General features: G+C 39.1%; 3 protein-coding genes and 1 pseudogene across 4 annotated transcripts; 3 read left to right on the top strand and 1 right to left on the bottom strand.

The window, feature by feature from the left end:
- The first annotated feature begins 16,768 nt into the window (after positions 1 to 16,768).
- On the top strand, positions 16,769 to 19,845 carry LOC102716556 (ethylene-responsive transcription factor RAP2-12-like). 2 transcript variants are annotated; one of them, XM_015842805.2, is made up of 2 exons: positions 16,769 to 17,119; positions 18,914 to 19,845. In XM_015842805.2, exons 1-2 carry the CDS (start codon positions 16,858 to 16,860, stop codon positions 19,531 to 19,533), a joined length of 882 nt encoding a protein of 293 aa, XP_015698291.2. In that variant the 5' UTR covers positions 16,769 to 16,857; the 3' UTR covers positions 19,534 to 19,845. The 2 variants fall into 2 exon arrangements, with proteins under 2 accessions (XP_015698291.2, XP_040385638.1); XM_040529704.1 differs by having other exon boundaries at positions 18,899 to 19,845.
- An 8,475-nt stretch (positions 19,846 to 28,320) lies between these two features.
- LOC102716278 lies at positions 28,321 to 29,175 on the top strand. The gene has a single exon (XM_040529793.1). It carries the CDS (start codon positions 28,364 to 28,366, stop codon positions 28,988 to 28,990), a length of 627 nt encoding a protein of 208 aa, XP_040385727.1. The 5' UTR covers positions 28,321 to 28,363; the 3' UTR covers positions 28,991 to 29,175.
- A 25,625-nt stretch (positions 29,176 to 54,800) lies between these two features.
- LOC102706896 (putative bifunctional dihydrofolate reductase-thymidylate synthase) lies at positions 54,801 to 60,099 on the bottom strand. The gene is given in 11 exon segments (XM_040529779.1): positions 54,801 to 54,911; positions 55,032 to 55,138; positions 56,009 to 56,129; positions 57,190 to 57,355; positions 57,471 to 57,545; positions 57,636 to 57,697; positions 58,927 to 58,992; positions 59,049 to 59,120; positions 59,170 to 59,569; positions 59,670 to 59,863; positions 59,866 to 60,099. Coding segments are annotated over 11 exon segments (1,593 nt in total). The 5' UTR covers positions 60,085 to 60,099.
- Positions 60,100 to 65,728: 5,629 nt separating this feature from the next.
- Positions 65,729 to 67,566, top strand: LOC102715997 (annotated as a pseudogene).
- Positions 67,567 to 72,089: the final 4,523 nt, after the last annotated feature.

Below are 72,089 nucleotides of genomic sequence, written 5' to 3'. Positions count from 1 at the left end.
CGTCGCGCCGTCGTCGCCGTCGCCGCCCGCTTGTCGCCGCCCGACGTCGTCGCCGACGCCGTCGTTGCTGCGCCGTCGCCGCCTCCCCGGCTGAATGCCGCATCCCATCCCCCTCTCCCTCGCGACGTCGTCGCTGAGCTCCTCCGCCCGCCGTGCTGCTGGCTGACTCACCGCCGCGCCGCCCCGATCCCTCTCCCTCTCGGTCGTGTCTCCACGCCGCCATTCCCCACTTCGTCGCAATCATCATCTTTGCGTCGCCGTCTTTCCCTCCCGCCGCTCGTCGCCGCTCCGAGCCGCGCCACCCCATCGCTGTCTCCGCCTCCTCCGCGTCGACTCGTCGTCGCCGTTCTCGTCACCACCTTCGCCATCGCCGCCTTCCCCGTCGCCTCGCGCCAGCGCTCGCCGACGCCGTCGTCGCCCTCCCGTCGCGCCGTCGTCGTCGTCCTCCCCGAGCCGCCGCTGTTCTCCCTTCGGCGTCGCCACTCCTAGCGCCGTCGCCAGCTCTCGCGTGGCCACCCACTGGGTCGCCACCGTCCGCCGCATACCCGCCGGTCCGCGCCGCCGTCCGCCGGTCACCGCCCGCCGCGCCGTCGCGCCGCGAGCCGCGAGCCGCGCGCTCTGCTCCCTTCCTCTCTGTTCCTCTCTCGCTGACGAGCGGGACCCACTCGTCAGTCGCCACCCCGCCAGCCCCTTCCTCTCTCTCCTCCCCGGGCCCGCGTGTCAGTCTCTCCCTCTCCCATTCTCTCACCGACAGGTGGTCCCCACCTGTCAGCCGTCAGCTCCTCTCTCCTCGCTGACGTCAGCAGCCCCATTAATTGCGCAATAATTGATTTAGGACTTTTCTGTTTAGCTAAAAAACCCAGAAAACTTCTAAAATTCATAAGTAATTCATCTAGTCTCCGTTTAGGTCCATTCAAGTTTCATTAAATCCAGAAAAATGCCAAGAATCCATTAAAAATAGTTTCTTTCTCTGTTTCAGTAGTTTTATAGCCTGTTTTATTTGTTTTGCCTTGTTTGTCGAAGGTTTTGACCCCGTCGCAGCGCCGTTCGTTCTCGAAGTCGTCGCCGAAGTTCCTCGTGGGTCTAAGCAAGGCAAGTGGCACCCTTCTTTGATCATATTGAACCTATGTTTATAAAATCCCCCGCTTTTACATTCAAACATGCATTGTATTCAAATGTATTTACTTTATTTATCTATTGGGCATTTACCTCTATACCCGTTGATTCCCACTCTTTATTATTGTCATCCCAGGGTTAATTTGACTAGAATTAGGGTTAGTCAATGCTTAGCCATGCTTAGTTCAACTAGCTCACCAATTATTATTTAATTATTGTTGCACTTTGGTACACCTTCAATGGTTGTTATCATTATTCATTTCCCGAGGTGGATTAATACAACTAAAATATTGCTTATGGTGGGCTGTGGGTGCATGGTTTTGAGAGTCGCACCCATGGCAATTAAGGACCGGTTCTCAGGAAACCCTAAAGGTCTTACACGTACTAACCACAAGCCAGAATGGGCAACGGTGAGACTCGTAGTCTAGCTTGTCCCTATTCGACGTACCCAGGCAAGGGTAGGCGTGATGGAGTATGGACGGGCAATCGTGGTGTAACGAAAGCTTCTCCTGCTTCCGGATCTACCAAGGCACAAGAGGGGACTGCCCGACTTGGTGTAAAGGAGGGGGTGAAACCTGAAGTGTGGTGCGATTGTCTAGGGAGGGCTAGGTGAAAGGTCTTATCATGGTTTCCGTACTGAGGTATCGTGGTGATACGTTGGGGCATGGTAACATGCTTGGCAGCCATGTCTTGTGGGTAAAGTTGTACACCTCTGCAGAGTAAAACTATTCGAATAGCCGTGCCCGCGATTATTGGGCGAACTGACAGATTCACTGGGATTAGTTGAACCTCTTTAATAATTTTATTAATCTTGGAACTGGTTTGACCCTGCGCAATGTGGTGTAATGTTGGTAGTGGTTTGGGTCTGTCGCAACGTGGTTTAACGTTGGGCAGAGGGTTGACCCTGTCGCTACGTGGTGTAACGTTCGACAGTGGTTTGGGCCTGTTGCAACATGGTGTAACGTTGGACAGTGGAGTATTATTTTAATTGTTACTTTACTTTTATTTCAGTCTATTTCTATCTACTGTTTTGCTAAATTACTGCAGCTTTGTGCAAGTTAACCTTAGCCTATCCTTGTTACCCTATTGCATTCATTATTCTTCCTCTCTTGGGTGTTACTTGTTGAGTACGGTGGTTTGTACTCAGCCATGCTTACTTTTTCCCCCACCAGAGCAAGTGCCAGAGCCTGTGTCAGAAGAAGGTTGTTCCGAAAGTTGAAGTAAGGTTCAGTCCGCCGTCGAGAATGCTTGTGGTGTGGAGCCGTCTTCGCCAGCTGAAGCTGAAGATTAGATGGTTTAGTTTGTTTTCCTTTTCCACTGCATTTCGATAGATAATTGTTTCTTATTTGTTTTTAAGTCGTGGAACTGTGTATTAATTTGTCATAGTGTGTACTCGGGTTGATGCCTGGACCGAGATTTAATACATGCTATTGTTCAGAAATTTGGTGTAAATTTCTGGGCGTGACAGTCAAGCCGTGTCACCACCTCCGCCTCGGCTTCGTCGACTTTCCGCCATCTTCACCACCGCCGGAGGACGTCCGAGCACCCTCGCCGCTTCCTCGCCCTTTTCGCCGTCATGCCCGACTTTGCCGTCCGCGCGTCGCCGATAGCGCTCGAATCGACGCCGCCCTCGCTTCGTCCGCCATCACCCGTTCCTCCTCAACGCCGACTTGCTGCCGTCCTCCGTCGCCGTCGGTGAGCCCTCCCCTCCTCTCTTCCTCCCTTTTTCCGCCGTCGCTGGGTCTCCTCGCCGCCGCGCCGTTGCCAGGTGTCGTGCGCTGTCGGCGCTCGCCGCCGCATCTCCGCCCGGCGCCCGCCATCGCCTCCACCTCCCGGACCGTGCGATGCCGCCCGTCGCCTTGCGTCGCGCGCTCGGCGCCGTCGTGTTGGCCGGTCACCGCTCCCCCTCTCGGCGCCGATTCGTGCGCGGTCGTCGCCGCGTCACCGTCGTCGTGGCACCGCCGCCGTCCGCTAGCACCGCCGTCGCGCCACCGTCCCTCGGCCGCCGCCGCACCGCCCGAAGGTTCCGCCACCGGCCGCGCTCTCCTTTCCCCTCTCTGTTTCCCTCTCTCTGGCCGGACGGGCCCACCGGCCAGCCGGCTCTCCTCCCTCTCTCCTCCCCGGGCCCGCGAGTCAGCCCCTCATCCTCCCCTCTCTCCCACCGACAGCTGGACCCCACCCGTCAGTGTCCCTTTCTCCTCCTCTCCCACCGACAGCTGGACCCCACCGTCAGCGCCTCCTCTCTCCTCGCTGACGTCAGTAACCCCATTAATTGCGCAATAATTGATTTAGGACTTTTCTGTTTAGTTAAAAAACCCAGAAAACTTCTAAAATTCATATCTAATTCATCTAGTCTCCATTTAGGTCCATTCAAATTTCATTAAATTCATAAAATTGTCAAGAATCCATTAAAAATACTTTCTTTTGCTGTTTCAGTAGAGTTTGTGTCTGTTTTATTTATTTTTGTGCTTTGTCGCTTAGATTCGGACCCCGTCGAAGAGCCGGTTTACCTCAAGATCGTCGCCGAAGTTCTCCAGGGGCCAGAGCAAGGCCAGTGGCACTCATCTTTGATCATGTTGGACCCATTATTGCAAATTCCCTGCTTTGTTTATTCAAACATGCATCGTTTTGATTAAAATATTTACTGTATTTATTTTCTTCGGGTAAACCTTATTATTATGCCGTTGATTATCCAACTTTATTCATTGCTAGACCAAGGGTAACTTGATTAGAGTTAGGCCTAGGTTAATGCTTAGCCGTGCTTAGAACAAGTAGCTCATGGGATCACCTTTAATCATGCTTAGTTCTGAATAGCGGTAATAATGATTCATCACCCGGTTCGGGTTAATGTCAACTAAAATATTGATAATGGTGGGCTGTGGGTGCATGGTTTTGAGAGTAGCACCCATAGAAGTAATTAAGTGCTAACCACATGCCGAAATGGGTAAGGTGGGATTTGAAGCATGGCTTCGAACTATTTGACGTACCAAGGCAAGGGTAGGCATGATGGAGTATGGACGGGCAATCGTGGTGTAACGAAAGCCTCTGCTGCTTCCGGATCTACCAAGGCACAAGAGGGGACTGCCCGACTTGGTGTAAAGGAGGGGGTGAAACCTGAAGTGTGGTGCGATTAAATAGGGAGGGTTATGTGACGGGTCCTATCACGGTCTCCTTTCCGGTATACCATGGTGGTATGTCGGCGCACGTTCAAGTGTAGTGGAGTCGTGTCTTGTGGGTACAGTAGTACACCTCTGATCAGAGTATAAACTATTCGAATAGCCGTGCCCACGGTTACGGGCGAACTCCCAGCTTCACTGTGATTAGTGAACCTTTAATAACTTGAGTAAACTGGTTTTTACTTGGGACTACTGCAACGTGGTGTAACGTTGAGTAGTGGTTGGGCTTGTCGCAACGTGGTGTAACGTTGGACAGTGTTGTGGTATTTTACAACTGTTATTTACTTATCCTTTAATGTATTCAATTACCTTTATTCATTTTAATCTCTGTTATTTGTTTAACTGCTGCTTTATTGCAACTAACCCTAGCCTGCCCTTGATAATCCCTATGCATTATTTATTACCCTCTTTTTCGTGTTACTTGTTGAGTACGGTGGTTTGTACTCAGCCTTTCTTAACTTCCCCCTTCAGAGTTAGATGTTGAGTCTGGTGGAGAAGACTCTCAGGAGTGAGCTGTTCTACCGTCGAAGATTTGCCCGTGGACTGGAGCCGTACCCACTGGAGCTAGTTTACCTTTCTTTCCGCTGCATTCTCGTTAGAATAAGTGTTATTTTCTGTTGTTTCTAAGAACGATGGTTATGTAATCAACATTGTCTTTTTTTACCCTGGCTGGTCCTGGACAGGGAGTTTAATACACAATTAAGTTCAGAAATTCGTGTGAGGAATTTCTGGGCATGACATTCTATAACTGTGCAATTAGTTTTTTTTTCATCTATATTTAATGCTTTATTTAGGTGTCCAAAAATTCGATGTGATGTTTTTGGAAAAAAATTTGGGAAGTAAACAAGGCCTAATTCGACTTCTAATTAATTAACCAAAACCTCCTTCGGTGCAGTGAGATGTTCTATGACGCTCTTTATTACTCCCCCAGTTTAATATTATAAAATTTTCTAGATTTATCTATATTCATCAATATATATTTTATATATGTGTCTAGATTTATTAACACACAAATAAATTTATTAAAAACAGAAAGTCTTATAGTGGAACGGAGCGAATAGCGAATAGATTATTTTTTCTAATCTAATGAATAATATCGATTCAAAATATCACATCAACTATTAATAATATAATATTTTATCTTTAGTTGTACAAGTCATAAATCAATGGTTAGCATCACTGTTAAGATGATAGCACGGAGAATTTAAATAGAAGAAGGTAATCGTAAATCGTCCTCTATACTACGTTTCAACAAGTAGCCAGACATTATTTTATGTTAGCTAGTAACTAAACGTTGTAGTTCTACTTACTCCGTTCCATAGTGTAAGTCTTTCAAGTATTACCTAGATTTATATGGATGCTAATGAATCTAGACACATATATAAATTATATACATCATCAATGAATGAATTTAGACAAGACTAGAAAGACTTACAATATAAAACGAAGGTAGTAATTAACAAGGCAATATATATATATGTATGTTTTTTTTTCTCTCCATGCCATTCACTTTTCCCGTATAAATTTGGAATTAAACGACAAGAGGAATATTATCAGTTCCGTTCCCATTTGCTCTTGCATTCAAATCCTTGTACGTCCATCTGATCAAGATTGAAGAGAGATTACTTAGATTGGGTGCATGTCATTATCTAACAAAAGTTTGGGGTGCAGATGCATGCATCTGGCTACGTATCATTGGGGTTAATGATGATCCTGCATCCATTATATGCCAATGTCTGGGGTCTCTGTTGCATCTTTTACCTATGCGTTGCACCTCCCCGGGTACCGTCCAATCCTAATCTAGTGAGTACTGTTTCTCACTAGCTGTCTCATTCCTTGCAAAGTATGTTTAGCCACCGCGCAAGCTACTTGATTATTGCAATCGAAATTAATTAATTACTTATCTTAGCTTCAATTTTCGAGCAATTACTGAATTAAAGGTGCAGCTATCCTCATCTACTATAGTGAACTAAGTTGATGAATTAATTAATTATAGTAGTACACATATACGTCCTTGTGAATGTGAAATCAGACCATGCGCAACACATGCAACTCTCTTGTATAATTACTCTCTTATATAAAAAAATATATGTTATTTAGGACAAGATTTGATCAAACTTCTAAAATTCAAACAAACAATTTTATGTTGAAATATATTTATAAAATCAAATAAATTTTTATATTACGATACTACTTGTACTTTTTGAGTAGAGTGTCTAGAGTCTATGTGTATCATTTATTATGTATTTAAACTAAGCATTTAAAAATTATCGATTGTCAAAATTTTACAAATTTAATCAAATATTGTTCTAAACGATAAATAAGGGTAACCTAGGGTTCTAGTACACACTCTCATTTGATTTACTACATCCTATTTCTTAGCTTATTTTTCTTTCTTCTCTCATTTTTCCTTTCGTTCCCCTTTCAACCGTTTTCTCCTCTTCTATATCAAAGTAAAAAAGAAAAAAATATGAAGTGCCATACCCCGTAAGCGTCACGTGGGATTTTTAAAACCTCATGCAGTTTATGATTAGGATGACACTTTAACAAGCTCTGGAATCAATATTCGCTCTCTGGAAGAGAAGAGAGTATTTGTTTCAATTGAGAAAGTAGTTACTGTCACAACTCACATGAGATTCTAAAAACCTTGCACAATTTATGATTAGGATAACACACTTTAACAAGCTCTGAAATAAATATAAGCTCTCCACAAGAGAAGACAGTTGCGCGAATATATTATGATATATGTACTAAGTGCCTTAATCCATATTCTGCTGGTTTCACCACCCTACTGCCAATCCCTTTAAGGATGTTTCAGCTAGAACAACTAGTAGAAGAAAATGTACATATATCCATGCATTTAACAGATCTATGCAATTGACGAAAGACTTAATTCACATGCTCATATGCTCATAGCACGAAATAATTAGATCCATGGACGTTACCATTATGGTCAAGGTAAGCTTTGTGGCTAGGGGTCTTCTTAGCAGAAGAGACATTAGGAATATGAAGGGAAACTATCTATATAACTAGTGTACCATTTTGTTCGATCCAACGAACCATATCCGTCACAGGCTGTTTTTATCATATGTGCAATATATGTGCACTTTTACGTAATCCCAAGTTTTTTTTTATTTCTTTAGACATGATGTAAATGTGGATGCTCGTAACTCGCATGGTACTTATCACCGTTGCATTACAAAACACCTATAAAATAAGAAAAAAGACATGATTAAGGGACAAGTCTGAATCTCTATGGTAATCATAACCAACTGAAGTATCAAAAAAAATCTCAGATCTGAGACTATTAAATCTTTAGATCTAAATGATTAGGGAAATAGTCACTATTTGCTTGCACCAACATATGTCTCCCTTGCTTTTCAAGGGGTAGCAAGAGCGCTTGTCTAGAAAGCTAAAAATACGAAGAAATATATAAAATCACACCATACCAAACCACTAAATCCATGCAGTATGAAAGAAGCATATTGTAATATCAAAGTGGAGTACGACATTGCATCTGGCAATAAAGAGATGGAGAAACGAGAGCGGGAGACGATAATTTAGAATCGGCTTTAGTTCAACTAAATCTGATTTATTTTCAACATAAACATAGTTACAGTTGAGTTGAACCAGAGTGAATGTATCATAAATAACAATTTTTATCATTGATACGGTGGATAAGTTAAATTAGAATAGATGTACCCTAAATAACCCATGAGCTCAAGTCTTACGCCCATTTCTAACCAGATCATTGGTTGGGAAATGGTAGCATAACTTAGCCATGCAGCATCGTGCCGCTGCGTCACATGTACACAATAATTAAGGCTCTTTGTTTTCAAGTACGATATGATGGATGCTCAAGCTACAGCATTGCGCAGCAACAGTAACAAGTACAAAAAAGCACAAGAGGTCAGAGAGGGTGCCAGTGCCTGGTTGGGTCACATCCTGGACTGTCGGCACGTGTCGCCGATCCTGTAGCTGTACGTGCACTCGTACCTCACCTTCTTCGTCTTTAACTTATCTCTCTCTTTCTTTGTTTAGTCAAAATAGTCACTGCTTGATATGAGCTTAGTGTCCGTTTAGTTCTTAATTTTTTTTCTAAAAAACATCATAAAGAATCTTTCGACATAAGAATTAAATATAGATGAAATCATAAGTCGAATCTTTTAAACCTAATTAGTACATTATTAACCATAAATACTATGGTGACTTATATATACTAATAACAAATTAATTATGGTCTAGTGGTATTAGACGAGCCGTGAAATTGGTTTAATATCCGATCAAACTTAAAAAATTTTCCTTGACTAAACACACAGTCACGCTAGGTACACCTAACCTTCGGGAATCGTCGTACGCACAGTACCTATGATCAGGAATCATATACCGTACGCTGGAGTAAGCTCGCCCATTATTCCCTCTGTTCAAAGAACCAATTCTTCGATTTCCGTGTTTAATGTTTAACCATTCTGTCTTATTTAAATAATTTTTAAAAAATTAGAAAAAAATCAGTCACATATAGAGTACTATTCATGATTTATCGCCTAATAAACATAAAAATATCAATCACAAAAAAAATTTAAATAAGACGAAGAGAAAAAAATATAGGTAAAATGTAAAAAGTTGGTTTATTTTAGGATGGAGGGAGTATAATTTTTGGGCCATGCAGCATCAGCTGGGCGGCAGCTTTAATTCCTGCTTGCGTGGGAACACGACACGCGTGTGTACGATCGTTCCCCCTTTTTAGGAACAGATGCTGCCTGCCTGGTTTTGAACAGTAAAAAATTTCAGTAGTGAGGTTTTTCTGTTTGTAGATACAACGTAAGTATATGGCATTTCAAAAGAAAAACCTAAATAAAATATTTTTAAATAAAAATATTTATAAATAAAATTATATATATTTGTTTTTAGTTATCTATAAACAAAAACTAAAAATAAACTATAATAGAAACATGAAAATTAACTTTTTAAGAATTAAAATATAAATTTTGGCTAATATCCGTAACCAAAAGCTAAAAGATGATATCCTAGCTATCGCATGAAGCTTATCACTGACTAGTAGAGAGTTAAGTGATTAGGGATAGCTGAGATATATCTGTTATATGTAAACACCTACACATAAAACTATTCACCCATCGCCGGGAAATATATAGCTAAGGGGTAGTCTAGGTGAACCTACGACTACCCTCGATTTTGACACCCTCTTTATTATTTTTATATTTATGTTACTTTTAGTTAAAATTGTAGTTGTCCCATGATTTGTCAATGATGTGCTAGCACCTTATCTACTCACCATCGACGTGTTGCCCGAGTCAAATTGGATACTCGGCAATAATGCACCTATAGTATAGCTCACTAACATATGGGTCTCACACCACTCTACCCGACTAATAGTCAGAAATCTAGTTTGCTCATTGTTCCCCAACTCATCAAGCCATAAAGGCAAGCGGTGACATTCTAAGACCGCATTCTATATTCACCTCCCTTCCTTCTCCCCTCCCCTTCGTTAGTGCCACCTCCGGTGGCTCCTAAGGTAGGGGCAGCTAGATCCACCCACCATGAGGCCGAGGCATCAAGACGGGGAGGTGGAGGCAGCTTTGGTCCGTTGAGCTCAGAGTGGTGATGACATCTATGACAAGGATGCAAGCATGGTCTAACAACAAGGATAGCCACCTTAGCCCAGTGATGAGGCAAGTGACCTCTAGTAAGGCAGTGAGGACCTTGGGGCATAGACGGAGAGCTCCAACTTGGTCTCCTCCCTAGGGGCCAACACTAGTGGTGAAGGTGGGGTAGTGTCTTGGTTCTGTTGGATTATGTGAGAGGGACAGAGAGTTGAAGGGAGAAAGATGGAAGAAAAGATCATGGTTCTCAACAAGGTGTCGACATGTAAGGTGGGGCTTGGTGGTCTAATTGAGTAGTTGAAGTGGGGTGTCGATGATCAGCAACAGATAATAAAATATACCTGATAGATATGATTTCTTATCTTTGACATATTATTATTTTCACCAAGCACATATGAGTGCCCTCGTCTATGAATTTTCGGATTTATCTATCCATCACAGATTAATGCTATATGTGATGGGTCGTAGTCTATGACCCATCGCTGTCGCCACCATCGCCTTCTTCTCCTCCCGTTGTGAATGACTCGGCACCACCGACCCTATTCCATAGCCTTACCTCACCAGATCCTAGCAACTGGTGTCATCATCCATTGTGGTTTCCAGTTCCATCTACAAAGAATGAGAGGGTTGACCTCTAGATGAGTGGCTATGGCGAATCTCTGGAATTTTCATATCTCTAAAATTGTGGATGATTTCTATTATTTCGCATCTCTGGAATTTTGGTCATGGTTGATACCATGACTGAATTTTATGGTCTTTTTATTGAGGATTGATTGGTCTTGATTTTGTTATGACCAAATTTTTAGCGAAAACCAAAGACTTGGACCAAATTGCTCGGTCTAACCAAATGTCTGCCACTACTCCTAGTTTAACACTAGCTCACCATCTGTCGCTTCCCATTCCATCACCCTCTTGGCCACCCCTCTAATTAAAGAAAGGATCCCCCCTTCCCCTTTTGACTCTCTCCTCACATCTCTGCCAACCCTAAAACTTCCCTAGTCTATCCGTTTCTAGTTATTGGAGTTACCGTAACTCACTATAAATGGAAAAGAACCCAAGAACGGATCATGACATGGGTCCAACAGTGAAATACATTTGTTTAGGGCATTCAAAATGTGCATCTAAAGTGGGTAGTAAGAAATAAAATACTACTACTATCAGGTTGTATACATTATCGGAGTAAGTAGCTAATACTAGGTAATATGCTTACTATCTACTCATAAGGAATAAACAAATAATTTCTCTCATCTTTCTTTCATGCTAGTGATGGTGGGGTCTAGCTTAGTACCCACTTTTATGCTTTCACCATTATTAGTACAACAACAACTAATACCCACTGGCGCAGGCTCACTCGTATTCACAAAGTAGATAGTAAACATTGGTGATGCTCTTATAATAAAGAATAAGTAAATATCTGAATTAACAAGGTTTGTAAAAAGTAATAAATATTTCTATGATAACTTACATATCGACTTCCACTCAACGTCGCCGGGTCGGCGAAAGCGTGCAAAAGATCATATATACGTCTGGCTTAGATATGCAAGCTAGCTAAAGACATATCATATCATATGTACAGGGCTGCAAAACGACACACACATGTAGCAGTAGTACTATGTGATTCCCACGGGCAGCATTATCATTTTATGCAAATCTCTGTACGTACGTACCTCACTGTGGTTACTGTATCATTCTTGATGTTCACTGTGCGTGGACATGGATCGAATTTACACTTGACTAGTTATTGACTTAATTATTTCATTGGTTTCCTAATTGATAAATTTTGCCTAAAGTTTGATCCCATCATTTGAGAGAGACGAAGCGATTAATGACAAGCTGCTCTTGCACTGCACCACCCCTATCGATCCAGTGTATTGTACGAACAATCTTGCCCAGGCCATGCATCCTACCGGATCACCGCCCATATCGATTGGCTCATTGCTCTCCACTTGCAACCACCTAGACCACTAGATCGATAATGTACGGAACCATTGATACAGATAGACTGTGTTGGGTTTGATTAGATTTTTCCTGAGCTTTTACGCGTATGATTTTTGAACCGCTAAACGGTGTTTTTTTAAGTAGTTTTTCAACTTTGTAGCAGTTAATTTTATTATTTATACTACTAAATAGCTATAAAAAACCAAATAATCTTTCATCATTGATCTTTCACCCTATGAACGGAGCCATGCTCCCACTGTTTGATTTTGTAATTTGTTTTTTTCTATCTTGAGTTCAAGTTAGAGGAGTTTGACAAAGTTTATAAAAAATATTGCAACAAAACAAATAATAAAGCAGTACTGCCATTGCATATTTCATGGTCGATTTAATAAAACAAATTTAATGTGTAGATGTTGACACACTTTGCTATAAAGTCAAGTCGGGAAGTTTGTCTTGGGAAAATTTAACTAAAATAATTTATTACATTCTGAAATGTGGGAAATACGTACAACTATTGGTGCATATATATCCAATCGACCCTTATTCATAACCTATCCTCCTCTGCATTATTAAAAAAACAAAATTAATTGAAATAGCTTATAAGATATATAGTCTATATAAACGTCTTAACTGGTAACCAAAACTTAGGGAAGGGCGGGCCAATTGTTGCACATCATATTTCAGTATAGTTTATTTTTTCCCTGTTTTTTTTTCTCTGCTGGGTCGATTTTTTGGTGCCCTATTCTTTTTTTGGACAGGTTTTTTATGCCCAATGGTGAGAGAGGGGTACGTAGAGGACGGACAAAGCACTCCTTGTTTAGGGGGATGAGATCCTCTGCAGTAGCAACATGCTACTGCAGAGAGCTACAGTGACTTAAATTTGATATATCTCATGACTGTTGGATTAAAATGGATGGATGAGATTTAGCGCTACAGTATTTTGCTACAGTGATAAAACAGTATTTAAAAATGTTGTTGCTACAGTGTTTTGGTATTGTTCATGGCATTAGATCACTGTTGCGCTTGCATGAACAGTGTCCCTCTGCATTACTGCACAGGAACCGAACCCTATTTAGGGTACAGAGAAAAAATATTAATTGTTCTTATCAATCTTTTCTCTTTGTGCATCATCTCGCTCTTCCTTGAACACATATGAATAAAGTTCACTCCTACATACACTTTTTGATTATAGATATGTACGTGTGTTCATTGTTTTCTCCAACTTCAAGCTTTTTAGTTGTTTTCTTTTCTCCTACTCTTAGAGCATCGCCAACAACTCTTCTATCCCATCCTCTATCCTAAAAATAGATGATGAATATTAAAAGTAGAGCTCTAACAAAACATCAATCACATCCTTTATTTTTAGATGTCATCTATATCTGGAGAGAGAAACTCTATATTAGATGTTCTCTCTCCATCCTCTAAAGAGTTATGAACGATTTCATATATGGATAATTTACTGGAGTACAAACAAATATGAAGGATGAAACTGTTTTAGATGATCATCCAAATGAAGATATGGACGACCAAATTTAGATAAGTTGTTGGCAGTGGCGAACCTACATATTGTTTCCTGGGGTCCTCAGACCCCGGGTAAATTATCCAATTCTTACTAAATTATATCATATTAATTAGTGTACAAGTATAAAAATTAGATAATTAGTACGTATTGGAGCCTCGGTAATTTCTGTTCTGGGTTCACCACTGGTGGTTGGGGATGCTCTTAGGCGTGATCTTATAACTAGCTAGCTAAAGGTTACCGATATTTTTTTTTGTTTCAGGGTTAAGGTTAGCTACCAGTCTTATGAACAAACGAGACATCTTTTTCAATGTACATAACGGTGAGGGGCAGCAAACAAATCAAGTACGCCCAGCGAGATTTTTATGTCCGGTTGCTCTCGCCAGTTTCGATCTCGTTCAAGAATCATTGTACCCTATCACACTTTCTCCCTCCCTATCTCCATCACTGTAATTAACACTGGACAAAATCCTATCATTAATACGATATGGCCAATGGAACAACAAGCTAGATGCATGGCATGGCAGCGATCGATGAGTAGATCGGATGACAAAATGTACAACATATGACGTCGAAACAGTAATGCCTTTGTGCAGCACTGGGCATGCAATTATCTGGCCAGTGGTGGCCACCACCAGCAGAATATATAAATCATCTTTTTTTCCTTTCAAGTGCCTCTTGTTAAATTGCCCACCATGTGTAAAGCTCTATCATCATGCTGCTCAACTTTTTGAGTAGCAGTACCTCGGATAGCTTAGCCACAACCGTGCATATATAGCAGGTTCATTCCTTCTACCACGTTCTTCCCAGTTAAACTAGTTAACTCAAGTTGACTAATTTTGACTGACAGACTTGAAAAAAGAATCCTTTGAAATTTTTTGAGTCGTCTCTAAACTCTTTTCTTTGCCTCATCTCGAACGAATTCACTTTTATTCCTTATTATTGTTGAGACAATTGAAAATCGTGTTTACTTGTTCCGGAATCCTTTATCTTTGATTTGTGAAATCCTTGGGTTTAAACATTAGTTCGGGAATTCTTATTTTTTTTTCTTTCAAAAGAGTAGCAACATACCTTTTTTTTCTTATTTCCTTCGATCGATAAAGCATCTCCCTCTTCTATAGAAATCGAATATGAGTGATTGATTCTGATAGACTTTTAATCGAAAGAGTTATTTTCCCGTATCTTCCAAAATTGGACTTTCTTCCAAAAAACATACGTGTGTTGCAACCGAATCGAAAGGGAAAAAATTAAACGGAGAATTTATATTCATGTTGGAATTTGATGTCTTCTCCTTAAAATGATTTCTTGATAGCTCTCTTTATCATGAAGTGAAGCGTGATCAAGAGCTGGCAGATGAGCTCGACAAGATATTGGGTGAGCGAACTGTTACAAGAGGATCACATCCGGTCACTAGAGTGTAGAGCAAATCAATATATTGCACGTACGATTCCCAACGTACTAAACGGTGTATTTTTTCTATCTATATTAAAGATCATCATCTTACATTTCTCGAATAGATTTTTAACTTTGTACTAGCTAATTCCATTAGTTATATCATTAAATAGCTATCAATGAAATACACAAGTTTCTATGGTACTTACTCACTAACTTTTTCATAGAGTTAGTGTATTCTAGGTCAGTGTGTATGGTAAGCGCTATTGAAAGATAATGTAAAACAGAGGAAATAACAACATAGAGTAGAAAGGGAGAGGAACAGAGAGTGTTTGCCGTGGGTCTCAAAAAAAGAGAGTGTTTGCCGGTGTCATTCTCAAAGTAAAGTTTTCTTGAGATTTCTGCAGGCTAGAGGAGGCTACAATGAGAATTTTAGGAACACGTACTGTTTTAAACTATTCAAAATTAATGCTCACGTTAGAAAATTTGTATAGGACTTAGATTATCCTACACATCCACCTGCCTTTTGTTCTAGGCCTATATACAGTCATATATATATAATTATTAAATAAAAAATAGAGACCTAAAGAATATTTTTTATTTGTCCCTTTTACCAAACATGTTTTAGTTGTAATATGTGCAACCATCTATAGCCACATAATCTGTGTTTAAGAGATGCTTTCAAATATATTGCATCACAACTCACATTCTTTTTTTTTTAAAAAAATATCGACACCTAAACTAGTCAAAGTAGGTGTTTCCATCCTATGAAAATAATGTAAAGTGCTATATATCTATCATTCCACATAGTGTTAATTAGTTTAAGATAGAACTTCACAAACAGAAACATGAAATATCATTGGGGAGTAAATCGAGCCAAAAGATACCTTAGGTATTAAATGTTGAATAGTCACACAGTGGCGGTGGAAGAGCAAAGGACCTAGGATATAAGTGGGAGAGCCCCTCAACTCACTGGCTAGCTTTTGAGGTGGGAAGACACTTTATGATCCTACGTTAAAGTGGTGTAGCTAGCAGAATATTTAACTCAAGGGAGCAAAATAACATTTTACTGAAGATTGTTACACAAAGCAGAAAGATCACTTAACTCACTTGGGAGCATGTTGGGGGGAAGTACTAGAAGTTTATATCACTTTGAGAGGAAAACAATATTAATGTTGAAGTATTCTTTAAGGAATTAAATAACATACTTGGTGTGGAAAATTGTGTTTTATTAGTTCAGCTGTGGGTGATAAACAGTAGAGGAGTCAATGAAGCTTATCAAAAATATTTTTTTGGTAAAACTTCTGCAGCTATATTATTCACAATTTAAAAGCTAATTCTACAAAATAAATTATAATGAAAATATGTCTCTAATTCTAATTAATACTCCCTCCATTCTTTTTTATGACATTGTTGACTTTTGAATCTACGTACGTCTGACCGTTTATCTTATTCAGAATTTCAATGCAAAAAATGCAAAATTATAAGCCATACTTAACATTTATATAATAATAACTTATATTATAACAAAATAATTAATAATTATATAATTTTTTGAATAAGACGAATAGTCAAACATGAATCTAAAAGTCACTGTGTCATATAAAAAATGGAGGGAGTATTAAATTTCAAATTTTAAATTTTAGTTGCACCTGATAAGCCAACAAACAGAATCAAGACAAAGGTGATACTGTCCAGTCCAGTAGTCGATCCGCTGCCACTTGCTTTGTACTATTTATTGAAAAAAGAATCGTCCCACCCCGATTAGAAAATAGAAACACAGGAAGTTACTACTAGTAGTTCTACTACTACTTTAAGAAAAGAAAAATGTAAGCCAGGGTGCCCTAATTTGGTCGAAACCATGATACGCTAATTACCACATGAACGATGTCCCCATCGTACTACACATCCAAGCCCGTTGCCATTAAATACTGGCCTCAGCTCGAGCTTAGTTCTATCAATCCTCCCCTCCTTTCCCAAGCAAATCATAAGGAAGCTAGCTTCTTTCATGGATATGTGTGCTATCTCTTCATGCCCTAGCTAGCCATGCCAGCTAATTAATTAACAACAATTAATTTTATTCCATCATCTATATATGTGCGTTCTCTGCCTGCCTAGGCAGAAAATAGAAGCCAAAATGTGCAGAAAACGCGTCGACGGTGACACCCACCCCGCCACCGGCCGCCGGCCAGCGGTGGAGGCCATTGGAGGTCGCCGCCGTCGCCGCGACGAGGAGGAGCTGGAGGAGGAAGAAGATGAGTACATGCAGTTCGAGGAGGAGTTCCTGATGTTCTGCGCGAGGGAGGAGGAGAAGATGGCCGCTGCTTCTTCACTCCGATCTGCAACTGCTGTCACAGGTATCTGATGCCAAGTATTTTATGTATTTTTTAGAAAAAATCTCTATGTTTTTCTGGGTTAATTTGTGCCCATATAAGCGTGGTTGAAATACCATGAATCTATTAAATATTATATATAACGTTTTCATTACCATCTGCTAACTAGGATATGCTGGACTATATATATCTATATACCTACTGGTGTTTGGGAGAATATTTTCCATGAAATTTTGTACACCTTTTGGTTTATGGATGTTCTTGAGCCAGGTGAAATAATAATTAACAAAGCAAGTACTTGATATGCTTTCATATGTATTTTAATTTGTTGATGGTGTATAAAACTGGAAAACCTGAGATAATCTGATACAGCATGAGCACTTACATACCAAGCTTTGTATTGTGTGCATGATTTTGGTGACATATTGAAAAAGGGTCTAAAACGGTTGGTTGAATCAAGGGAATGCAAATATACTATTATATGAAGCGCAGATGATTAATCACATGATATTCAAAGCAATTCCCATAGAAATATTATATGTACTGCATAGAAGCTACACTGACTTGGGAAGAGAGGTGTGTATATTTCAAGTTCCCATTAATATTTGTGGCCGGGTTTGGATAAAAATCTAGCATGTTCCTTCCAGAAAAAATATGCACCACCGGCAGATCTGCATATATATAGTTCTCTCAGTTCCATGTTTAGATCACCCTTTTTGCGCTAACAAATATAATTTCCATGTACTACAAAATATTGCAACACTTCTCTTCTTAATTGCATACGATCAATTAATCTATAAACCAAAACAAAAAAATAAAAATTAATACTTTCAATTATTTTAATTTGCATGATTCCCAAGAGGTAGGAAGATAATACATGAATATAGAATTTTTTCTAAAAATTGGATCCAAGCTAGCATGTTCTTGAAGGAATAAAAAACATAGTATTACAATAAAAATAGATGTCTATCTCACAACAATCACAAAGCATTATCCGAAAAACAAATCGTGCTGTCAAGCACCATACACTCAATTGAAAATATCACAGATAATACATGATTATGGATTCACCAGGATGTATTTATTTTTTGATATTCTCCCTCCTTTTAAATATTAAAATTTGACCACAGATTCTTTTACAAAAGAAAATTAAAAGTACACGTTGTTAACTAAGTGTTCTGCATCTTAAACATAGTCCCAAAACTTTGATGCATTATGTTGATGTTCGAAGTTAGAAGTGTATAGTCAATAATGACAGTTACTTGAAATCAGAGAAAAACCTGAGAGAGCATCTTATTGGATCGGAGCTGGTAGTACTGGCAGACAAGTCCTTTTGTTTTGCCCATGTAACTTTATCGGAGCAAATTTTTTGGCTCACGCCCGTCACAGTCGAGCCTTCTTACTGGCTAATATTCAGCCTCTCTCTCTCTCTCTCTCTGCTTCTGAATGTTCATTTGCTAGGATTATTCCTTTCCAATCTTATTGGAAACACCGTTTCTTTTTTTCTTTTTCTTTATTGCTATCATTGCTGACCCATCAGTTTGCCAAATTTGAACAAAGTTTGTTTTGACAATAGTTTTGTTCGGACCCTTTTTGGTGCATATGATTCTAAAAAACATATTTAGAACGGATGACCAATGAGTTTTTTTTACCCATAAACATGGGTAACAGTTTAGATCGAGAATTTTATCTTAGGTATGTACTGCTGCCTTTTGTAATAAACGGTTCTCCCGGTATGGTTGTACCATCTTTAATGTATTCGTCTGATATCAATAAAAAGCTTCCCTTAATTATCTTAAAAAGAATTGCTTGATACAGCCAAGAAGCCGCGGCTTGAAAAACCAACCAAAGATGAGGAGGCCGCGTCGGAGAAGAAGAGCACTGGAGGCCGCCGCATCGGCGGCAAAGCCAGACGGCGGCCGAGGAAGAGCAAGCACGGCTTCCGCGGCGTCCACCAGCGAACGTACGGGCGGTGGGCGGCGGAGATCAGGGACGTCATCAAGGGCAGCCGCCTCTGGATCGGCACCTACGAGACGGCGGAGGCGGCGGCGCGGGCTTACGACGCCGAGGCCCGCAGGATCCACGGCCCCGACGCCTGGACCAACTTCCCCCCGCCACCGCCACCGCCACCGCCACCGTCAACTCCACCACCGCCGCCGCCGCCTCCACCGCCGTCTCCGGCTGTCACCAGCAACACGGCCGAGCCTGCTGTGGCTCTTCCGGCAGCCGGCGAGCCAGCAGCGGCAGCAAAGGCGCCCGTCCCGGCGGTGCTGGCCCGTGCACTGGAGGCCACCAACGGCTGGGAGTTCGAGCCGTACAGTATGGGGCTGCTCGGCACCGTCTCTGGGATGCTGGCCTACGGCGGCTACGACGACGACGACGAGCCGGAGGAGCTGATGCCGCCGGGCGACGACGGCGGCTGCCTCTGGCTGTTCTAGCAAGCTAGCTCATCGGTGTCTGAGCTTGCTAGCATCAATAACGAGTGAGTGCTCTGTACTTCCTGCTGTCGCCATGCCATCGTATGTTCGTAGTATCGTACATCGTAATTCTACGTATCTACATCTCCACGTACGTACTACCACTCGCTATATACATGTACCCAGCAGTTATATCGTATGTGTGTACGATGGAGCTCAGGCTGCTTAATTAGCTCCATTAAACACAATTAAATAATGCGCAGCCATGGTTATATTTATGAACATGCATGTATCCTTGCTAAAAACATAATGTAAAATTATTAATACGATGCTGGCCCCTTTGTGAAGCTGACCGTCATTGGCTGGGGATAGGTTTGCTAGTGGTTATAAATAGTTCTTTTTATCTAAACCTATGGTTTTTCACCACCAATTTCTACCTATATGATTTGTAGGCTATATTTTTTTAAAAAAACAATTGTTTATATGACTATATATGAATCAAGCGCACTATTGATGAACAGAGCAAAATATGCTTTCGAAGTTAGTAAAGTGTGTAACGTACACATAGAGCAGAAATGATCTAAAGACATGTCTAGAGTAGCGGCTATTTGGAGGCTTGCCTTAGACATGACAGAAAATGACCTGTAGGTAGGGTTAGTCGTGGGGCTGAAAAAAAGCTAAATGGTTAGGAGACAGAGATGTGATGGCTAATATAATAGCGTCAGTCATTGTAAACGAGAGATACAATGCATGTGAAGGTGGAGTTGACTTACTAGAGAAGATAGAGAATATGATGACAGTTTAATTAAACAAAGTGTAATTAGCTTAAAGGGTGTGCAACAAAGACAAAGAATACATAAACAAAAGCTTTATAGATGATGTGCCAAAAATACCAAAGCCAACAGGTAGATATATAGCTGGATAGGCTTAGGGCATGCTATGTACTGGTACGTATGTTTGGGGAGTATGAAACAAGAGGGGGTATTGGGACGATAGTTATTTCATGAATACAAAATATCATGTTAGATAGACCCTGGTTTTGTCAAACCATGTATAATAATTACTAGAGTAAATTTCAGAAATCAAGATGTACTTTGATCAAATTATCACAAAATTACAGATTTAGCAACAATTTTACTAGAAAACTATAGATTTAAGGTCTTGTGTCTTAAACTATAGATTAGTGGTGAAGATATCAAAAAATACCAGTTTTAGAGTTGTACTATAATCTATTTTAAGTTACGAAAGTTGTAGTTTTGGGATAAAAGTGATGTTACATAGTTTTGTAAAATTTACTCTAATTACTACGGTGAACGTATGCGTCTTAATACCAATAAAACATTGTCTAGCTCTAGTAATTGGTTTTAATTAAGGGGTTTTTGAATGGTGGATCTACAAATGGTGGCAGTGGTAACACGGCGCTTTGTTTATATCTCTGATCGTACTCATCATTTTAGAAATTTTAATTTTTAAAAATTTCAATTTATACTTCCTAAATATAAAGATTATCATCTGGAAGAGAAATAACCCTATTTTCTAATATTTTTTTTGATAATATCAGTATTAATATCTACGGTAAATAAAGATAATGTACACCGCCAATTTTTATGGACATGTGTTTTAATTTAATCTAGAGTCATGCATGAACCATATCATTCAAAGTAATTATGTCAATGTAATTTAATTAGGACAATTATTCGTGGAAAGGCTGGTCAAACTGTTCATGTACTGTATCAAACGTACGATCGAGAGTCCTCGGAAAGAGACCCATCGAGCTAATTCAGAGTGGCAGCGTACGCTTCGTCAGGCTTGAGATTTTGAGCTAGGAGAAACTAACAATTTTAACACAATACAAGTATTACCTCGGACCAAAATAAATATACGAGCATATTCTTAATTTAAACTAAATAAATATACTTATTATAAGACGGTGGAAGTCGTATTTCTTCGTCATGTAATTAATTTCTCCAATACCCACAACACAAAGCTGCTTGTTTTTTTTTTTTTTGAGTGAACACAAAGCTGCTTGTTGACCGTTACAAAACTATATATAAAAGAAAAAGTAATTTCCATGGTGAGAACAGTAGTGTTGTTTTTCTACGGATTAAATGTATATTATAAGACTTTTTAGCCTTATCTAAATCCATTCATTGATGAATGTATATAATTTATATATGTGTCTAGATTCATTAGCATCCATGTAAATCTAGAAAATGTTACAAATTCTTACATTACGAAACGGAGGAAGTATTAGCTTTTGATATATGGCTGCGCTAAGTTCAAAGTGTAATAACATTACACTGGAAAATAACTGATAGTTAATGAACCAGGGAGCACGTAAGTCCGCTTAAGTCAGTGACACACATACTGATGCTCCCCCGGTTTCAAACTATTTCAGTGCTAGGCTAAACATTGACTATACATAAAAAATTGAGAAGATTGATTTAGTAAAAATGATGTTATTACATATATTATTATGAAAATATCATATGCAGCCGTTTTATGTAAAATAAATTATGTTCATGAATATTAATATTTGTCAAAGTGGAAACTAAAAAATGTATCAAAATCTAAAGTTAGCAATATATATATTTTGGAATGAAAGCAGTATATAAATTTCTCGCACAAAATATATACACTAAATTTTGTTTTGCTCCTACAAAAATAAATGATTAGGGGTCTTTATGTGAAACCTATCAATCGTCAGAACTGTAATAATACTAACCCCTGACAGCAGGTTCACAGGCTCCTCGATAACTGGCCGGACCATCGATGTATCATATGACCTGCAACTTTTCCTTCCTATTTATTGTCATAAGTCTATATTTTAACTTTTTATCTTAAAAACTTTTCCTTCCTATTTATTGTCATAAGTCTATATTTTAACTTTTTATCTTAAATCTAGAGCTAATTTTAGTTTTTTTCATCTTAACTTATTTTTCAGTATTTACTTTTAGATCGCTAACAATATGTATGTATATGAAAGTTTTATTTATAAAATATTTTTTATTTGTAGATATATGCAGTTTGTCTTTTTTTTTTCCAAAAAAGTTAAACAATATCCCCTATATAAATCCACTGAAAATCATTGTGACATAATATGATTTGTTTTCTTGTAATCATCATTTGTAAGACAGGTACCTAGGATGTTCTTCAGTTGAATTAAAAAAACAAAGATTTATGTTGACAGAACAATGATTTAAGCAGCATATATATGATTGAGATATCAGAATATCCTTTTTACACCCTTATATGCCACTTACAATACACAGTGGCGAAGCTGCTTGAAGGAAGGTGCTCCTAAGAACTCTTTGGAAAAAAATTTTAACTAAGGTTTATGAATTTTCACCATATATTCATTCCTCCGATCCAAATTTAAATACCCGTGGCACCCCTCTATTTCGCTCTAGCTTCGTCCCTGACAATACATGTGTTGAATAAGTGTGAAAACTGTAATTATTTTAGGGCAAGGCAAAGAACTGCATATACTGTACCTTTTACTGGTGACAAAAATAAACCAGTAGTATATTTTCAGCAGATTGATTTTTTTTCTTTCTATATATATATATTGATTCCCTACTCAAAGGAGCATATAAATTTGAACCACAGCTTGCTCACGTAACTCTAAACTCCGACGCACAATTTAAAAGATATTGTATTTTGCTCCCACAATTTCATTTTATACCCAAATTCATATTGATCATAATAAATCTAGACATATATATTTATATAACATATAATTAAATCATAGATAAATCTACATCGAGTGAGAAACCAAATGAGAAAATGCTAAGGCTCGAAAATAAAATCTTACACGTCACTAACTTTTTTAAGTTTCTTTTTAAATTCAAAGATGGATCAACTTTTTTAAGTTTTTTTTTAAATTCAAAGATGGATCATAAAATGTTGGACACGGAAAAAAATATTTTTTTAGACTGATTGTAGCAATCGATTGCTTGCTGCCGGGTGTGACCCCACAAAAGTGCAGGTACCATGCCCTGACGACACATGTTGGCTTCGTTCATTATAACCTTGCTCCTTTTGCATATGCATTCATACCAAAAAAGTGGACAGTTTCACAAGGAGAGCTACCGGGATAGGCTTCAGATGCATCAGTACTTCCCTGTGCGGTACAGTCCCATGCCCTTCAAGTTTTTTTACGTGGTATTTAAATTGAGAAAATTTTTAGGAGAAGTATCACGTTAAATATTTTGACCGGATGTTGGAAGGGGTTTTCGGACACAAATGAAAAAACGAATTTCACGGCTAGCCTCGAAACTGCGAGACGAATCTTTTGAGCCTAATTAATCTATCATTAGCACATGCTAGTTACTGTAGCACTTATGGCTAATCATGTGCTAATTAGACTCAAAAGATTCGTCTCAAGATTTCTTTCATAACTGTGCAATTAGTTTTTTATCTATGGTTAGTATTTTATTTAGGTGTCCAAAAATTTGATATGATGTTTTTGGAAAAATATTTTAGGAACTGAACAACGCCTTAATTGTGGCTGTACATAATGAAAATGCCAGCCTGGGTAGCTTTCGTTATTACTCGTGACCTTGCAGATACATATGTGAGGCATTGTACCGTGTGGTATGTTGTGACAAAAACTACACTGTTGATCTTAACGTCTTCTGCTGATCTGCTCAGCACTAGAAGAACTTCCAAGTTGACTACGAAATAGAATGTGTATACTGGGCATAGGATGGAGTATACGCGTGTATTTAATCTTTGAGCTTTTTTTTCATTCTTGAGAAGATACTACTGTTTTGCGTGTAAAATTTGGTATATTCTAATATCTAAGATACCAAAAAATATCAAATTTTACATATAAAACAGTGATACCTTCTGATACTTGCTTAAAAGATGGTAAAATTGTTCTTATGAGGTACCACTGTTTTCTATGTACTAGAAGATATCAAATTTTATATAGAAAACAGTGGTATCTCATGATATCTCTTTTAAGTATGAAAAAAATGCTCTAATAATCTTTGTTATACATGCACCAGTGCAGCAATCGACTCACAGCTTAATTAGTTGAAGTATATACTTCAGCTTTCCGTGCTTGGGTGTATCTTGTCTTTAGTTCAACCCGTGAATCAACAAATCCCAGTAACTCTTGCCATTTAGTAGATTAGGAAGACAATAATGACAATAAGTAATACCACGCCAAACTTCTGCAGCGCTTTTGCATCCTATACCTAAATATTATCATAAAATATTGCTAGATTATATTTAAGGGTTTTTTTACCATTCTTGAAAAATATCTTGAAGTATCAAAAATTTTAGTATGGTATCTTAATGTACCAAAATTTTACGCTAAAAAATATGTTCCTCGAGATATTTTTTTAAAAATGTTAAAAAAGCTCTAAATCTAAACAACAAATTAAGAAGGTACACAGCATGCCTATATCAGCAGATTGGCATCGTGGTAAAATAAAGGGAAATTTGTAAGGATGTCATTATAATTTTACAAAATTAGATAGATGATATGCTGACCCACATGTCATTGACTCCTATGGGTCCAACGTGTCATTGAGATACCAATAGCATATCTTCAACTTTACAAAATTATAATGGCACATTTGCGAATTTTCAATAAATAAATGTGTGTGATAGATTGATACGTAGTAGCAATGAAATAATTCGTATAGTAAGAAATAGGTCAACTGAAACCGGAGTTCTTCTAATTCAGTGCGGAAAAAGTTAAAAATAATTCTAGAGTAATAGTGAAAGCCTGAATCTTTTCTTGTAATACGGTTGTTTGCTATACGTTTCGATTAGTATGGTCCATGCATAGGTCAAAAGATTTGCGATGAGATTATGATAATTACACCGACATATAGGCAGACACAACTGAAATAATGTGTCAGAACCAACCTCTTGTGATTTACTAAAACTTTAATTCATCGCCGTCCCTTTTTATTTTTATGAATTGAATTCCGAAATTTTTAACTAATAGGTCGCCAGTTGTACTTAGTTGCATGATTTTTCTTTCAAATTAACATAAAGAATCCTTAATATGATACGATATGGTTTTGAGGATGCAATCTACACCTGTAGAATCTATCACGTTAACGTACCAAGCTAACGCTACAGTGATATATTTAAATCCTTTTGCAAACTAAACAAATAAAATATAATATATTTTAACAATCAACAATGAAATTGATTTAGGGTGCATTTTGAAAGAGATAAAAAGGGTGAAAACTTTTTTCGATTCCCGTTTATGCATGTTCCAAACTGGTAATGGTGTACTCAAAGCCCATCGATGTCCAAGGCCATTTAATCTCATCGATCTCAAAGGCCATTTAATCTCGTGGCTTTTCACCATCGATCTCATTAACTAGTACCTCCGTCCCATAATAACTTCATTTTTCTTTTTTCCGTGGTCAACGTTTGATCATTTGTCTTATTTGAAAATTTTTTACGATTAATATTTTTATTATTAGTAGATGATAAAATATGAATAATACTTTATATGTGATTAGTATTTTTAAGTTTTTGTACAAATTCTTTAAATAAGATAAATGGTCAAACGTTGGACACGAAAAATAAAAAATAAGATTATTATGGGACGGAGGCCAGTATCAGCCACAAGGATGGATTCCAAATATACGATTTGAACTTTATATCCGGTACTGCTTTCCCCAGTCAAAATTGGTTTCACGTTTGGGAAGCAGACGCCAATGCACCAATGACTCAATTCGTCCTCATCTGGTCCTATAAATTTTTTAGGAGTGAAAGTAATGCTGATCCTCGTAACAAAAATTTGCTTTCCCATCGGTTTAATCCGTCATTGCATATGCTTCACGTCCATTACACACGGGTAATTTATCGGAATTACCCGTTTAGGGTGCAGTCCATTCCTGATTTTTATCGGAATAACAAATTATTTGCTGCTCTTCTGCCTATTTAATATGTAATGTTTGCTATTCTGACCAAACTGCATGTTCTATGTTATCAATTTCTGATTTACAGAACTGAATCCGATTGTTTAGTGGTAATCACTGGTACAAAAACACTCATCTATGGCACTTCATAATGGTCATCTGTGCCGGATAAGGACCCAAGACTAAATCCCCGGTAGTGAAGGAAGGATTTGAATTCACATTCGGTAGGAATTCAAATTAAATCAATATAAAATTATCTTTCAAAAATAGTCGAATTGTGCTTAAATAAAAGTATGGATTTTTAATGTCATGTGCAAACAAGTTTTACTTAAAGTGGAGTTATGATATAAAGATATGAATTTTTGGAAGTTGAATAGTAGCTGGTAGGTTATTTACATATATGAAGTGGATTTATAGTCTAAAGAACATAAGCCATTTAAAAAATTGAAACATAGGTTAGTATATATTTACTAAATAGGTTATATACATAAAGGTTATAAACCTTTGAAAATTAAATTATAAGTTAATTTATTATATTAGTATACACTGTTTTGAAAATAAAATAAAAGAAGACAAGCAAAGTGTCTGAAGGCCTTTCGGCTTGGCTACCGTGGCGGCCAGCCCAGCCCAGCCGAGAATGGGGTGGGGTGGGGGGGGGGGGAGCCCAGAGGCATGGAGACGGCCCACCAAGGCATGGTGGTCCGCAAAACGCCATCAGGTGGCCACGGCGCTGGCGACGCAGCGGCGTCACAGTGATGGGGACGGCGACGAGCGCGCGGCGGCGCGGGGGCGGGGATGGCGTCGCGACGGGCGCGGTGACGGCCGGATGCGACGGCGCGGGGGCGGGGATGGCGTCGCGACGGGCGCGGTGACGGCCGGATGCGACGGCGCGCGGCGAGGTGAGTGCGCCGACTGCGCCGCACGGTGGCGACGGGTGGAGAGGGCGACGCACGCGGCGCTGAAGGCAGTGGCGAAGGCGCGGCATGGGCGCGACACGAGGAGTGGTAGGGCGGCGCGGGGGGGACGCCGCGCGTTCGCCCGGGACGGCCGAGCGGGAGAGAGAGGACGCTCGGTCTCGGTGCGGCGTCGCCGGCCGAGGGCCCGGCGTCTCGGCGCCCTGGTGGCCGGCGGCCGCTCGGCGACCCGGCCGTTGGCCCAGGAGGCAGAGAAACAAAAGATAGTAATTCTTTTTCCAAACCAATTTCAAATTCGAAAATCCGATTCCATATTCGAGAAATGATTTTTTTGGATGATTTCAACCAGTCACAATCATATATTCATTTTGCTTGACTTTAAGTTACATTATCAGAATTTCGGGATGGTGCAATAGGCTCGGTTTGGCCGTCTGTATTGTTGCGAAGGGGGCCGGAACGATGGAGACACATGGAGCTTTTTCTCGAACGCGCAAAAGAATTGCACGTCAATAAATTAGAAAATAAAAAGTGATGATACACGACGCATACGGCCAGACCGGCCTCCAGCAGGGACCTTCAAGAAAAACAACGCAGCGAAGAAAGCCTAGACGCTACAAGCTAATCTCCCAAAAAAACGTCCAAGAGAAAGAAAGGACAAATGAACGAAGAAAGCTTTAACATTGCAAAGTGGTCTCTAACATGCAGCTAACACCAAAAACAATCTCCTATCTGTAATTCCTACCTTTCCTATCAGCATACTTCTCTCTGAACAATCGCTAGCATATCTCTATCTATATATGTTAGTTCAACCAACAAATGCAACATTTTCATATCAGCTCAGTCGAAAATCGTACTCAAACCTATCTACTCTGATCAATGGTGGATGGCTTCGAGGTCAGTCAACCACCACTGCACAACATACTTCAGCAACACTATAAAACGCTAGCTACCTTCTCAGAGCTTAATAATAACATATATTTGCATGCATCACAGCGGCACATCCTATCGCCGTTGGCTTCGCCGTCGTTCCTCCTGCAGGCGATGTCCAAGAGGCAGGCCATGCTGAGGTCGATGTGGTCGCCGTTCACCGCCATGTTCAGGGACAGGCATTGCGCCGCGACTGCGAGCGGTCTCATCGTCGTCAGAGCCGGCGGCGGCGGCCGTGACGACGCTGCCGTGGCGAGAAAGTCCCGGTCGAGCCTGGAGGACCTCCTGAGGATCGAAGCCTCGTCGAACCCCGACACGACGACGGCCGGCGACAAACCACAGCCGGACATGGCGCCGCCGAGCAACTCCTCCAAGGAGAGCGAGCCGCAAACGGTGGTCGCCTTCGCCGCCGACGACAACAGCAATGCCGCCTGCAGCCGTCCTCCGCCGCGTCTCGGCGTCGGCAGCGGCAGCGGCGGCGGCGGCGGCGCGGTGCTCGTCCGGGCTCCGACGGTGAGGGTGAAGGTTAACAGGCTCGCCGTGCTCGTCCCTGCAGCACGCTCGCGAGCCACGAGGGTGACAGACGCGGGTCTGCCGGCGAAACGCGGCTCGTACTGGAGGATCGCCGCCGCCGGTCGTGGCGGCGCCGGCGAGAGGAGCGAGCATTTCTACCAGCGGCCGATCCCGCTGGGGCGGCGGTGCCGTGTGCAACACCTGGAGGAGGGTCCTTCCCAAGCGTGACGTACATGTTCGGTTGAAACGTTGCCTTGGATGCTTAAAGAAACTATTACTAAAATACTGTATAGTATTACATTATATACAGTGGTTTCTTGTTATTAATACACAGCATGTGTGGACTGTAATATGTGACACTAATGGTTGCAATTAACTATATCTCAAATAAAAAATATAAGAAAAATTACAAGGTTGCCATTATAATTTTGCTAAATTAGAAATGTCCTCACTTGCCATTGATTTATATATGTCCTATATGTCAGTGATATACCAATAGCATATGTCTAACTTTACACAACCATAATGACACGGTTGGAAATTTTTCCAAAAATATAACAGCCAAATCTTATATATAGGTAATTTTCACGGCAAATAATTTAATGGCTCCACTATTTTCAATTACAAAGGTGTTTAGTGCGTGGGATGCTCGTGTGGAGTGTGAGTAGGGCTGAAAACGGAGCGAATACAGACGGATAATATACGTACGGTATTTGTTTTCATATTTTTAGGCGGATACGGAAACGGATACGAATATCTCACATACGGAAACAAATACGAATTATCTCGAATACAAATAAGGATCGGATGTTATCGAACACGAATACGAAAACAAATATTTCTCGGAACATAAAAACCAGTCAAACCGTTCGTAAAGACATATACCACCACATATATATAGCTAACTTAATCGAGATAGTGGTCATTTTAGGCCTCATCATAGATTAAACACGTTACATTTAGTTTCATGGGTAACAGATAAGTGACATAAGTTCAACAAATACTGATAGTCTAATAGCACAAAAGCAATTTGTAGTAAATTGATTGATGCTTTGATAGACCAGACCTAGAATCAAGCGGGCTGAATTGATTTTAGGTGTTCGCGGATATCCGCTCATTACAATCTACGGATATCCGTTGGAATATCCGTATCCGTCGTAAACTGTCATACCGTATTTTATTTGTATCTGAAGAAAATTATCCGTATTCATATCCGTATTCGAATTATCCGGGAAATATCCGCTCCGAGCTACATTCATATCCGTTTTTTTCCGGAGCGGACGGAAACTATCCGCTCCGTTTTCAGCCCTAAGTGTGAGTGCCGGGTTTTGCCGAACCATCGAAGATATCCCAAATGGGATTATCAGACTTGCTTAAAAAATTACGGATGAATAGTATGGTGACGTTCGAGGTATTTTTAGTTATCCGATTCGTAACGAACGTTTGAGATTGATTGCTACAGTGGTGATGAACAGTGAATATGCACAGTAGAAGTTTTCTATTTATTACTATTGGTACAGTGTTTTACTGCACAATACTGCAGATTAAGATTCATTTTACTGATTACTTCGATGACTTATGTGAAGAAAGTTAGATAATCTGGATTGCCGATATCCCAAGGGCTTTTGATTGCTTCATAAAAATTCCCTCGTACTGCATATTTTCTCATTGCTTCATGTATAAATTAAATGTTGTCTTTCTTCTTTAAAGTCTAGTAGATTTAGTAGCTGTGTTCTCATCATCTTTAAGTTAGTCTTATTTTGTTACGTTATAGCCAAAAACTTTATGACAACTGGTTGAGTCATGCGTTAGCTGGTTTCTCGGTATGGCGCTGGTTGATATGTAGCATTATTTGGGATGGCATTTGCTGTTATGTACTCTGTCCTCGCATATCGGGCAAAATTGGCCATGTCCTGCATTGTAATTTGTAGGTTTCAGAATAAAAGGAGAAGATAGTCAAGATCCTTGTTTTCTTCCTGCCATAAGTAACCTCTTTCATTTCCAGCACAGGTATCGTATATCACACGATCACTCTTAAGGTACATAACACAGAAAATAGGCATGAGAGGCTTCAGGAATCAGTGAGCAGGGTTTGAGATCTCAGATTGAATTTTCTGATGTTCTGAAAACTCTAGCATAGCGAGGAATCGACCTCCCGCCAAATTGACAGGATATTTTCAAGATCAGAATAAACATCCACTCTTGATCCTGTCCTATCCTTCTTCCCAAAGGCAGGCACAAAAAGTGATCGGGTGCTGCCAGCTGCTCTATGTTTAGACAGCAATCCTCCTCCATGTTTGTATGATTCTATATGTAGTTGAACAATCGTGCGACTTGTAATACTTTACAGGTGAGAAATGGCTCGATCGCGCTATGTTAAGTTTAATTTGTCTGCGTCGTTTTTTTGTTTGAATCGCAGAAGTATATTTAAAGGAGGCGACTAGCTAGGGCCCAAACCTCTGACATCACACACCCTACACGCTATTTGAATGGTACATTTATACCTACTGCACATTGCAGATTGCATGTGACACAAATCGCACACTACTGCCTCGATCGATTGCTTTTCTCTCCTTATATACACGCTATTGCTACTCTCTCTTGTATACTATCATGCTGATGTTTTCAACACTTGACCCTCTCTCCTCTCTCCGCATGTTGACCCACTCAACGTGTAAGGTGGGTTATGCGGATTTAGGGTTGGGGTGTTACCCTAATGCTCGAAATATTGTTAGGGGTCCACCTAAACCTCTTTCTACGCCATTGCATCTTTTAGTATGAAAATTATCCTTCTATATATCTGCAAATGGACAAGACACAAGGGCCTCCACAAACCAATATCAGCTTGAGCTGCTTCAATTTTACCTTGTGAGTTCCAGCTACTCAAACATGTCCTAATATATCTATGAACACAAATGACATATACTGCAACAAGGACTTCGATGTGTCCCAAGAAACACCAGACACTTAAACATGGGAGGCATCTGGAGTAGGCAAGTGCCAAAGTTCAGAAATTTCAGACAGGATTTCCTGAAATTTCCAAATTTTTGCTTTATCGGTGGATAATCCTAGGGAGCAACCCCTGGCCAAAATTGCTAGACAGTTCTCACATTCAAAACCTGTCAACCTTACTGTTTAAATCACATAAGCTTCACCTAGGAGCTCAGTACATCAGCGGTGAGAAGGATAACTGCATTCCTGTTCGTTTCATAAGTAAGAACGGATGATCGTAGCCTGAAACCTAATGAAGAAGAGATTCTTACTCGTCTCAATGAACAAGGAAGAAGTGCTTCAGTGCTGGGTTGATGACTGTGCTCTTTAGAGATGGCACTGGCGGAGGCCATGAAAACAACTGAATTAGGAGGCAGATGCCAGAGCATGTCTTGCACTAAAATTTCAACCAAGCTTGCTTTGGAGATATCTGTATTTTAAACCATTTTAGAAGTTTCAAAATTTCTTGCATTTCACTGTCAAGGAGACAAGAAAGTTTTTCAATGTATTGATAGTAATAAATAGCAGTTTAATTTAGTGTTAATTAATTTGGGTGGAATTCAAACCAAATTAAATACCATACAAACAATGTCATATGGTTTCAGTCCTTTCCAAGAACTTCTCACTATAATAGTAAAAATTAATTTTATTGCGAGAGACTTCTCAAAATAATAGTACAAATTTTCCCATAGTCATTCTTTTACAATCCAATAGGGGACAAAACTAATTAGGAATTGTGTTTCGGTGAGTTATTTTTGGAGTCTCAACATTGATATACCAAGATAAAATGTATGATCACTTCCTTAGGCCGCGTTTGTTCCCCAACATCTAAACCTCATATTCCTTTGTTTTTCGCGCGTACATATCCTAAACTACTAAACAATATTTTTTTGCGAATATTTTTTATAAGAAAGTTGCTTTAAAAATTCAGATTAATCCATATTTATAATTGTTTATAGTTAATAATTAATTAATCATGTAGTAATATTATCATGTTTTCCGCGCCGGTAACTAAGCAAGCTTATGAACACGGCCTTAGTTGTGTTCTTTCCCTCAACAAAGATGAAACACGAAAGATTATCTGACTTTTGGATAATGATTTAATGGTATAAAAGATACAATTAACCATGAAAGTTGAAACTCTAGTTTAGATATGAGATGATAAAGTTCTATATAGAAATTTTTTTACCAAAATTACACAGTTTAATTTGGGTAGCACCTGCAGAAATGCTGAGGAAAAAACTTGGAAAAATCTGCACAAAAGAACACAAACTAATATTCCGATGACCTACCATCTTGGTTTTTTTCGACCTACCATGGCAATACCACACAAATAAACAGGCAGAGTACCTCTTTGTGAAATAGCTCAGCCAGCAGTGGCATGGAGGGTATAGTCCTTTGGGTGATTGCAGAATGGAATATTTGCAAACAAAAATAATTTATGCTTAAAACTTTTATATTCTATTATTGAAAACTTAAATTTTGGCTTAGAAGCATAAGCACAAGCGAAAAGAGAGGGGGAGGGGTGCTTGCTTTATAAAAACTACTGCTAATTATTACAAAGACCATAAGTTACAAATTAATAGTTTGATTAAATCTAGAATACCTTGTATTGCTCAAACTTGTAATCAGATCTCCAAGAACCACGGTAACTTCCATGTTGATTGAATTACGCTCCCATCACCTCACTGCTATTATCTTTGAATGCAATTCACTGTTATTGGGTTTTCACCTGAAGAGGCCGGGGAGACTTTACGACATTATCTATCTTCAAGAAGATACAAGACAACCACATGTGTCACGTATGTCCTGCTTAACATTATGATGATGTGTTCATGATCTTCTTTCATCGACGATAGCAGTGGCCAAAACAGGCCACTTGATATTGGCAACGATGCTTGCCAAAAGCGTATTTGAGAGCAGCAGCTGGACAACACTGCCATGCCATGACTGCTCCCAAATTAAGCCTTCGCTAGTGCTACCAGCCCTGACCTCGTTCGTCTGGCGCCCTTCCCACCAGGAGAGGAAGTTCACATTAGCAATATTCTTCATCAGCAGTAACCGGCTAGTTGTTATAAAACAGGCCCGAAATTGACATCGGAAACTGAATACGGAACAACGACACTGTGGAGTAGTATTGGTTCAGCTATACTTATTACGAGAATGCTCCTCTCCTATCTAGCATATTTATGACGTATCCGACTTATGACAACCCTAACCTAGCGGTCAGAGCAACAAGGAATTAGGTTTGAGCAATTTTACGATACGGTAAATTGCTCATTAAGTTTTTATCGGATGTTCCCGTTATATAATCTTTTGCATTAAAATTTTGTGAACAATTTTATAAATCACTTTCTCGGATGGAAAAAAAATGATCAAATAAATGTTATAGATCTTCATGAGTTATATGCTACTTTGTTATTGATGACTTTTTCAGATGAAATCATTTACTGCTTCAAAATATTATTTAAAGTTTTGAAATTCAAATTTTTAATTGATAAAACAAAGTCAGAAGAAAAAGTACCCAATATAATATCAACAACAACACAATAACATCATCATAGAGCATGATTTTCGAAACATTTAGGGAAAAATCATCCAATTTGGAGTTCATATGAGTGAGATACGCTAGTTTCAATTATTTTCAAATTTTATTTACCCATACGGCTTCTTTAAGTGGCCCATATAAAAAAATTAAATTTTCCATACGGATGCTTAAGTGAGCTGCATACATGGAAAAATAAGCTTATTTTTGTATGTGGCCCTTCTAAGAGACCCGTACGGAAAAATCGATTTTTCCATACGGGCAACTTAAGCAGCCGTATGAAAAAATGACCAGACACCACTAGTTATAATTCGCATGGCAAAAAAAAAGACACCACTAGTTATAATTCGCATGGCAAAAAAAAAGAAGGCCTCGTATGAAAAATCAAAAATCAACTTCTGGAGTAGTGGCACCTTGGAGCGACCGCCGCCATGAATGAAGTGAATGTGGTGACTGCAGCTTGTACCTACCAGCTTGCCACCGAAGAGCTCAGCCCTCGAGGAATGGTGGCACTACCTATCAGTTGCCTTGGCGTACTATGGCTGTGTAGTGTTCGTTTGAGAGGGGGAGAGGGGTAAGTTTATTTATCGGCCGCGGAAAACATAGTAATAGATTAGTATATGATTAATAAATAATTAATTATTAAAAAATATAAAATATATTGATATGATTTTTAAAACAACTTTTCTATAGAAAATTTTTGCAAAAAAATACATCGTTTAACAGTGCAGGAAGCGTGCGCACGGAAAATGAGTGGGATAAGTTAACTTAGGCTGCGTTCGAAATCGACCAAGCAGCAACACTTTTCCCTTATTTTTCGCGAGCGCGCTTCCATTCCCAAGCTGTTAAACAGTGTATTTTTTAAAAAAAGTTTTATATGAAGTTGTTTAAAAAATTAGATTAATCTATTTTTCAAGTTTACAAAAGCTAATACTCAATTAATCATGTGTTAATGACTTTTCGTTTTACGTGCGCTGATTAGACATAGTGACATAGGGTCTGTTTGGTTGCCTGGGTGTCCCTAGCCTGGCTTGTATCTTACATCCAGTTTGTTCTCAGCCTGGCTAAAGTGATCTAGGTTACTCTGTTTGTATTAGGTTGTTCTGGATGATCCGTGATTATGTGTGATTATGTTTGGTTGATTGTATCTCTAAATTCTGCATCCAAAAGATGATGTTTGGTTGGATGTTTAGACCTTAAGTGCAATCACTTCTTTAAAATTTTGAGGTTTCATGTGTGTTAGCACAATGAAAAGTCCTCTAAGTCCTTAGCGAACAAATTGTCAACTGAATTTTATTCTTTTTTTTTTGGCATATATTGATGTATATTTCCCTGTATTCTCATCGTGGTGGTGACAGTAGTGTTTATAATATTTTTGGGTGCCAAAAAATGGCAGATTGATTGATGCCACTGCTAGTATATGTAAGCAATTTTCAGTGAAATGAGATGATTCCATGGCGGTCTATAATAATAGAGTTATGATTCAGAAGTTATTTCAAAAAAGTGTTTAGTGGTACAAATAAACTGAAGCAACCAGCATACACCTGATATGAGCATCAGTTAACCAAAACAATTTATTCGGTCCAGCAAAATAGCATATGGTGTCCAGATGAACTCATATGCAATCCGAACACAAAATAAAATGGTGTTTACAAGTAAAAAGACTTATTTTTCTAGCTTGATTTATTGCAACCAAAAGCCAGAGAAAAAAAGATCGTTCTTTTACCAAGAACCATCAATTCCCCCTCCAAAGAACTCCCATCCTGGACCTTTTCCTGTAAACTCAACCAGCCCAGGAGAAGCATTCACCCCAAGAATAATCCAAAAAGAAAGGCACACATCAAATGCAAGAACAGCGGGACGGTCACCCCCGAGATCCAGACGAAGAAACCACAAGAAACACAGTCACATTGCAGCAACAATCACAATCAAGAACACATACAAGAGCAAAACATCTGAGAGATCTCCTCCACACCCTCCTCAGGAGCAGGTCACCCACCAAGAACAGCAGCACCCGGGATCGGCCACCCCCGCAGCCACACAAAACATCACCTCACCTCCCTCCAAAGAAAGAAAGAAAGAACACACACCAGCCGCCAGCCCGCCGGCCACCAGCCCCTGGTGAAGCAGAAGCTCAAGAATGGCTTCAGATTTGGGAGGTGAGGATGAGCAAAAGGGAGATGAGGAGAGAGAGAAAGGGCGACTGGTGCGGGAGACGAAAGGGCGACCTGCGCGGGAGAAATGGAGGGTGACCGGCGGGTGGCGGAGGACATGGTCTGCAGTCACGGACGGTGGAGGAGGGCGCAGTGAGCCCGACGAGGAGGCGAGACGAGCGCTTGAGGTGAGAGAGAGGTCGACAGCGGCGGCGGTGGGGGAAGGAATGCGGAGTGAGCGAGTGGGGTGGGAGCGGTGACCCCTTCGCCTGGCCTTGCACGCGCGGCTGCAGCGTATGCACACGTGGTGCAACGCGTTGCATCCGGTTGCCCTGGCCGGTCAGGCGAAGCTCGAATCTAGCGTTTCTGCAAGGCCTGGGAGTCATTTTTTTTTTTTGGCATGCGTGGGACCTGGCTGACAAGGAAATTCAGGCAACCAAACAAGAACGAATTGTATGTGCGGATACAGGTCATGCTACATGCAGACAACCAAACAATCCTATAGTCAACTTTAAACGCTGCTTTAGAGGGGGCGGTGAACGCAGCCTATGTCGCCGCCGATGAAACTCGAGAGTGGAAAAGGGCTTGTGTGTTCTGTATTCAGCGAGCCTTGCGTCAGGATTTACGGCACACTCCAATGACAGTCCGTGGGTTGAATCCATTTGGATCCAGAATTTTCCAACCAAAACTACTCCAATTCAAACCATTTTTGAGCACAGTCCAAACTGCTCCAACTCCATCATCAGCTGTCTAGCTCAACCCATTCCCATCCATTAAATCCATTCCTACGACGACGCCACTAGTTATGCTTAGTTTTGGTTGCACAATTTTTCTTTCCATGGATGGTCGTCCTGCTGGCCCAGCACAACATTTGGTAGGGAGCCGACTGCCAAGCAATTTTCAATTAAGGTACCTGACAAATTAATGATTGATGATAGCGAAAATAAGAAATTCCTAAGATTTCTTCTGAATTTTCACCCGAAGTATTAAAATAGGATTACAAAAATATCGGCGTACTCTCTTTCCATAACACAGCTATATATCGCATTGATCTCGCATTGCTCCATTCCATTTCATAGAGCAGATCGATCACAACCATACACCTTTATTTGATAATTAATATCTCAATGAATGGTAAATTTTACCAGATTTGTTTCAGTTAAACAAAAAGTACCTCGAGATACTGGTACCTCACGGTACCAAATTGTTTCTTGTTGTTAGACTAACCATGTCCATCTTGTTCAGCTAGATCTAATGGTGAAAAATGATTTAGTATCGTGATATACTGGTACCTCGAGGTACTTTTGGTAGGACCAGAGTAAAACTCAAATTCTAGGTAAAAATTTAGTACATCGAGATACTTTATCAAGTACCATATAATTTTCCATATTGATATATATCCTGACATTGCCACAGCTACATGCTTTACGATGCCTAACGAAGAGGATATGCCCTTAGAGGAAAATAAAACAGCACAGGATATCACTGCCTCTACAAACTGGCATCAGCTCCAGAGTCCAGACTGAACGACACCAAGTGAAACCCTGCAATTCAAACTTAGATATGGGAGGCATCTGGGATCCACGGTGCTCTAGTTGCTCCACTATACTTCTCATCCTCCGAATCTGTGTGTCGAGCATCCCAGAGAAGTCAGCTGGCAGCTCACTATTCTGGCAAGTATAGAACTGTTGTTTGTCTGTAAGGATAGAACGGTGCTAGATCTCTCTTTCTTCACAAACATAGATACATTCATCGCTACTAAAATACTCTGTCACAAGAAAACTACGCTTCCTTTGAGTCTCAGATGAATAAGCTACTGAATTATTACTGTTACACTCGCACTCAACTCCACAAATAAATACAATAAATCAATGAAACAAGGCGAGCATGGAAATAGATTTTCAAACTGTTGCTAGGATATTGATGTAAACTGTCACACCCGGAGTTTCGTCCTAAGCCTAAATCGTAAAAAGAAATCCGTAAATAACAATTGGCTTAATTAACTCAGGAAAAATCCCTCTAAAAGGAATTAATTCAACTAAATCGAGGCTCGCAAATCGACTAACAGGATTTAAATTTAAACTGCAAAAGTATAAAATTTGGCCAAACAAATTAATTTAAAACTCGGCAGAAGTGGGGTTTTCCTTTTTCCCTCCTTTTTCCTTTCTTTTTCCCTTCCTTCTCAAATTGGGCCGAAGTCCAATTTTCCTCCCTCTCTCTTTTTCCTTTTCGTTTTCTTTTTCTTTTTCTTCCCGGGCCGGCCCAGCCGAGCCGGCCCACTCCCCGCTCGGCCGGCCCAGCCGCGCCGGCCGCTCCCCTCCGCCCGCGTGCGCCCCGCCTGGGCCGCCGCTCGGCCCAGCTCGCCGCGTCGCCCGCGCCGCGAGTCCGTGCCGCCTCCCTCCTCTCTCGCGCGCCACTGACAGGTGGGGCCCACCTGTCAGTGACCGTTTCGGCCGGCCGCGCCCGCGCCGCGTCGGCCGAGTCCGGACTCCGCGCCGTCGCCGCAACCGCCGCCGCCGAGACCGTGTCGTCGCCGACTCGGTCTCCAACCTCCGCCCGCCCTAGCCGGTGCCGCCACCCTATAAATCCCGAGCCGCCGCGCGCCGTCGCTCACTTTCCGCCGTCGCTCGTGTCACCGCCGCACTGCCGCCTCTCGCCGCCGCCGCGCAATCTCGTCGCTAGCCGCCGGTCGCCGCCGCTTTGTTGCGCCACCACCTCCGTCCCGCTGTCACCGTCCACGTCGTCGCCGGTGAGCGTCCCCGCGCCGCGCATTCCTCCGTCGCGTCGTCGCCGTTGCGCCCGGTCGCCTCGCCGCCGCCGATCGATCTCCGCCGCCACCGCCGATCTCCCGCACCCGCCCGCGTCGCCACCTCCGCCTCGGTCTCGCCGACCCGCCCGCGCCCTCGCCGCCGCCGGTGAGCACCCGCACCCTCCTCCCCTCTTTCTCCCCCTTTCCGGCCGACCGCCGCCGAGTCGCGCGCCGTCGCTTGACGAGACCGAAGCTCGCCGCTCCCGCCGGCCGTCGTGGTCGTCGTCGCCTCCGCGTCGCTGACGTCTGGTCGCCGTTGCTTGCGCCCGCGCGTGCCGTGCCGACGCTGCTCGCCAGCCGCCGTCGCCGCTGTTCTGCCGGGTTGCGCCCGTGCGTCGCCGCCCCGGCCGTCGTCGCCGCCGCGCTGTCGCCGCTCGCCGGTCGTCGCCGTCGCCGTCGCGCCGCCGTCGCCGTGCGCCGCCGCCACCGCGTCGCCCGCCGCTCCCGCCGGTCGCCGCCGTCCGCCCGAGCCGCGCTCTGCTCTGCTCCTCTCTGTTCCTCTCTCGCTGACGAGTGGGCCCCACCCGTCAGTCACCCCGCGCCCGCCTCCTCTCTCTCTCCTCCCGTGGGTCCCGCGTGTCAGTCTCTTCCTCCCCCTCTCTCTCACCGACAGGTGGTCCCCACCTGTCAGCCGTCAGCTTCCTCTCTCCTCGCTGACATCAGCAGCCCCATTAATTGCGCAATAATTGATTTAGGACTTTTCTGTTTAGTTAAAAAACCCAGAAAACTTCTAAAATTCATAAGTAATTCATCTAGTCTCCGTTTAGGTCCATTCAAATTTCATTAAATTCATAAAATTACCAAGAATCCATTAAAAATAGTTTCTTTTGCTGTTTCAGTAGAGTTTGTGCCTGTTTTATTTATTTTTGTGCTTTGTCGATTAGATTCGGACCCCGCCGAAGAGCCGGTTTACTTCGAGATCGTCGCCGAAGTTCCCCAAAGGCCAGAGCAAGGCAAGTGACACTCATCCTTGAACATATTGAACCCATTATTGCAAATTCCCCGCTTATTTATTTCAAATATGCATTGTTTTAATTAAAGTACTTACTTTATGCTATTTTCGGGTAAACCTTATTATTATGCCGTTGTTTATCCAACTTTATTCATTGCTGGACCAGAGGTAACTTGACTAGAGTTAGGCCTAGGTTAATGCTTAGCCATGCTTAGAACAAATAGCTCATGGGATCACATATAATTGTGCTTAGTTCTGAATAGCTGAGATAATGATTCACTACCCGGTTCGGGTTAATGTCAACTAAAATATTGATAATGGTGGGCTGTAGGTGCATGGTTTTGAGAGTCGCACCCATGGTGATTAAGGACCGGTTCACGGGAAACCCTGGAAGTAAATAAGTGCTAACCACATGCCGAAATGGGTAAGGTGGGATTTGGAGCATGACTTTGAACTATTTGACGTACCCAGGCAAGGGTAGGCGTGATGGAGTATGGACGGGCAATCGTGGTGTAACGAAAGCTTCTCCTGCTTCCGGATCTACCAAGGCACAAGAGGGTACTGCCCGACTTGGTGTAAAGGAGGGGGTGAAACCTGAAGTGTGGTGCGATCAAATAGAGACGGTTGTGTAACGGGTCCTATCACGGTCTCCTTTCCGGTATGCCGTGGTGGTATGTCGGCGCACGTTCAAGTGTAGTGGAGTCGTGTCTTGTGGGTACAGTAGTACACCTTTGATCAGAGTATAAACTATTCGAATAGCCGTGCCCACGGTTACGGGCGAGCTCCCAGCTTCACTGTGATTAGTGAACCCTAATAACTTGAGTAAATTGGTTATCTCTCGGGACTACTGCAACGTGGTGTAACGTTGAGTAGTGGTTGGGCCTGTTGCAACGTGGTGTAACGTTGGACAGTGTTGTGGTACTTTATAACTGCTTATTTTATTTATGCTTTACTGTTCTTAATTACCTTTATTCTTTAAACTCTGTTATTTATTTAAACTGCTGCTTTATCGCAACTGACCCTAGCCTGTCCTTGCAAATCCCGTTGCATCATTTATTTTCCCCTTGTCCGTGTTACTTGTTGAGTACGGTGGTTTGTACTCAGCCTTGCTTAACTTTCCCAACCCAGAGCTAGAAGTCGAGTCCGATGGAGGTGCTTCTCAGGAGTGAGCTGTTCCGCCGTCGAAGTGTTGCCTGTGGACTGGAGCCGTACCCGCTGGAGCTAGTCTACCCCTTTGTTTTTCTTTCCGCTGCATTTTCGCTAGAATAAGTGTAATTTTCAGTTGTTTCTAAGAACGATAGTTATGTAATCAACATTGTCTTTTTGTGTACCCTGGCTGGTCCTGGACAGGGATTTAATACACAATTATGTTCAGGAATTCGTGTGAGGAATTTCTGGGCGTGACATAAACCTAGCGGGAACACAGACCTCTGGGTACCACTTTTCATGTGCATGAAGCGATGATCTCAATCCCCCCCCCCCCCCCCAAGCCTTGGATGTGTTTGACACAGAGAAAAAAAATGAAAATAGAAAGTTAAAGGAGGTGACCCCTTTGTACGGTTTATGAAATATATGTTAAAGAAAATAGAAAGAGTCCTACTAGATAAATGCATAGAGTCCACTAGAAAACTAGTGAATATATATATATATATATATATATATATGTATATATATATATGCTATTCATAAATATAGTTCAATACATGTGATATATATGCACAATACAAAGTATTGCAGGGAAAACCACAATAAAACACAATTGTCATTGTAGATGATGTCACTATTACAGAAATGGTTTTTCTAACTGGTATCATGTCAATGAAACTACATTGAAACAGCAGCGATAGCAAAAGAAGTGGGTATAGTAACACCAATTAGCAGGGATGATTGGACAGTCGATCCGGTTATATACTGGACCAACCTATCGTCCAGTCTCAATACTGATGTATATTATCTTACATTTCAATAAACATTTCCATAGGAACTCAGATAATGATGCATTTTATATAAACATTGTATAATTGTATTGCATTTTTTGTAATAAACAAATACAAATGTGCTGCATCGGCTTGGCTAAATCGTTCTGTGTTAATAACAGAAACATAAATAGCCATTTTTAGATAATGCCAACCATTGCATAACGTAAATATTTTATGTTGTTAATCTCACAGGAAACACATTTTGTTTTAAAAAAATACAACGGGACTCAGGTAAGCATACAAACTACGAAGTCATAAATACAATTTATAACATGGTAGAAATCCCAATCCAAACATCCCTTCAAATATATAATGTATTTTATCACATTTTTCATCTTGGAGATTCCATGGGTCGTTTTGTTACATTTCCAGACTAATTCCCCTTTTAATGTTCTTTGCAGCTTGAGCCTGTATAATGAGAAAAATCATTTCAAATGTTGATCAAACGAGCAGCAAGAAAGTTAACACTTCAATTGCTGGATTAAACACATATTGCAAAAACATTTTAAATCAACTATATTTTCAACTTTGTTGAATAGTGTTTACCAATAACGACTTTTATTTTGACAGAATCTGAGGAAACTATAAACTAAACCATAAATCATCTTATTGACGGTCCATAAATGGCCTCTGTTCACCGTGGATGTAGCTGTTATAGACTGATTGAACAAAAGATTAAAAGTCACTAAGTGTGTATTTTCCGACAGATCGGTGCTAATGCGAAATTGAATATATTACGATTTAGATACAAACAATTTGAACCATATGGAAACTCAATATTCAAATGGCATATCTAAGTGGGTGTCTCTGCATTTGTTATAAATTCTTCAAAATAATCTATGATTCAACTAAACATATATACATAACCTGGGGAACCACTCAGCTTTCACCACATACATATAGCTTTTCCTAAAAACATAAAAATACAATAATTTATCTTGTCGACAAGGTAACAAATAGTGTTCATAGCCAGCGCTATAGTGCCCACTATAGCGGTAGTGGCCCTATAACGTTACTGCTACGATGTAGCAGGGTGGACATAGCATGCTAGAACTAAGTGGTTGCAATTTAACTTAGCATGCCACTATTGTAGTATGGAGGAATGAGAATGCATGCCCACATTAATAAATAAAAATATTTCCAAGAGCTTTTAGTGGATCAAAATACTCCTATGTTTTCACTCTACACCTCATAGGAATGGAAATTTTTTACTTTAGTTTTCTTATACTTCATTTCTACAGACCAAATGCCTTTTTAAAGAATCCCATCATTTATTATTTTTTTTCTCCAACACGAATAGGCCCTAGGCCCTGATTGTTTGCCCCCCTCTTATTAGATTCTCTCGTTTATCACGCTCACGTATCCTAACTACAAAACGGTGCATTTTTTTAAAAATTTTCTATAGGAAAGTTGTTTTAATAATACGAATTAATCTATTTTTCTATTTTTTTATATTTATTAATTAACTAATCATGTGCGCTGACTAATAAGCCATCTGCCGAACATAGCCTTAAATGTCTCCAAAACAGCATGGAACATTTTATAGCACTAAAACCATTTTCTCTCCAAATAGATACTACCTCTGTCCTGAAATAAGATTATTTTTTAGTTTTTCAATACAATGTTTTGACTCTTCATCTTATTTAAAAATTTTTTGCGATTAATATTTTTATTCTTACCAGATGATAAAACATGAATAGTACTTTATGCGTGACTAATCTTTTTTAAGTTTTTATATAATTTTTTCAAATAAGACGAATGGTTAAAATGTTGGACACGGAAAAACGAAAAATGATATTATTATGGGACGGAGGTAGTAAAGAGCAGTAGAAATGAAGTGTTTGCATCTATTTTGTGTGGGATGAAAATGCAGGGAGGATGTATTTATAGACTACTTGGTGTACATCACGTATTTATTAAGACCTTGCTTCTTTTTTTTTTCAGAAAGAGACCAGAAAATTTTCCATCTAGACCTTATAAAAACATGCATGGTCGTAGTTGTACACCTATGAGTGGGTACTTGAACAGGAAAATATATCCACAGACCTATTATATTATTCCCCAGGAGTATCCTATGCTTATTTTTCTTGAAATGAGATTTCGGAAATTTTAGCACATCGCCCCCGCCCCCCTAACACACACACAAAATCTTTGCACAAAATGATTTTTTATGTATATAACCTTAATCTTGTCGTGTTTATCGTAGTCATGCTGGCAGTATCATGTGGTAATTGCATCGAGATGAAATTTTATTATTTTTTAAATTTTTTAATAAATAATTTTATTACTAAACCTTCAGGAAAACATTTTTCACCCTATGAACCTTTTGGCCACGCCATCAATATTGGCGTGGCGAAACGACTTGCCACGCCATTGCCATGCCGATTAGACGGCGCGGCAACTTTATCTTGCCACGTCATCCATACTGGTGTGGCCAAAAGGTTCAGTTTTGAAAAAAATTTTACCCGGCAGTTTAGTAATAAAATTATTTGCTAAAATGGTTTATTTAATAAAAAAATTCGCATGGAGACTAGGCGGCCACACAGTCTGATCGTGGCTCAAAAAGTGTCAAAATGTGCTTATGTACTGGTACAAAATATGAGTTCATGTAAAAATCATGAAGATGTATGATTTGAAATATTCATATCCATTGTTCATAAGACAAGCCTTTTTGCTAGGTAAGAAGGCCACTTATAATGAAGTGGTATTCTTTCTTCACTCTGCCCATGAATGCGCAAGAATCCCTTTATCGGACATAGCTCCCGTCACTAAACAAAGGTCAGTGATGTGATAAAATATCTCAATCGAGCATCCGACTATCACAGATGATACTTATCTCAATCAGACCTAGATTATGGCCCGTCAGAGATGAGAGCGTCACAGATGACTCTCATCTCTGACGGGCACAATCTAGGGCCGTCACAGATGAGTATAATCCGAAAAAAAATAAATTTTAGTATTTGTGGACTCTCATCTCTGACGGGCCTAGATTGTAGCCCGTCACAAATGAGTATAATCCGAAAAAATAAATTTTATCATATGTATGCCTTTGGTCATCTCTAACGTGCATTTATTGGTCACTCATTGCCTTCCCGGCAGATCACCCATCTCTAACGGACAGTTTGTTAGCTTTTGTATTGCTTCCAGGAAAGAAATTATAATTTAGTGGTATAAGTACCTTTTAATCCTATTAACCCCTGGGTTACGATGTCACATCCTAACATCCCCAATTCATATACATTATTTTACAAACAAAAACATCAATATATTTAACACAACCACATTCCTACAAATTTTACTCTAGTATTTTTACTATATAATATTTTTTGAACAATTTGAATTCAAATTTAAAAATATGACAAACTTCAAAAAATATTTTTAAATAATAAATGATTTCAGCTCAAAAAATTATCAACAAAAAAGTCGTATAACTCATCAATATCTACAACTTTTATTTTGTGAATTTTTCTATACAATATTTTTTTAAAAAAGTTTGAATTTTAATTTGTAAATATGACAAATTCAAACGATATTTTGAAATAATAAATGATTTCAACTGAAAAAAATCATCAACAAACAAAGATGTATAACTCATCAAGATTTATAACTTTTACTTTGGAATTTTTGCTATAAAACATTTTTTTGAACAATTTGAATTCAAATTTAAAAATATGGCAACTTCAAACAATATTTTTGAATACTAAATGCTTTCAACTGAAAAAGACATCAACAAGAAAGTTGTATAACTCATCAAAATCTATAACTTTTATTTTGTTTATTTTCCTATACAACATGTTTTTGAACAGTTTGAATTTGATTTTGAAAATATGACAACTTCAAACTACATTTTGAAATACTAAACGATTTCAATTAAAAAATTTCATCAACAACAAAGATGTATAACTCATCAAGATCTATAACTTTTATTTTGGTCATTTCTTCATTTGATAAAGTGATAGTAACATTGTTTACAAAATTCACATATTTCTCATTTGGTTTATAAACTATAACACATATATGTCAATTTTGTGAATAATGTTACTAGAACTTCCTCGGCTGAAGAAATAACAAACTTGTTGTTGATGACTTTTTTTGTTGAAATCATTTAGTATTTGAAAATATTGTTTGAAGTTGTCATATTTTCAAATACAAATTCAAACTGTTTTAAATAAAGTTATATAGAAAATGACCAAAATAAAAGTTATAGATCTTGATAAATTATAAAACTTTATTCGTGATGACTTTTTTAGTTGAAATCATTTAGTAGTTGAAAATGTTGTTTTGAAGTTGTCATATTTTTAAATTCGAATTCAAATTGTTCAAAGAAACGTTATATATAAAAATGACCAAAGTAAAAGTTGTAAATCTTTGTAAGTTTTACAACTTTGTTGTTGATAATCTTTCCATATGAAATCATTTAGTATTTAAAAATATAGTTTGAAGTTGTAATATTTAAAAATAGTCATCAGTGATGAGCCATAATTTAGGCCCTTTAGAGATGAGGGTCATCAGTGACGGACCATAACTTAGGCCCGTCAGAGATGAGAGTCATCCGTGATGGGCCATAATTTAGACCCGTCAGAGATGAGGGTCATCAGGCCCGTCAGAGATGAGAGTCATCCATGATGGACCATAGTCTAGGCCTGATTGAGATGAGTGTCATTTTTGACAGGCTTGATAGTTCGGCCCGATTGAGATGATTGAGACAATCTTAATTGGGCATACATTTTGTGCCCGTCACAGATGAGTATAATCTCTCACGGGCTCTAAACATATGCAGCTGGATTCGGCCGTGTGACTACGGCCCCGTTCGGCAAGATAGATAAGCTATCTAGTATTCCTCTTTTTGCACGTGCACGCTTCCCGAACTGCTAAACGGTGTACTTTTTGCAAAAAATTTCTATAGAAAGTTGCTTTAAAAAATAAAATTAATCTATTTTATATTTTTTAACAATTAATAATTAATTAATCATATACTAATCTATTACTACGTTTTTCGCGCCGGATAACTAACTCCCATCTTCTCACTGCCGAACACGGCCTACATCTACAACAGACTCATTTTAAACCCGATTGAGATGACTTCGTTCTGACGGCCTAATAGCCCAGGCATACGATGGACCGTCATAGATGAGGGGATCTGTACTAGTGAAAGGATGGACCACAGTGTTTTAAATACTCTAAATAAACTACAAAAGATGGTAGTATTTGGAGCACTAGCTAGCTGATTCATTGGCTGTGTTCGGCCACCCTAGTTAGATATCTAACCGCCATCTTTTTCTGCTCGCATGCTTTCCAAACTGCTAAATGATGTATTTTTTGCGAAAATTTTCTATAGGAAAGTTGTTTTAAAAAATCACAATAATCTATTACTACGTTTTTCACGCCGGATTACTAACCCACCTCCCTCTCCAAACGAACGCAACCATTGTTGCCTAGTAGGTTTCTATTGCAGTTGAGTGTCCATGCATATATAGTTGTAGTTCCAACAAATGATTATATTGTGCAATTGTCTACTCATATATACATAACAAATATGGACAAAAAGCTCTCCTTATATGACCTAGATGGACTCTTTGAGAAATTCTAATACCAACTATTTCACAACCTATTGCACATACCAAATTCTAGGCTCATGATATTTTCAGAACCATCAAGACAATTCAACTGATATGTAAAATTCATGTGTTCCAAAGACTATCATCCACAATTTACAACCAACGGGAAAATTGAAGCAACCCCAAATTCTTTCCATGAAACTAAACATGTCGTGGAGATCGATTCGTGTTGCAAGCCAAGAAACAACTACTATAAGTCCCCTCACAACATTATCCAGTAAACGTATTTTATCATTACACAATTACAAACTCTATATTCACAAAAAAAACATAACCGTACGAAAGACTTTTTATGAAAAACTAACTAATAATATTTTATATTTTCAATATTTGATACCATTCTATCTCATAATAAATTATGATCATGCTTTGATTGTACATATTCTATGAAGTTGTCCTTTCGATTTTATGTACTCTATAAAGCTAGAGAATATCAGCAGCTTTATTTGCAAATGTTTCTGTGCCAAATAGGTTGTTTTCTGTTTAGATACCCAGACATCCCAATGCATTTTATGAAGCTTTCGAATGAAAGATAGAAATGACGTTAAGTAGTGGGAATGGAAAGAATTTGTCAAAAGATGGAAGGCTGGTTTTGATTATTTTCGGTTTAAACAAATCTTACTATGTTTATGATCTCTTTTTTCAAAGTTCCTAGATGAGTACATGAAAAAATTGGTTATTACATATTATCTATATTTTTTGACAGAGCTAGTGACCGGCATAGCAAAAGGTATTATTTGACTAGATGGGATATCATTTGCCATCCTTGAGGAGGTTCAATTTTATCAACCAGGTTATACCATAACATAAGATTGTCATCTATTAAATCTCTGTTACAAGAAATATTTAATGGGACAGAATTGAACACAGTTGCACTGCTGCATTTTTCATTCCAACAATGTTATATAGAGACAGATACTCCTCCATGAAAGAAGCATTATCAATACGTACACCTATCCTCCCAAAAGTTCTCATACTTAAAAAGAACATTTTTCCCATCCTTGAATAGGTACCATGAGGTAGCACTGTTTTCCATGTAAATTTAGGTACCTTCTAGTATCTAAGGCAAATTTTGATTGCAATGTATGTTTTACATGAGATGCTGAGGAGAGTTACTAGAAACTATTGTTTGAACACCAACTATTTGTAACTGTTTGATGAAGGCATATGGGACAAAGGCCGTGTTCGGTAGAGGCAAGCGTAAGTTAACTTATCCGGCACGGAAAACGTAGTAATAGATTAATACATAATTAACTAATTATCAATTATTAAAAAAATATAAAATAGATTAATATGATTTTTTAAAACAACTTTCTTATAAAATTTTTTATAAATAATACACCGTTTAACAGTTTGGGAAGTGTATATGCAGAAAACGAGAGTGTATAAGTTAACTTACAGGGGAACGAACGCAGCCAAAGACTATCTAGCTAGCATGCACATAGAAATTCTGCTCAATTGAAGTTTGGCCTAATTCAGTAAAAGTTATATGGTCAAACACTGGCACATGATGGAAATGTAACATTCCACAATTATGCTGGCCCATTTTCTAGTTCTTCTTACATGCAACTGTTCTGTCCTTCCAAGGGAACATTTGAAGGTGTGTAGTGTTCAACACTCAACAACGTTAAGTCATGGTGAGTAAATTTTGTTGAACACCAAGTCCTTGCTTACCAAATAAATATCATTCATTTCACTCAAGCAATACAATAGCACATCAATTCTATGAAAAATTCATTGCCTTTTGTATTAATTCAGTTGAGATTATTGTTTTTAATTAGTAAAGGTCATCAAACTTCCGTCATAAATACATTTGTTTATAAAAAATATTATTATTTGACAAAGACCACCCCGGTCTTATGAATACCCAGACAATGAGAGCTAATGCTTAGATGGGCATACACTAAATGGTCCAATTATTTTTTAGTGTCAGAGGCAAACTAATAAGATATTTCGATCACAGGATAAATACCATAGAACTTTGATGTTTTTATTTGAATTCATAATAAGACTTTTATATCAGATGGTTTGCGTAATTGCTTTGCCCAGGCTTCAATTTTTTTTGACTCTACCACTGCATTCTATTATATGTGTTTTTAAAACTGCTGCAAACCAAGCATACGACAGGTTTTTAAATCCTTGTTTTTATGAGTACACAAAAATGCACACACAAACCCTAGTTTCTGTTCGCCAAAGCTCGACACAATGCATATGCTTGTCATAGCAACCCAATTTACACCATAATTTTGCCGGCTACTAATCCTTTTCTTTTCTAGATTAGATTGCCCACTTTATACCATATTTGTCACTGCTGGCTTGAGACCTTTTAATCTGCCATGGAGGGGCACAGCTGCCCATGTGCACATCGACATTGATGTCTAGAACAACTTACATGTTGAAGCATCAAATCAAGCTTCTCCACACATTATTATCAATTAAGGCAGCGGTTGGCCCACAAGTTCAGCTAAGCTCTTCAGCATGTACCACATTCGATGCTGCTAAAAGAATGGCTTGATTTATGTGTCCGGGCATTGCTTCCATTATGTAGAAAAATGATAGGCTGCTTCGACCACATACCAGCATCTCGCAGGAGGTAATTTCCTAATTCCTCTCATTCTCAATGCAATGTACTATGAGACGTATGTTCTATTGCTGCAACTTTTGTTCGGTCAGTAGAAGCATGAAAAAGAATGAATTTGGTTCTCCTCTTAAGAGTAGGCCACATATATATAGAATGAGTAGACCTACATAGGAGCCATTATTACTTAAAAGAAATACATAGTAGCCATTAGTTAGTTTCAACGCATTAAATTTGTTTACCAATTATGCCCCCACCCATGTCACCCACCACATATAGGCCGTGTGCGCAGAAAACGAGAATGATAAGTTAACTTATATGGACGAACCAACGTGGCCATAGTGGGAAGGCCAATCTTTGGACGAAGAAACATTTTTCAGTTTGAGCAGTATACCGTTGATCAATATTATTGATGTAAATCCCTCCATATCATGAGAACACAAACCACCATAAATTCATAATAAACAAATGGGTGCATGCCTTATGCAGGGACCATAATAAATCTCTTCATTATTAGAAAAAACATACTAATATTAGGCTTTCTAAAACTATAGTCATCTTGTCAATCTTACTGCTCCACCGGAATTGAATAATTACCTAGATATCGTTGCACATGGAGTTACTCCCTCAGTTACTTTTTACATGAGGCCACCTATTGTTCTTGCACAAACTTTGACGTCTTTTGCAAAAAATTTGTCAATATTCTATTTGATATTATATTATTAGAGATATACGAGGGATGAAACACATCTCAGAGACATAAAGGAGCATGTGCAAATTTAGGGATACGTTGGGAATTGGCTCAAAGCCTTTAATGGCACATCACTACTAGATATTCCCTCAACCGTGATAGGCTACCTGTGAAGGCCACATCGCATCTTCATAGACAACCTTAACTTTAATGGGTAATGAAAACGTTCATTATAGATGAGGCCAAGCGGCTTGACCCATCATAGAAAAACTTATCTGTGACGGGTCGTCATCTCCCCCCAATAGAGGTAAACGAAGATCATCTATGACAGGTCATATCCATCGCCCTTCACAACTAACACATTATCTATGATGGGTATAATATAATGCTATGATATGTTGTAGGTAATGATATTTCTATGGGATTTTAGTTGTGATCATTTAGAGGTAATATTTACCACTGGTTGATTTTAGTAATGACCTATCACTGCTAATCAAAAATTCAAATTTTGAAATTTTGTAAAAGATCTCGGGTAGACACATGTCCTATATCAAAATTATAGATCTAAGTGATACCTAAAACTTTATAATGAATCTTAGTTTTATTTGATACGTAAAACTGATGAGATATATTTTCTAAATTTTTTTTGAATTTTTTAAGTCACCTCAGATGGAGTCAAGCCATGTAAAGTTGTAGAGATCAAGCAGACCTACATGATTATAATTGTGACTTATTTTATTTAAGATAGTTTACATTACCAAATATACAATATATATTGACATCTATATTTAAAATGAAATTTATAATTTTTCTAACAGTTTCGGATGGAACAATTCCTCATATCAAAGTTATACACATTAATGTGATCTACAACTTTATAAATAATGATCTTTTTTCATTTGTAATCATATACAATGTGAAATATTTGCTACATGTTCGACACATAGGTAGTCAACATGTACTCACTGCTGAGATGGTTAGTCTATTTTGTGTAGGAGTAAGGTCTCTTTAGTTTCGAACCCATGCGTCGCATATTATTAACACCAAAATTTGATATAATTCTTTAGTGGATTTGACTAAGGAAAGAAACCGATTGATATATGGAAAGCCCGAGTTCATGAAGCAATAATAAAGACCACACATGGTCATTGTATACTTTATTAAAATATCTCATGTAACTAGACAGAATTAGTTATTTTACTTTTGTTGTTAGGAAAGTCTTAGGCCTCGTTTAGTTAGCAAAAAATTTCTGGCAGAAGTGTCACGTCAGACGTTTGACTAGATATCGGAAGGGGTTTTCAGACACGAATGAAAAAAACAAATTTCACGGCTCGCCTGGAAACCGCGAGACAAATCTTTTGAGCCTAATTAAGCCATGATTAGACATAAGTGCATGTGCTAGTTAAGGATTAATTATGCTCAAAAGATTTGTCTCACGATTCTCTCATAACTGTGCAATTAATTTTTTGTTCCATATATGTTTAATGCTCCATATATGTCCAAAGATTTGATGTGATGCTTTTGGGAAAAAAATGGGAACTAAGCAGGGCTTTATTTCTTATCCGATATGGACTTGTATCAACCTGTGGTTAGAAATATGTACACCTCAAGGCTTTTCTAACATATCTCCACAAATCAACACAATATTTCTATCATTGCCACCCTAGCAGCAGATTTCCATGTAGCGTGCTCATTGCTAGGCCGTACTGATCTCTAATACTTGAGTTCTTGTCACCTCGATAGTCGTATTAGCTAAATTAAAACTTTCTTGGATTGGTTCAATATATTGATCTAGTTTGTACGGTTGTGGTTATTTATCGTATCAGTTTTAGTTTAAGCTATTTTTGTATCGTTAAGTGTTCTAGTTAGTCACCTTGTAAGTATATAAGCTAGATTGGGACTTTCCAAGTTAGGTTCAATATTCTAATCAAAACCTATACATAGTTGCTAAGGATTGTATTGGGTTGGTTTTAAGTTACTATATACTCCCTCCATATTTCTATGTATGACGCCGTTGACTTGTAGAATCATGTTTGACCATTCATCTTATTCAAAATTTATATCCAAATATGCAAAATTATAATGCATAATTAAAGTTTCTATAATAATAAATCATATTATAACAAAATAATTAATAATTATATAATTTTTTTTGAATAAGACGAATGGTCAAACGTGAACCTAAAAGTCAACGGCGTCATATAAAAAAATATGAAGGGAGTATATCTTAAGTTGATTAAGGTGGTGTTTAGATTGAGAAAATTTTTGGGAGAAGTGTCACATTAAATGTTTGACTGGATATCCGAAGGAGTTTTCGGACACGAATGGAAAAAAGAATTTCACGGCTAGCCTAGAAACCGCGAGAGGAATCTTTTGAGCCTAATTAATCCGTCATTAGCACATGTTGATTACTGTAGCACTTATGGCTAATCATGGTCTAATTAGGCTCAAAAGATTCGTGTCAAGATTTCTACCATAACTGTGCAATTAATTTTTTGGTTCATCTATGTTTAATGATTTATTTAGGTGTCTAAAAGTTCGATGTGATGTTTTTAAAAAATTTTTTGGGAACTAAACAAGGCCTAAGTCAACCACTTTGAGTGATTTACACTGATCGGATGTTTACTATTTAATATCTTCAATCTTGTATTATGTAGGTTAGGTCCGATCTATTTGATTGTATTTATGGGATAGTTTATAATAAGTTGATTTATCTTTCTCTTTATTTTACCAGAGTTCTAGCCAATACGCTATTAGCCATCAGCTTATCAGATCCGTGATTTGTCTAGATGACTATAGCCGATGATCCTTACCGGTCAACGCATATTGTATCAACACAGTCAATTGTGTCACTATGATGCCCATAGGCCAATCAGTTGGTCCGAGCAACTCATATTGGCCCATAGGTCGATCTGTTGTTCGATTTAATCCTTCCTATTCTCCTTGTCAATTGCAAGGTCAATTTAACTGCATGCCCCAAACCACAAAGATCAAGGACTTGCCTTGGAGTTAAGCTTATCTCCCTAGACTTCGTCTGTTACCCTAATTTTCACATAACAGTAATGCAAATTTTGGGTCAACACATGGAGTTAAGCTTACCTCCCTACACTATTGCATTTTGCGTCAATTATATTTGGTACAGAACTTGGATTGATTTAAAGATTGATTGTATTTTTATATAAAATTAAATTTGACAAATAATACATTATCAAACATATTTTGTCACCATAGCATTAACACAAGCACATTACTAGTATCTTTGATGAAAAAAGTCCATATCAGTGACTCAACCATTATAAGAATCGAGAGTATTAGCACCATCATCTTTAGTGCAAAGACGTTGGACCTTAGCACCAGTAACCATGGCACCAAGCAAAAGGGTATATTTTTGTTTAAGTTCTTCTAGGGCCTATTTGTAATCTTTACATTTCTACAACTATTTGTTACTCATATTTTTCCCACAAAATGTAGATAGTTGATGTGGAGATCAACACGTGGGCATTGTCAATTTCTTTCAAGCATGGAGTTGCCTTCATCACCCACACCAGTACCACTAGTATGGATACCAACTGATCCAGTACAAGAGCACTTCAGTCCAATAAATCATATCAGTTAACCATCAAATATACAACATATGTCGGCAACAAAACAAAACATTTGCTCTTGGCACAAGAAAAAGATCATATGCTAGTCAAAATGCCAGAAAAGCGACCTACTCAGTCTCAGACTGCCATCTTCATTTCTATCTTCTGGTGAGGGTCATAGCTAACCAGTTTGAAGTCTGATGTGACAAATGAATCAATATCTTTCTTCAGAGGATTTATCTTCAAAATCTGCACATGGGATCCAAAACTCAAAAAAATAGTCAGTAAAATGCAACAGAAAATTTCAAATAATGAAGTACTTTGCATAAAATGGTATAATTATACAATAATTAATCAATAATTTCTTACAGGGAACGGTTTAGGCTGCTTCGGCATTTGTTCTTCTAATGCTTGAACATGTGTACGGTAAAGATGAGCATCGCCTCTAACATGGACAAAATCTCCAGGAGAAAGATCTGCTCACATTGAAATAGAAGGGACAAAGAGTTGGGATCAGGTAGCTCTGCAACTGTTTATCATACTATATTTTTATATTAGCTATGAAATGGGATGTAATAAACCAAGAATATTAGTATTTTGTTCCATATTAGCATTAATGAATGATTAATGGTTCAAAACAGTTTTTCTGCCGGGAAACGGATAGCCTTAAAATAATTGTTTCCAATTAAACAGTTCCAGCATATAGGTTAATATGACAAATCTCTGTATATATAGCAACCAATATGTAATCCAGAATAACAATAAACTATTTAACCACAGGTGCCACATCTATTGTGATTTCGCTCAAAGAAAAAGATAAAAATAAGAGTGAAGTGCACCAGTGGTCCCTAAACTTATGTACATGTGTCATCTAGGTCCCTGAACTATCAAAATGTATTTTTGGGTCCCCGAACTTGTCCGGGGGTGTCATATAAATCCAAACGGGCTCCGACCCGCTCTATCCGTTGACGTGGCATGCCGCGGTGACACCTACGAAAAGAGAGAGAAAAGAATAAGGAGGAGAGAGATACTGACATGTGGAACTCACATGGCCACACCAACACGTAGGCGCCACCGTGGCATGACACGTCAGCGGATGGAGCGGGCTGGAGCCCGATTAGACCTATATGACACTCCGGACAAGTTCGGGGACTCAAAAATGCATTTTGAGAGTTTAGGGACCTAGATGACACATGCACATAAGTTTAGAGACCGCTGGTGCATTTCACTCTAAAAATAATAAACTAAGTTGTTATGAAAATTAGCATGAGCAAAGGATTTTAATTTGAAGTTTGGACTCTACGAGAAACAAAAAAAGCGGTGTAAAAACATGAGCGAGAACATACCACACACTTGTGCAATCATACAGGTCAAAAGAGAATATGATGCGATGTTGAATGGTACACCAAGCCCCATGTCAGCAGAGCGTTGATACATCTGGCATAACTCCCCATTCTCAACATAAAACTGTGGATTTCAGTACATTACAGAGGTTAGATAAGCTAGTCAAATGAGAAAAGCATAACACTGCTTCTACAAAAGACACATCCAAGAACATCGAAACAATTTCATTAAAAGCTTAAAGTCATGGAAAACTTGTCTGTTGTCTCCATCCAGAAGATTGGCTCTTTTAATTTGGTTCGCTTACTATGCCAATCTATCACCTAACAATCTTTGCTGATTGGGCAATTAAGAGATTACGTATCATAACGCCTTTTCTCTTCATGGTGCAAGTGAGGTCACTGCCTTGTTAAATGGGATAAATTGAACAACGAAAAGATTTAGGAATGTCTGTGAATTAGAATTTTGAAAAGTTTTGATCGTGCTCTGCTTCCAGTGGCTTTGGATGAATAGAGAAGCAGTGAAAAGAAATGGTTGGATAAGCAGAACAATGTGAAGAACTGTACAAACAGCACTGCATTCTCTCCATGAAATGGACCCTTGGCAATGGTTGGTCATCATGGCGCCCAAACAAACTGTGCCTAACCTCTTCAAGGTTAAAAAAAATATAGAACGTTCAAATTACGAAATGTCTTCCATAGCTTGCAGGATGGTGGCATGAAACTAACACAATATGAGAAAACAAATGAGGAAATTCAAAAGCCTCATGATCTACATTTGTTGGAACAGTCAGAAGGGGGGAGATAGAAGTGTTCCAAGCTCCAAAAGACAGCCTTCAAAATCAATGTGGACACTGTAAACTATCTTTGCAAATTATGTTTGCCCCCTGTGCTGATACATTCAGCAGAGGCCTTGCCTGTCTTTTTAAATAAATTGTCTGATCATAATTATGTACCATCAGACTATCGGTGTATCATTAATATGTAACATTGGAAACTATGTGGACTCTGCAAAAGATCTTAGGAGTAGTTTTCAATTTAGAGATAAATTGAACTTTTTTAACATAGCTTCCACTGCTTCAGTTATTTACAATGTTAAGATTACATGGAAGATTGGCAACATTAAATTCTGTAAATAGGAAAGACTGAAGCCTGATAAAGAAAAAAAGATTATAATCCATACTAACCTGTGCAAACATGTGGCATGGTGACAGCGCCATCTTGTTCAGATCTGTTGGATTCCATGCAGATAAAATGATTCTTATAACATCGGGATTGTTCTTGATCTTGTTAATGACGTCCATTAACTGATCAAAACCTTTTCCCGTGTAGTCAGCATGCATGTCAATATATCTATGGAATATAACAAATAAATTATAATCCGGTCAGACAGGCACTGTTAAAGAAATATGTAGAGAGAGAGAGAGAGAGAGAGAGAGAGAGAGGTTCCAAAGTAATGTAAACTTTCTCAGCACCAAAATGTCTCCACTGAAATCCATAAACTGGTCCCAAGTCTCCCTCTTCCCTTTGTGATAAACCAATACTAAAAAAAATTCCCAGAAAAATCAGATTCTGGATGCTCAAGTTATGTTTCTGTCATAAAGATACTCCTACACAACTACAAGAGATGCACCTGTCAAGATACTGCCTTGAAGCATTGCCATCCCATATGTGAATACCTTTCTCCCGTAAAACCTGTGAATGATAACTTGTTTATACTTCAACAAATAAAATAACAAATAATTGAATAAAAATAATTTAAATTTTCACACATAGTGCCCATATGGAATATAGATTGGATGAGTTAAAAGAAACTATCAAATATCAATTGAACACAGCAGGTCAACTCAATTGAACACAGCAGGTCAACATGGGTTACGAAATTCAGTACGTATGACAAAACAGCCAACAATTTGAATGTAGTAATAGTAATAGCATCATTAGCACCCTAATATGAATCATGGATGACTTGCAACTTTAAAGCTGTTATGTGCAGGAACATTGCTCACGTGGGCGAACATTATCATCGCTAGTTTAGCAGCGAGTTAGTTTAGAGATAGAATTAGAGATTGAGTTATAATTTAGTTTCTTAAGGGGCCACTGTCTATATAAGTACGCGCTTGATGAATAAACAAGTGCCTACTGCCTAGCCCGTGAACTTCAGGTGTTGCCTTTCCCATGAAATTGTCAGTGGCCACGGTCGTAAGGAGCATTACAGTAACAACAGAACCAAAAGCTATATTATAAAAGGCAAATTTAGAGCATCTCCAACAGACTAGCCAAACCATCCTCTATACCAAATTTTAGCTAGCATCTTCAAAAATGTAGCTCCAGGACACTAGCCATCCAGCTAGGCTAGCCAAAAGACCCACACGACTAGCTACATTTGGCTAGCCATCCCATGTCGACTGTCTTTCCCATATATTCTCTCACTTGATTTGGCTAGCCATTAGAATATTTAGTGTATATTTTTGCTAGTCTCTTGGAGTGCATATGAAATATGGCTAGCAAATTTTGTATCTAGCTAGGCTAGTGTGATTAGGCTAGTCTTGGAGATGATCTAAGTAACTGGGATATGACCATGCTTGGTAGTTATATAAGAGTAATAAAACTGGCATATGATATCATGAAAACAACATAATATCTGGTTGGAAATGTATATATAAGGTGGCATTTAAAAAACAGATGAATGGACCAAGTGCCATCAAGATAGTTTGAAAATACAGCAAGCTCTGAATAACTTTCAAAGATGCACCGTACTTAATACTATCAGCCTCAACTATTTAAGTGCCCATGGGAGCATATCCCCTTGTTAGTGAAAAGAGCACTAGTCTTTTTACCACTAATGTAGCACAACAAACTAAAAATAGATTTGTCTCATAATATCTCAAGTAATTAGTTGTTGTATATATTAAAGAAGGCACCTTTGCATTTGTTGAGCCACTGATGAACCACAATAGCTCTTCAAGAACACCACGCCAAAATACCCTCTGGTAAAGGCAAAGAAAACACAGAGAATATTTTACTAATCAAAGGTATAAAATACCTTTGTTGTGAGCAATGGAAAGCTCCTCCTTAAGTTGAACCGCATGTGATAAGGAAAAAAAAATACATATAGCTTTCCATAGATCAAATATAATTCCAATAAAAATATGATGAGAAAGTACCTGGCAACCAAATTTTGATGTTGTCCCTGTCCCTGTTCTGTCATTTTTCTTGGCACCATTTCTTATTATATCTTGAACAAGATTGAGATATTGATACTCCTCATGCCTTTGAAATATCACTTTAGGTAAAAATGAAAAATTCTCAATTTCAAACTTATTCTTCTTAGAATCATTTCCAGTCAATTCCTTGCCACTTGAATCATTAGCTTCTGCAATTGATTTTGTAACACGAACAAAGGTAATGAACGAATGTCTAATGCTGTTTTCAACCACTGGATACGATGAATACCATGGGTGGAATACAGAGAGATCAATTGGAGGAATGAAAGTATCACATTGAATGCTGGACTCTATGTCGGTAAGATGAATGGCCTCACAAGCAGGCGCATTTAGAGATTGCCTACAACAGAACTTGGTCTTAAGTTAATATTGAATACGATGACAGAATATTCAAGTAATGTTGTGCACAAATGTATTCATATAAAATGATGACGACTCACCTCAGAACCTCGCCACCCCCTATTACAAAAATCTTCTCGACTGTTGAACAGTACGGAGTTGTTGATAGCAATTCTAAGGCAGAATCCAAACTTCCACAGGTAACAACATTTTCTGCAGTTGCAAAATCAAAACTCCCAGAACGAGTCAATATTATATTCAGACGACCAGGGAGAGGTCTAAACTGAATGGGCCGGGTATGCTTTCCCATGTTTTCCTTCCCATTACAACAGCGTTTTTCTTTGAAGGATTTGAAGTAGTCATTGTAATGTCCTTAAAAAACTTTAGGTCACTCGGCAGTTTCCATGGCAGTACCCCGTCCTTCCCAATGCCCATGTCACTAGTAGCGGCAACCACAACTTGATATCTTGTCTGAAGATTGCCCTTTGAACTGGCACTGGTAACATCGGTAGACATGGCTATCGCTTGAGACTGGTAAAAGCAGGAAATTTTAACCTTTTTCCTCAATTCAAGATATTTATGACTTTGGAATCTCAAAATTGGGACACCACTCTCGCTGAAAATTTTTGTGGCCTGAAAATAAGTAAAGCAACACATGAGAAAGAATCCAGCTTATCAGTGAAAGAAGATTTATAATATTGAGATCCAGTCTTTAAGAACATTAAGGAAAACATGTACAAGAATTTAAGACTTCATACATTCGAACCAAATAAGAGAAAGCAATCACTGACCTTTAGAAATCACTGAGGAAATGTGACTACCTATCACCTACTATAATTCCGGAGTACATTGTGTTAGATTATTCAATTCAACCATAAACAATAGATTACGAATTGAAACCCTAATCAATACAAGATCACCGATTAATTCAAATGCGGAAAACTAAATGAGGGTTACAAATTTAGAGTTAGAGATAGATTACGGATAGGATTACAGTGGTTATATCCTTTCCTAAATATCGGCTAACCGATAAATCAACCAACATTCTCCCCTTGATTTAGAGATTAATTACAAGTCCATCATATAATATAGCTCCCCAAAGCAATGTGTCACAACAACATTTAGCATTATTGAGACGACAAGACTTATAGTTCACAATATCATACAAATAAACCCTTGATTAATTAAGCAGGTATTGATTGTACTTAATTGCCCCGGTTTCCAAGATCATATTCAAGGTCATTACACAATCCCATGTTGGCCACATGTTCTTTGAACAAATTGGGAGGTGAGTCTTTGGTTAACGGATCCGCAAGCATTGGTTTAGTGTTTATGTATTCAATTTTAATTGTTTGATCATGTACTCTATCTTTCACAACATGATATTTAATGTCAATGTGTTTGGCAGCTTCACTTGACTTGTTCTTACTCGTATAGAAAACTACGGCCTCATTGTCACAGTATATTGTCAGTGGTCTTTCAATGCTGTCAACCACTTGTAATCCCAGGATAAAATTTTTGAGCCATACAGCCTGCCCTGTTGCGTGATAACATGCCACAAATTCTGTCTACATTGTCGACGATGCAGTCAGTGTTTGTTTAGTACTTTTCCATAAAATGCCCCCACCCCCCCCCCCCCCCCGCGCGAGAGTGAATATATACTCAGAAGTAGATTTCTTGGTATCTAAACACCCTGCGAAGTCAGCATCCGAATAGCCTATAACTTCAAGCTTATCAGATTTTCTGTATGTGAGCATGTAATGTTTAGTTCCTTGCAAACAGCGCAATACTTTCTTTACTGCCTTCCAGTGGTCCATACCTGGTTTAGACAGATATCTGCCAAGCATCCCGGTTACAAACGCCAAGTCTGGTCGCGTACAAACTTCAGCATATATTAAGCTTCCGACAGCTGAAGCATATCGTACCTTAGTCATTTCTTTTTCTTCCAATTCATTTCTCGGACTTTAGAATGAACCAAATTTGTCCCCTTTCATAATTGGAGCAGGTGATGTCGAGCATTTGCTCATATTATATCTTTCAAATATTCTGGAAATATATGATCTCTGAGATAATCCTAGCACCCCTTTGGACCTGTCTCAGTGAATCTCGATTCCCAAAACGTATGATGTATCATCGAGATCTTTCATATCAAATTTTGATGACAAAAATTCCTTGGTTTCTCGCAGCAGATTCTTGTCACTGCTTGCTAATAAAATGTCATCTACATAGAATACTAGTATAATGAATTTCCCACTTTTAATTTTGGTATAAATGCAGTTGTACACCTTATTTTCCTTAAATCCGAATTTCTTGATAATTTCATCGAACTTAAGATTCCATTGTCTTGACGCCTGTTTAAGTCCATAGATGGATTTCTTAAGTTTGCATCCCATATGGCTCTTTCCTTCCACAACAAAACCTTCCGGTTGAGCCATGTAAACATTTTCATTTAAGTTGCCATTTAGAAATGTTGTTTTCACATCCATTTGATGGAGTTCTAAATCATAATGTGACACTAGCACCATGACAATTCTGAATGAGTCTTTCTTAGAGACAGGAGAAAATGTTTCATTGTAATCAATTCTTTCTCTCTGCGAAAAACCCTTCGCCACAAGTCTTGCTTTGAATCGTTCGATATTTCCTTTGGAGTCCAATTTAGTTTTGTAGACCCATTTGCAACCTACTGTTTTTACTCCTTTAGGAATTTCTACTAGATCCCACACTTTATTTTGGCTCATTGATTTGAGTTCATCTTCCATGGCTTGAATCCACTTGGATGAATTTTGACTGCTTATGGCTTCTTTAAATGAGGTGGGGTCGTCTACCTTCCCAATATCTTCACCCATGTAAATTTCATAATAATCAGGGATGGCAGATCTCCTGTTCCGTTGTGATCGTCTTAATTCTTTATTTTCATTATTGACCACAGACGGTTCAGGATCAGGTTGTGGAATTTCTTCTTCATTATGTATCACAGGACTCTGTTGAGGCTCATTATTTTCATGGGTTTCGGTATTTTCCTCAGCAGTAGCCGTAGCGCCAACAGTGAGAACTACAGTTTGTGGTACATTATGAAAAATAGGGACATTATTCTCTTGGATTTTCGGAGGAGAAGAAACACTCACCCGAATTTCCTCAAGATTAATTTCCCTTTCCTGTGAACTCCCCGTTTCATAATTTTCCAAGAAGACAGCGTGTCTGGTTTCTACAAATTTAGTGACACGGTCTGGACAGTAAAATCGATATCCCTTAGAATGCAACGGGTAACCGATAAAATAGCAGCTCACAGTCTTGGGGTCTAATTTCTTTAATTGGTGGTTGAATAATTTAGCTTCTGCATGACAGCCCCACACTTTCAAATAATTCAATGTCGGTTTTCTTCCGGTCCATAATTCATACGGAGTTTTCGGCACCGATTTGCTTGGAAATCTGTTTAGTATGTGTGCAACAGTTTTTAATGCCTCAATCCATAATTTATTTGATAAGTTGGAGTGACTAAGCATGCTCCACACCATCTCCATGTGTGTGCGGTTGCGTCTTTCTGCCACTCTATTTTGTTGAGGCTCCCCAGGCATAGAATATTGAGCAATAATCCCATGAATCTGAAGATATTGAGCAAATGGACCAAGACTTTGCCCAAATGGAGCATGTTTCCCATAGTATTCACCACCACGGTCTGATCTCATTATTTTAATTTTCGTGTTGTGCTGGTTTTCAACTTCTGCTTTGAATAATTTGAATTTTTCGAGAGATTCGGAACGATTGCTTATGGGGTAAATATATCCATAACGGGAGTAATTATCCGTAAATGTGATGAATGAATCAAAACCATCTACAAATGTCACTAGGAATGATTCACAAATATCAGTGTGAATTATTTCTAGTGGACTCGTGCTCCTAGTGGCTCCTTTCTTAATTGATTTAGCAAATTTTCCTTTAACGCAATCTATGCAATGATCAGCGTCAGAAAAATCTAAGGGGAGTAATAATTCTTCTTTAATGAGACGTTCGATTCTCCCCCTAGAAATGTGGCCTAAGCGACAGTGCCACAATTTCGATGACATTCATCACAGTATGATCCAAAGAGAGTAAGTAGAGTTTGTCTTGCACGAAGGCAAGACCAATTACTTTATTTAGATGTTTAATGTAACAAGTTCTCTTCGAAAAATAACAGTCATATCCTGACTCTGCTAGGACACTAACTGAAATAAGATTCCTTTTAACGGAAGGAGCAACTAAGACATTATTAAGTATTAAATTGTAGCCACTGGGAAGCTTGAGTACCAGGTCTCCAACAGCCTCCACTTCAATCTCTGCTCCATCAGCTACTCTTAGGATGTGCTCCCCCTTTCTTAGCGTCTGGACGTCATTCAATCCCTGTAATGAATTAGTAACGTACACAGTGGCACCTGAGTCAACCCACCAAGAATTTCGGGAAAACTCAACATATAGGGATTCATTAACGTTGGAAATTTCATTAATTTTATTTATACCTTTACGGGCCAACCACTCCTTGAAGCGGGGGCAGTCTCTGTGCCAATGTCCATCACTGTCACAGAAAGTGCAGTGAGGACTCTTGAATTTTGGCCCAGCTGAAGGTTGAGTAGTTGATTGAGCAGCCTTACTCCCTCCTTGTTTCGTAGGGTGAGATGGCTTGCCCTTTTTCTTTGATCTAGAGGCTTCTCCTTGATGGACTTTCTCTTACCCTTAGAGTTGACGAGGTTGAGCTGGTCAATATATTTCTGCCTTTTGGCTTTTTGACGCTCTTCCTCTTCCACTGCGTGGGAGATAAGCTCTGAATAGTCCACTTTTCTCTTTGAGTATTGTAATGAATTTTGAACGGATCATAATCAGAGTTTAGTAAGTTCAGGATGAAATGGACAAGATAGGCTTCCGAAATTTTCATGTCCATCGTCTTTAGTTGATGAGCCATGTGTGATATTTCCATGATGTGTTGTCGGATGCCTTTCTTTCCATCGTAGACAGAAGATCTCATTTTCATGATAAGAGTACTGGCATAAGTTTTGGTACGCGCCTTGTAGTTCGATTCAATGTTGGCTAGGTACGCCTTAACATTGTCAGAGTCAACAATCCCCCCTATAATGGACGGAGAGATGTTGCTCTTGATGTACATTAGGGACACTCTGTTTGATTTCTCCCAAGCGGACCACTTTTCATCGTAAGCCCACTTGAGATTGATGCATTCCTCATCATTCTCATCCATGTAACCAGCTAATTTCGGTTCCACAGGTGGATCCTCTCTAACTGCAAGATCATTTTCCAACAACCCCAAATTCAGGAGCATGTTGTTTTTCCACTCAGCATAATTAGCTCCATCAAGTGGCTCAATCCTCTTAAGCTGTGACAAAGCTGCAGATAACAATTTATAATATAAAACATTTGATCAAAAATAAAAATATTATATATATAATACTTCTCCAAATCTAGTCAACGTTGGGCAGAAAAGACTTAGAAAATAATGAAATAAATCCTTAATTATATTACCGTTGGGCAGAAATAATCAAGGAAGAAATAATCAAATTTAAATTGACGTGAAATCATAAATAACGTTGGTCAATAAATAACTTCACATCATAAATTCTTTCTAGCAAACTTCCCGTTGGTTCCATTTGACTAGAAATAATTTTCTGAGCAATAAAATATATTTTATCAAATTTTCAGCAATTTTAAACAACCCAAATAAGGTATAAATTGATTTCTAAAATTAAAAAATAATTTAAACAAAATTAAATTAAATTTTTTCGGCCCATCCAATTACCGGGCCGGCCTACAAGAGGTCGGCCCGTTAGGCAGCGTGCGCGTAGGGGGCACCGGCCCATGCGGCCGAGTCGGCCCATGAGCGCCGACGGCCCAAATAGCGGCGGCGGCCCAGGAAATAAGGGCGCTCAGCCCGTGGCCGTCCCATCGCCCGCCGGCGGGGGAGGCGAATGCGCCCGAAGGCGGCGGGCCCAAGCCGGCCGTTTCCCGTCGGCGCGAAGGTCCGGCGACGGTGGCGGCGCACGTGCGACGGAGCCAGCGCGGCCGGAGGAGGAGAGTGGAGGCGGCAGCCGTGCACGCACGGGCAGAAGCCCGCACGGCGGCGGCGATGACCGCGCGCGCGCACGCGCGGGGCGAAGCCCGCACGGCGACAACGGCGACCATGCGCACGTACGCACGGGGCGAAGCCCACACGGCGGCGGCGGCGGCGGTCTATTTCCCCGAAGCAGAGACAGCAGTAGAGCAGCGGCGGCTCGGTTGCGCTTGGTGCAGCGATAGTTCGTGTTTCGAAAAGATCAGGTTTTTAGCGACGGTCTAATGATGTTCTTGCGTCTGCGGTAGGAGCTGGAACCGGTGGAGATCAAAGATGTGCTGCGATGTGAGTTTCTGTTCTTGTTTTTTTTTTCATTTTTTTTTGCATCCTGTTTTGATACTGTCTATCGTAGTTAGTGTACACTTCCTGTAGCCTTAAATAAATCATATATGTGAATTCACCACCACACAGAGTGCAAATTTGTAGACTTAAAAAAAATGGATTTTGTGATTTGTGCTGCGCATGTGAAATTTTGCAACCTGTCTTCAGATTTTTACTTTTAGGCAAGAATGGTGGGGGAGGCGGGGAGCTCCCTTGCTGAAATTAGGTTATTCCAAAAAAAAAATGAAAAACAACTATTGACAACACTGGATATAAGCTTCAGAACAAGCCTAATTCCAAACAACCATCTTACACAAAGTATCTATGGTAGAGGCTGAAGGGGTATCCGGCTGCATTACGTGATGCAACTGTATATTTGTGACAAAGATCATATGTTTTAAGAATCTAATTAGTCGCAGGAGATATATTGTCTTGCTCGGTTCTTTACCTTTTTCATGTGGACTTTTCAACTTCCGCAGTTACATCATTATATATGTTGTTTTCTTATGCCTGTCCATGCTGTGTTGGTAATGATGGTATGTATGAATATGCTGCAGGTATTTTGCATACGATATTCTTCCACCGAACTCTTACTCTTGTTCGCCCCAAAGATGTTGACTGTGATCTCTTTGAGATCACCTATGTGAGTATTATTTTATTTCCTCAAGAGCTATAGTGCAGGCAGCCTTTTTCATCCAATCTATTTGATGTTGCAAACTATCTTACAAGACTTTCAAATTTTAAGTCATATCCTGACCTGATGATGTCCGTGACTTGCTTTCAAACAAATAATCCTGTTCTTTTGTGTTCTTCTGCTTGACCAGGTTCAATGTGGACTTCCTGACTTAGAAAAGGAGGTGGATGAAAAGATCAACCAGTTCATTGCTTGGGTGGATAAGCATCCAAATCGAAGAAGCCAGGTTGTTTGATATTCGTACTGAGTGTACTCTGCCCTTTGTGCATCTGCGTTATTTGATATTAATACCGAGTTAGTTGAATATATTAGGTATGTAGAAGAATAAGAACCCAAGCTGGTTCACCAACAAAACTGAGAGGATTTACTTGGAACAGTGGTTCATCAATTTGCATGTCATAAGCCCCAAAGGACATGGAAAATCACGCAGCTCCAAAGCAACAAGTAGTGGAGGTGGTATTTCTTATTAATTGAACTGTTCATCTAAAAACTTATGGACAAATTAACTTTCCTTGTCATTTACCCTCAGGAAAAGCATTGGAAGAGGCCAGCTCAAAGCGTGCTGCTCTGGGGCAGCTGATCCAGAAAGTCCTATTCCAGATTATAAACTTTGCCAATGAGAAAAAAGACCATGTTCCTCCAATCTCCGATAGAATATTCAATCATGAGATCTCGATCCCCAGGTGCATATATATTTTCATTTATATATCGAATCACACCTTAATATATTACTGGTCACCCTATCAAATGAATCTGTAAGTTTGTTGAAGATTCTATATCAATATCTGAATCTATCTCCAGGTGACACCTTTTCCTTGGACGTGTTGACAGCTCTTCTGATTCTGTATTCGGGTGGAACGCCGACGTCCTTAGAAGAGTGTTGAATAGTTGATCTGAAGATGGCAATTGTCAAGTGTGCGACGTTAGCTGCAGGAACAGAGCATTGCCACCACCACACTTGTTCCACACTTGTTTGTAGTGGATCGTGTTGTCGAAGATGTCCAGCCATCGTCATAAACAGGGTCATTTTGTACAGAATAATTTAGGCAACGATGGAACAAACAGAACCATGTGATTATACTCGATGGAGATGTAAATACTTCCTTAATATGTGAACAAAAGTAGGTTTCCTAATACAAGTCCCAAAATATAAATCTTGGCATTAGAGGCTAAAAGTATCCATCCAATAGTTGCCCAAATTAGCTCCTAAATTTTTAGTAGTCCCAAACACCAATTTGTTTTGATGTAAATTTTGGCTTTCTAGTGGGAGCGCCAATTGCACATTCACGCCAATGTTGTAAGCTGACGCTCATTTTTTTCGTCATAGACCATCGTAGGCCACGCCGCCCTAAAGCTTCCTCCCCGCCGCCCAGCCCTCGGGCCTTCTCCCCACCACCACGCCCGTCGTCCGGTTCCCCGGCGCCGCCCCCGCCGGCCTCCTCCCCAGCTCCGCTGCGCGCTGCGGCGTCCTCGTCACCTGTCGCACTCCGGCCTCGTCGCTAGCCCCGCTGTCCTCCGGCCTTCTCCCTGGACCGCCGTGCACGTCCATCCGTTATGAGGAGGATACTTGGTACGCACACTCACATTCATGTGTATTTCCATATACATGATTTGACGATTATATGTACATCTTGTTGACGGTTATACTCTGTGACAATATGACACCTTGCATGAGTAGAGTCCTTCGTAATGCTAGAAGCATTGCTGGATCTTGTTGAAAACAGCTGTAGTGTTCATGTTGGTAGAGTACTTTCTACAGTACAAAATTCCAGCCCTCGCCCTGTTAGGATCAGTTGCTTAATTAGAGGGAAGGCATGAAGATTGCTTGTGGTCGAAGATGTGCCAATAATTTGTAAACAAAAGGTGACCTTTAGGGCATGTATAAAGGTGCTTGGTAGCTGACTCTCTTAATTGTCACAAATAAATTTGGTGACATGGATGAAAGAGAGAGGAGAGAGAAGCTTTTGTCATACATGATAGACTTAAAGTGGACTCTTAGCATTTATTTAAGAAAGTTTTCTTGTACGAGGGTGTATAAAAAGGAAACTAGCATAATAAAAATATTTTATTGCAATGATGTACCACACCTGACTCTACTTTTGTACGTATCATTATAAAATAGACTCTTGACATGGCTTGAGATAGAGCTCTACCATTAAACATGCCTTACAGAGAAATTAATTAGACATGATCCGTTCATCAAATCGCGGGCCGTACAGGTAGATCCCCTTGTGATGAAGTTAATTAATTAATTAATTACACCATCTAATTTGCGGGACAGCCGTACTGGTACAACATGCGCCATGCTCGGTGGTAACAGTGATGAAGTATTGTCCATTGCTTGCATGGGAATGTATAAGTTCTGCTAGTGCTTCAATAGATTTTTCAATTTTTCCACATCCATTATGTAACCATCTTGAAATTCTTGTACTTCGCTGGTACTCTGATTAATTTGTCATGAGCATATTGTTTCAACAATTCTCACATAATAAAGAGTATGGTGCTAGAGATTGTTGATTGCAAGATTACATGTTTTCATCTTATTAGTGATGGTACTGTTCATCATACGAAATAAATACTCCCTCCGTTTTGCAATGTGAGTCTTTCTAGCATTGCCTAGATTCATATAGGTGCTAATGAATCTAGACAAATATATAAAGTATATTTATTCATCAATCAATAAATTTAAACAAAGACATAAAGACTTACAATATGAAATCGTAGTATGTCTTAATCAGGCTCAACCTGCGGAAATTCTGTTATAGTTTGATTTTTTTTTTGAGATGATAGGCACAATATTTGATTTTTTAGATGATAGGCTCAAATTATGGAGTGATATAATGCAAGTGCGTACCAAATTTGATTTCTGATGGGGACTGAGTTATGTGATGATGCAGATTGATACTGTATATTTGTATTACTCTCATGCTTCTGTGTCATATGATATTATCCTATCCTCCCAAAATTTATCCATACTACCATTTCGAACCAGTGCCTGAATATGACATGGTCCTGATTTGAGGGAACTTACGGTATTTCTTTTTCAAATAGACAGAGCTGTGTATGTCTGCTTTTCATCAGACTCTTGTTCACTGTAATGGTACCTAGTTTCTTTTCCTGGAAATCAGGTACATCTGCATTTCATGAATTCCTGTTTTCCAAATCTGAAATCTCTACCATGCCCACATCCTTTACCCCTCCAAATTTTAAATTTGATATACTTCTTCGGTTCGTGGATTTTCAGGTCATATGAGTTCAGATGCTCCAATGTATACGCAGTGCACAGGAAGTTGCAGAAGTTGTCTGCTTTTGTGAACTCTGCACTTGTACATGGTGTTTCTCTTTCTAAATCTTATGCATCTCTTTAAATATATGTGGTGAATACTGATATTTCTCTAGGACAAACGTTACTGTGGAGTATAAACTATTTGTGAATCTTGAGGTTTGGACACTGTCAGTGGAGTATAAACTATTTGTGAATCTTGAGGTTTGGACACTGTCAGTGGAGTATAAACTATTTGTGAATCTTGAGGTTTGGACACTGTCAGTTGAGTATAACTATTTTCATCCAGCTGGCCTGCGCCCTTGCATATCCTTGTATGAAAGCCTTGTTTGTGCCCGAGTGACTTCCTGATGCTGGTGGCTGTTGGGTGGCTGTTGGATAACGTGCAGCATTTAAAAAGTTTTGAGAACAAATTTTTGGGTCACCGTTGGAGATGAGACTGATTTTTGGCTCTAATATTTTTTAGATGTTACCAATTCAGAATAATTGGAAGTCAATTTTTAGCTCATTGTTGGAGATGCTCTAATGCTGCCAGATCGGATGAGAGACCGAGAGATTGAGTTGTCTACAGATAATGGGCTCCATCGTTTCGCAGTTATAACTGGTTATAAGCTAATTTTGAATTTTAGAACTTAATTTTAAACTTGATTTGTGGTTTTTTCATTATGGTTTCTTTTACACGTTTCGCTTTTGAGTCGCTATGGACACGTATATAAAAGTTTTATTTGTAAATTATTTTTCGTTAGTAAAAACGTGTTTTCGCTTATTCCTCCAAAAAGCGAAACGATGGGAGCCAATATCTGTGTCCACAAGCTGCTTTGCCAAATTAATACCTGCCAATGGCTAATCTTATGGGAAGAATGAAAATTTTGCATCTGCAGTTGCCAAATTAACACGTTCCCCAGTTAGTTGTGGCCTCAAAATCAACCTAGTTTTGCCTCCCATCAGTTTAGTGGTCTACTCAGTGCGTGTTCAAGGCTGGTAACCCCAAGCCGCCTATAGATGGGTAGATCTTGTTACCGAACCTTATATCTTTTCGTATTCTTGTGGAACCGCCAATTTACTCTATATTACACAAATATGTTTTATTCATTTTATATCTTTCATACATCATTCATCAAATTCTAAGGCTAAAATCATCTTTCTAAGATCGAACGGCTAAAACCTATAATTAACTATGCAAAGTTACCATAGTCACTATTAACCGGTGGTTTGTTGCCATTTTATCAGAATTTATTTAAATAATCCAATTAATAAATATTCGATAGACAAACAAATTTGAATGTTTGGTCTACATATAATTGCAATTAGAAGAATCTATATATCTTATTTGCATTATTAAATTAAGCCGTAGTGTTATCACAGGTACATTAGTCTCTTTTGGAGATAGTTTTCCTATTCATGTGAACCAATCCTAGCCACCTATAGATGACAGGGGTGCCTAAAGAGAGAGCTCCACCCCTATATCATGTGTCTTTTTCATCTATGGCGTGACTGATCGGTAATGGATATGGACCCCTATATCTTCTTGTGCCTCATTTTCTACAAGAGGAAAAGGAGCGGGTCCTGTGATTGGTCCACATAGCCATTCTACTAATGCATGTGTGTAACGCAAGGAGCGTAAATGGATCTGTGTGTACACGACTAGAGTGTGAATATGTGTTTTCATTGTAAGGCACTTTTCTTATTTTCAAATTTGGACAGCCCATGCATTCAGCCCACATGCCAATTTAAAGTCTAAACAGACATAAGTCCAGATGTGCTTATTTCACCCACAAAAGTTTGTACACAATTATCAATAGAAACTTTGTATGCAAAAAATTATACATAATATTTGTATATACAAATATTTGTTTTAGATGCTTTATTAATAGAAACATAAATATTTGGTGTAGAAAATTTATACATACAAATATCTGGTGTAAAAACTTTATACACACAAATATTCAAATTAGAAATACTAGTATGCACCCATGCTAACGCTACGGTATTATGTGCATCCTCTCGATTAATCTGAGTATATCAAGATATTGATATTAAGAACTAAAATAAATATTATTTTTTTACTGAAAGAACCAATTAATATTACACATTGTAATAGTATGTATTTAGGCATTGAAAAGTTAGAATTA

The sequence above is a fragment of the Oryza brachyantha genome, chromosome 12, assembly GCF_000231095.2.
Source record: "Oryza brachyantha chromosome 12, ObraRS2, whole genome shotgun sequence".
In the NCBI taxonomy this organism is placed as follows: domain Eukaryota; kingdom Viridiplantae; phylum Streptophyta; class Magnoliopsida; order Poales; family Poaceae; genus Oryza; species Oryza brachyantha.
This window is presented reverse-complemented; position numbering and strand designations above follow the sequence as displayed.

Coding starts and splice junctions, on each gene's coding strand:
- LOC102716556 (XM_040529704.1), top strand. CDS start 16,858: ATGTGCGTTCTCTGCCTGCCTAGGCAGAAAATAGAAGCCAAAATGTGC. Junction 17,120..18,898: donor ATCTGCAACTGCTGTCACAG/GTATCTGATGCC, acceptor TATCTTAAAAAG/AATTGCTTGATACAGCCAAG.
- LOC102716278 (XM_040529793.1), top strand. CDS start 28,364: ATGTCCAAGAGGCAGGCCATGCTGAGGTCGATGTGGTCGCCGTTCACC.